Here is a 72,089-nt window from a genome sequence, read left to right as displayed (position 1 = left end):
ACATACAAAACATACAAAATTACAGGGTATAACCCGGAACCAGATCTTACCGATTTAATAACCTTATTAACATAGAAAACTAACTATGTATAAGTACAAGAAATGAACATAATCACCCCCCCCAATTCATACATTTTAAAGGGGTTGTAAAGGTTCACATTTTTAATGAAAAAAACAAACATGTTATAATTACCTGCTCTTTGCAAGGGTTTTGCACAGAGCAGCCTTGATCCTCTTCTTCTAGGGTGCCCCGTAAGCGCTCCTAGCCCCTCCCCTTCATCGGGTGCCCCCACAGAGAGCCGCTTTCCCTGGGGGCCCCCAGGCGGGTGCACTCCCGAGTCCAGCTGCTGCGTCCGTTGATACAGACAATGGACTCGCCCCCCCCCACTTGCGTCTCTTTGGATTTGATTGACAGCAGTGGGAGCCAATGGCTCCCGCTGCTATTAATCTATCCAAGGAGGACAAGACAGCGGCTGGAGCCACTGGCACATCGCTAGAGCTGATGGGCTCAGCTAAGAAAAAGGGGAGGGGGCTCTGGGGGGAGCTGCAGCAAAGAAGATTTGCATTAAGGTGAAATGTAGACTTGACAACCCCTTTAATATTCAAAGCTATAGCTTGAACTAGATGGACTTGTGTCTTTTTTTTAACCTAACTGTGTAACTATGTAACTATGTAAAGCAAACTTCCCCATCCATCCATGTCTCCGTGCTTTATTTTGTTGAGAAATCAATTTAATTTGAAACACCTCCTAGTTTTTCTGGCCGTGGCCATCTTGAGTAAGAGCAGATGATTTATGTAGCATTTACTTCCTAGAATCCACCTGCCCTTAGCTCAGACATGCAAGCAGGAGAGAGTGTGCTTAGCTGAGAAAGCCCCTCTTCTCCTTCTGAAGACTCCTGGGATGTATGACATAGTTTGCCTAGGCATGGAAACAAAGAAGCAACTGAAGAAATGTAAAAAAAAAAAGTTTAAAACATGCAAATATGATATACTTTATTATCCGTTTACTAATTCTAGCAGCCTAAGCCCTGGTTCACACAGGGGCGACTTGTCAGGCGATTTAGACGCCTGACAAGTCGCGTCCTGTTCTGTACTATGGAACCGTTCTAATAGGAGCGACGCAAGTCGCTCCGACTTAGAAAAAGGTTCCTGTAGTATTTTTGGGACGACTTCAGGCGACTTGCATTGACTTCTATACAGAAGCCATTTTGCAAGTCACCGCTGAAGTCGTGTGCAGGTCGCCTCGGTGAGTCGACCTGCAAGTCGTGTTGCCCCTGTGTGAACCGGCAGTAAGGATTAAAAATAGTCAATGTTGATTAAGAGAGTGAATTTACTCTTTAATTCTTATTAGCCAATGTCTTTTTCTACTTTTTACTTATGTAATGTTTCCTAGTGTAGTGCTAAACCAAAGAAGCCACTGCTGGGGTCCTCTTGCCCTGCTCCAGTAATGACCTGCCCTATACCTGAACCCAAAGCAACACAGACTCATCTGGAAAACTGTTTAAATTGGCTTTATTGAATGGGTAAAGCTCTGTAAATGAAGACTGGTAAGTTAGATAATAAGCCATACAAAAACAGCAATGACCATACAGAGACAGCAATGCAAAATAGCACAATTGAAAATCAAGCAAAATAATGGCAATACTCAGCTAAAGTCCAGCTGCCATTGGGACCCATACTGTCAGTGGTGCACTTTATCAAAAGATAGCAACTTAAATGGCTAAATTGACTTTCACCACACTGGTATATCCATGAAGTCTGACTGGTCGCACTCTATTTCCTGAACTGCTCTATTGGTTGGGTAGTAGAATGAAGTCAGATGGATGATGATCCCCTTTGGGTGGCTAGGCCATATGCAACAAAAAACCTCAGTGAACAGTCTTTCTTTAGCTCTATAGGGATCTGTGTATCATTGTCTCACAGGGCAACATGATATTGGAGCAACGGGATACTAGAACAGTGAGTTACTGGAATAGCTGGTCTCTGGAACAATAGTGTCTCTCAAACTAGCGCTACTCACAGCTCACAGCAGCCGCTGGCTGTCTTCCCTCTGGTCACTGCAGCCAAGAGCTCTCAGAACAGCAGCATTTTCCAGCACCTCTCTTACACAGCTTAGTAACACTTTCCTGCCAGGTAGCTCAACAGCTTCTGCGGTCCTGGCTACATGTGTCCCCACTTCTGTCTTCTCAGGCTCCTTGCACACTTCTGTCCTCAGGCCCTGAAATGCTCTGTAGGTGGAGATGACATTCTACAGTTAATCATTTGCCTTTTGCCATTTGTAAGATCTTGCTGGAAGTTGAGATTTCACTCCAAATTGCCCAACAAACACCAAATATATAAAGCGTATCAGAAGTTACTTACTTTATTCTAGTACTAAAACAGTTGATCTTAAACTGCATTAAAAAACGTATGATGCTGGGATTCAAAGTAACCAGAGAAAAGAAATGTAGGGGTCTATTTAGAAAGAGTGCGAATCTTGAGTGAGAGTTTTTGACTATTGTGAGTAAACATTTTTACGCAGACAACTTATGTAAATATGACCCCTTTCACACTGAAGGTGCTTTTCAGGCATTTTAGCACTAAAAATAGCGAAAAATAGCGAGTGCTTTCACACTGGAGTGGGGCGCTTGCAGGACGGAAAAAAAAAGTCCTGCAAGCAGTGTCTTTGGGGTGGTGCTGGAGCGGTGAATACACCACTCCAGCACTGCCCCTGCCATTGAAATCAAGCTTCGGCAGCACCGCATCACGGGCGCTTTTAACCCCTTCTTGGGGGTTAAAAGCTCCCCGCTCCCGCACCGCACAGCGCCGCTAACGCTGGGGCGGTCTGAGTGTGAAAGTAGCCTATAACAGAAGAAGAGTGAATATATAATGTACTGTAGGCATTGTGGGGAGTGAACTTGAATGATGTCTTCAGAATCAACTTTGTAAATCCCTTTAGATCCTGAGCCATCTATAGGTTTTACCTGGTGGTGGACAGCTTTGAAAGTGACTGCTAAAATAAACTATATGTAATCTTATGTCAATGAGTAGTTTCAGACTTTTTTTTATTGTCCTCTCTAATAACTACATAATAATAATATGTAGTGACTAAATAATAATAATGATCGCAACATATTCCGGACAACAAATAAAACAATAAACAGAGTAATCCAAACAATGTTTGCTGTGGATGATTCTTAGGCACCGTTCACATCCGGGCAAGGTGCGGAGGAGCATGTGCGTTTTTTGCGTGACCCGCTTAAACCAGACCATTTATTTCAATGGGCATGAAAATCGCACGAAAGAAGTGCATGACCGTTTTTAAAAATTGTGCTGCACTAAAATGCATGATACTTTGGATGATGCATCTTGGTACACAATGGAACCAGCGCACTCCTGCAAATGGACTGCGTATTTTTGTGATTTTGTGCACATTCCCATAATGCACCAATATGAACCTAGCCTTAAAGGGGTTGTAAATGTTTGTGCATTTGCACCTTAATGCATCCTATGCATTAGGGTGGAAAAACACCTGGCAGTGACCGCCCCACACCCCCCTCCGTTTTTCTTACCTGAGCCCCGTATTTCCCTCAGGAAAAATGCACTGTCCCTCTCTTCATGTGGTCCCGGCTTTTGATTGGATAGATTGATAGCAGCACAGCCATTGGCTCCCGCTGCTGTCAATCAAATCCAGTGATGTGGGCTCTGGGGGGTGGGGCCGAATCCGGCAATCGTGTCTTTGGACGCAAATGCTGGACTCAGGAGCGCGCCCGCAAGGTAACCCCCTGGGAGAGCGCTTCTCCGAGGGGGTTATCTGATGCAGGGAGAAGCCGCGAGAGCTGCCGGGGGACCCCAGAAATGGACAATCGGGGCCACTATGTGCAAAATGAGCTGCACAGTGGAGGTAAGTATGGTATGATTGTTGTTTTAAAAAAAATAATAAAATGAGCCTTTACAATCACTTTAATTCTGAGTATTATCTGGGGAAAAATAAAGACTTAATCAAAGACAAATGATGGGTTGGTTAAGAAACTGATGTCCTCCATGTCCAATGGGGAGTTGTTGGAGGCAGGAGATTGACTTTCTCTGGAAATATAAGTATTATTCCCTGAGAAAGTCAATCTCTTGCCTCCCACAGCTCCCCGTTGGACATGGAGGACATCAATTTTTTAACCAACTCATAAGGAGATGCAGAAAGGCGAGCTTATAAATTTCTCAGCCAAAGTCAAGATTTCCTTTTTAGAGTTTCACAAGGGCTCTGGGGATCTTGAAGACATTGCATATAGGTACATGTAGGCATCAGAATTTTCCTGTTTTACATTACCACTGTTACTTTATGGTGTTTTGTCAAAGGAAAAGCTTCCTTTAAAGCTGAAGTCCAGGTAAGTAGATAAAATACATATGAAGGCTGTTTTTCCTGCCAACGGATTTGTGTTTCTGCCCATCCAGTCCTGAGATTTACACAGTTTTGTCACACAGTACAGCCCCACCTGGCAGAGAAGGGGTCCCCAACTTTCCCTGCTTCATTTTCACTTACAGATCTCCTCCCAGCCTCCATGGGATTCCAAAAGTAAAAGAGACGCAGCAGACTGATGAGCTCATCTCTGTCACTCTGCTCTCTGCTCCTATCAATATGCTCATTGCGCTGCAGCACATCAGAGTGTTTACTTGTGTGGCTTTTCCCACTTGCTGGGCTCTGCTGTACAGGAACTGCAAGAGTCTGATGCCAAGTCAAATTCAGGTACATAATGCTTGCATTTTAATAACAAATACATACATATTGATAACAAATACGTACATATTAATTATTACAGAGATGCAATCATTTGCGCATTTTATATCTGCGAGTTCAGCTTTAAAGATGAACTCTGGTCTAAAACTATTTTGACATTATGTGCACTGTTAATATAAATCCACGTTAAATAATTCTGTCCCATATGTTTAGGCTGCAGTGTTATGTACAACTCTGACTTTCCTTCACCCCTGTACAGTACAGTCAGTGCTGGATGGAGTAATCAGATCACAGAAGGTCACTGGCACGCCAGCTCCTCCAATCAGTAAGGTTCTGTAATTCTCCTTAATAAATACAAGGTGTTTTGTGATTGGAGGAGGAAAGATAACATTGCCTCTCTGCCTAATCCAAGAAGGGAACGCTTTGCAATCATTAACAGAATGAAAAGCGGTCTCTGAATGGCACCTTTGCTGAGTGACAGACCTCCTGTGTTCAGAATGTGGCTGGGGAGATGCTTGGCACGGGAAGCTAGTGCAGTTTACTAGAGTAGCTGTGTTTACTACAGTGATTTTCAGCTACTAGAGGGACCCCACAGGTATGGTATATACCAGTGATGGCGAACCTTGGCACCCCAGATGTTTTGGAACTACATTTCCCATGATGCTCATGCACTCTGCAGTGTAGCTGAGCATCATGGGAAATGTAGTTCCAAAACATCTGGGGTGCCAAGGTTCGCCATTACTGGTATATACTATACATAGTTACATTGATCCAGTCTGGACCAATGTAACTACTGTATTTATCAGCATATAACACACACTTTTTTACCTTCAGGGTAAAATCGTGGGTGCGTGTTATACACCGATCCCTGCTGTCTCTGAGGGAAGAGGAGCAAGCGCCACTGAATTACATAGAGCCGCGATCTCCTGTGTACCCGGCACTCCGTCACTCACAGCCATGCCTCGCTCCTCCTCTTCCCTCGGAGACAGCAGGGATAATCCAACACTGGCAAGGCTGCAATGATGGGAAAGGTGAGGCTGCAGATGGGCACTGAACAGGCTGCATTGTTGGTCAATTTATAGGCTGCAGATGGGCACTGAACAGGCTGCATTGTTGGTCAATTTATAGGCTGCAGATGGGCACTGAGCAGGGTACATTGTTGGTCAATTTATAGGCTGCAGATGGGCACTGAGCAGGGTGCATTGTTGGTCAATTTATAGGCTGCAGATGGGCACTGAGCAGGGTGCATTGATGAGCTGTGACCCGAATTTTGCTTCAAAGTCCTTTATTTATTAAAATGTACGTTTTTTCCTTAAACTTCCTTCTTAAAATTGGGGTGTGTGTTATACATCTGTGCATGTTATACGCCAATAAATATGGTATATAAAAAAATCTTTGGATTTACCTGGAATTCTTACCTGGAATTCATACCTGGATTTCTTCACTCACTAATAAAATAAATTATATTAATCACATTCTGATATAATAAAACAACTGTGAGCATATAGTTGATATGTATAGTTGATATGTATAGTTGATATGCCCTTTAAACCATACTTTCTATATTAACATGGGCTGACATGTACTGATTCAGACTGGCATGTATCTGAATACACATTGACAGGCACAACATGAAACTGCATCAGACACATACGCTGACTATTACATCTGTACAGATGGCAAAAAGTACTCTGTCCTCCGACAAACAGCTCAACGTTTATATGTCCATTTGTGTCCTCCTGCTGCTGAGTCTGAGTGTGGTTGTGTACTGCTGAGGCAAGGTGTGTGGTTGTGTATTGCTGAATAAGGTCATCGTGGTTGTACTGCTGAGTAAGGTTGAGTGGTTGTGTGTTGCTGATTTAGGATGTGTAACATTCTTTGTGATCTCACAATACATTACCGGTTCTGTTTATGGGGTGACACAAAGCAAAACACATTTAGCCCAATTAATAGTGCGAGATAGATAGATAGATAGATAGATAGATAGATAGATAGATAGATAGATAGATAGATAGATAGATAGATAGATAGATAGATCATAGCAAGGCAATATTTATTACACTCACTCCCTTTATGTCTCCCTTCACATATGCTTAAAGCGATTGCAAAGGAAAAAAATAATTTAAATAACAAACATCACTATACTTACCTGCCAGGTCCCCTGCTAGCACTCCTGTCTCCTCCTATCTGTCCAGTTCCCCTACGAGAAGTTGCTTCCTATGGGGGGCACTCGTGCTTGCTCGCTCCCGAGCCCCGCTGCTGCGTCCATTGACACAGGCACCCCCCCGGTCACTGCAGCTGATTGCCAATGGCTCCCACTGCTATCAATCCACAAAATGAGGAGGGAGATAGTGCTGAGAGCAGCTGCTCTTGTGCACATCGCTGGATCGGATCGGACTATAAGGGGCGGCTGGGGGAATCCTGCAGCGGAGAAGGTTTTTTACCTTAATGCATAGAATGATGAATTAGGGTAAAAAACCTTGAGGCTTTACAACCACTTTAAATGATCAGTCCACACAAAAGTGGTATTTTGGTTATAGATTTCAGGCAATCTTTTGTGTTTTGGTCTTACCTACAAGATACAGATGCTTGAGGTGATCAGAGCACATCCACACTCTAGTGCAGCCTTTCCCAACCTTTTTATAAACTATTTATTAATGGCGACAGTAAACAGTAGTCAGTAAGTAAACAAGACAGGAAAGTGAACCATTTCATTTATTATTATTTTATTACAGGCAAGGTAAATTTTTGCAGCACTTTACATATATATTGTACGGTCACATCAGTCCCTGCCCTCAAGGAGCTTACAATCAGAAGCACCAACCACTCTGCCACTGTGCTGCCCACATTCATGGGCTAAGGCATTAATGATAAAAACAGCGTCAGAGATACAGCAGATACAGGGTTCCTGAGACAACGTATTGGTCCAGACTCTCGGTTTGTCACCAGGTTTGAAGAGGATACACTCATAGGAAGGTCCTAATGGATTCATGAATGTGAGGGAGGTCTGGCAAACAGCAGTCTGGCAAAAGAGTGTAAAAGAGTGTATTAGGGTTGCCACCTGTCCAGGAATCACCCAGACAGTCCGGGTTTTGAATCATGTGTCCAGGTTTCAGTCTGCCTGAAACCCAGACACATTATTGAGACTGGGCTGTGGCTCCCCAAGTAACCGAGATAGTGACACACACAAATCTGTTGCTGTCCGGGAGCTGCAGGTTTGGCATAGCTGGGGGGGGGGGTGGAATGATGATATCAGCAGTTTGGCCACACCCGCTGTTTGCCACAGTGCATATGGTGCACTACATTACTACTCCTTGGGGCACCCAAAGGTGTAACGGGTCTTTTATAATTATATAGTGTATGCTACTGAAAAAAAAACCTGGCCCTGTGCCGCTAAAGTGTTCGGTTTTGGCTTGAAGAAAAAGGTGGCAACCCTAGAGTGTATATTGCAGACAGAATGAAATGAGTAAGTACCCAATAATTTTCAATATAACATTAAAGTGGTAGTAAAGTGAAAAATCTTAAAATCTGCCGACAGACAGGGTTTTTATGACAGAACGAACCCTAGAGGTAAACTGAACTGAAGATGGATGTCCAAACTGATATACATGTAACTGGATGAAACCCGTGTGAAAGAACCCTAAAGCCCAACTCCAGGCAAATACGCGGTAAAAAAAAAAATATATATATCCCCAGAAGTTTGGCTGTGCTGGTTTATGTCTAGGGGAACAATATAAGGAGAAATACTTATCTAAACCTCTGCCCCTCCCTGCAGCTAGACCACTCCCTCCAGCTTCTGTACCCCCATGCTCCACCAGTCCAGGGTCCCGATGTCTTCAAGACCAAAGCAGGGTCCATAGCCGTGCTCTGGATGTTAGGATGCTGAGGGACAGTCCACCGCAGGATCGTGGGAGAGTGCCGTCTGCCACGGGAGCAGAGGATAAGCTGTTTCTCCTCTTCCAGGCAGAGCCAGTCTGCAAGGGATCATTTTTTTCTGCCCGGAATTGGGCTTTAACTGTTATACCTTGTGAGATTAAAGCCTTGAATTTTGTCTAACACTGGATCAGCTAAATTCGAGCTATGGGTGGCCCTGTTGGCACCACCCGGCTTGACAAAAGTAAATGTTTCAATTGGCTTTTGCCTGTCAGATATTTTTGTCCGCCAAACAGTGATCGTATTTAGTCATAAGCAGTGAATGTTGGGATAATCTGACAGCCGCGGGTGCAGGCAGTCAGAATACAATTTAGTATATATATCTGGCCAAATATTGCTGTGTGCCATCATTCCTTATGTACCGTACATAAAAAGTGAAATTATGTGCAGCGCTGAAAACATGGAAATACATATGTATACAAACTAATGTACACTGTGCAATGACCACAAAAACTAATACTAATGAAAATGAGATGTGAAATTCACACCTAAACTAAAGTCCATGTGCCATCATACAAAAGTTGTTTTAAAACATAAACATAGCAGGCTTTAAATAAACGGTGAAAACTAATTGTGTACATGGAAGTGGAATTCCACGTGACATCAATGTTGAGGTGAGGACACAGACAATAGAACCACCACCAGTTAGTGAGGAGGCTTACCGGAGTGGGAGGACTCAAATGGGTATATGCTCAGTGAGTCAACAAGGCTTATGGTGCAACCACCAAAATATGGGACCTCCACCCTGAGTTCCAAAACAAGTTGTAAGGCAATCCAATTGGTCAAGAGATGTCACCAAGAAGCGGTCTTCAGAAGCAGCCATCTTGTCAGACCAAAGTGTTCAAAATAGCATGACCAAAAAAGAAAATACTCCACATAGTGTGAATCCGTATAAACTTAAAATTTAATAAAAGAAAATTGGAAACACTCACATTTAGAAAGTGGATCAAGCACTTAAAATTTAAGTTTGTGGGTAACGCAATGACATCAGCAGGGCTCGTCCCGACGCGTTTCGTCTAAAGAGACATCATCTGGGGTCTTAAATACATACATAGAACAGATACCCCTCTTGGGAATGGGACCAAAAAGGCACAAACTAAAGAGTATTAACAGTAAAAGGTTTTGGTTATTTATTGATACAAAAAGTTAAAAAGCATCCTAGAATAGACGTCCTAGAATACATATTGTTCACAGTGATTGATTTAAATACAGTATACTTAAATAGGAGTTCCACCCATATAAAAGTCAGCAGCTACAAAAAGTGTAGCTGCTGAATTTTAATAATCGGACACTCACCTGTCCCACGGACCAGCGATATAAGCGAACAAAGCCCTGCTTTTCTCCCCCTCCTCTCCTCGGCGCCGGCATTGTGACTGTGGGCGCCCGGCTGTGGCTTCACAGCCGGGCACGCACTGTGCATGCACGAGCCGCGCTGCGCATTGTGATTGACCGGGCAATCTTCTGGGACCTGTGATGTGTTCCAGAAGATTGCACGGAGGGAGGGGGGAGTGGTGAGGGAGGGAGGGGGGCCGCAGAGCCCCAGGAGGAAGTAGGAGCTGGATGCCTCTAAAAAGAGGGTATACCCCCCCAAAAAATGTGGTGGATGACCGAAGAATTCTTTCCCTGGTGAAGAAAACACCCTTCACAACAGTTGGCCAGATCAAGAACACTCTCCAGGAGGTAGGTGTATGTGTGTCAAAGTCAACAATCAAGAGAAGATTTCACCAGAGTGAATACAGAGGGTTCACCACAAGATGTAAACCATTGGTGAGCCTCAAAAACAGGAAGGCCAGATTAGAGTTTGCCAAACAACATCTAAAAAAGCCTTCACAGTTCTGGAACAACATCCTATGGACAGATGAGACCAAGATCAACTTGTACCAGAGTGATGAGAAGAAAAGAGTATGGAGAAAGAAAGGAACTGCTCATAATCCAAAGCATACCACCTCATCGGTGAAGCATGGTGGTGGTAGTGTCATGGTGTTTGCATATGTGGCTGCCAATAGAACTGGCTCTCTTGTATTTATTGATGATGTGACTGCTGACAAAAAGCAGCAGGATGAATTCTGAAGTGTTTCGGGCTTCACAGTGCAGATGGACAATGACCCGAAGCATATTGCGAAAGAGTTTTTTAAGGGAAAGAAGTGGAATGTTATGCAATGACCAAGTCAATCACCTGACCTGAATCCGATTGAGCATGCATTTCACTTGCTGAAGACAAAACTGAAGAGAAAATGCCCCAAGAACAAGCAGGAACTGAAGACAGTTGCAGTAGAGGCCTGGCAGAGCATCACCAGGGATGAAACCCAGCGTCTGGTGATGTCTATGCATTCCAGACTACAGGCTGTAATTGACTGCAAAGGATTTGCAACCAAGTATTAAAAAGTGAAAGTTTGATGGATGATTGTTAATCTGTCCCATTACTTTTGGTCCCTTAAAAAGTGGGAGGCACATATACAAACTGTTGTAATTCCTACACCTTTCACCTTATTTGGATGTAAATGCCCTCAAATTAAAGCTGAAAGTCTGCAGTTAAAGCACATCTTGTTCGTTTCATTTCAAATCCATTGTGGTGGTGTTGTTCGTTTCATTTCAAATCCATTGTGGTGGTGTATAGATTAGAATTGTGCAAATGTCCCAATATTTATGGACCTGACTGTATATATATTTCCAAATATATATATATATATATATATATATATATATATATATATATATATATATATATATATATATATATAAATATATCGCTGTGAATAATATGTATTCTAGGATGCTTTTTAACTTTTTGTACCAAAAAATGACAAAAAGCTTTTATTGTTAATACTCTTTAGTTTGTGCCTTTATAGTCCCATTCCCAAGAAGGGTATCTGTTCTATGTCAGAATACAATTGGCACCAGGGGAGATCCTTTAATCCATACAGTATAGCAATCTATTAGATTTCTCTTGTTTAGCCAATGTTCAGCTAACTGAAAGAAATCTAAATGTGTATGGCTAGCCTAAAACTGACCGTACACCAGGAAAATTTCATTTGAATGATCTTATGGAAATTCAGAACAGTCATGCATCCTCTGCATTTGATAGTATCACTCATAACGTCAAATTCCGTATAAAAAGTTTGAAAATTTGTGTTCAATTGCAATGAGTTTTAAATTCTATGTTTATGCCGCATACACACGATCGGACTTTCCGCCAAAAAAAACGTGGATTTTTTTCCGTAGGATGTTGGCTCAAACTTGTGTTGCATACACACGGTCACACAAATGTTGGCCAACAATTACGAACGCGGGAACGCTGTGACTTACAAGACGTACGATGAGCCGAGAAAAATGAAGTTCAGTAGCCAGTGCGGCTCTTCTGCTTGATTCCGAGCATGCGTGAACTTTTGTGCGACGGACTTGGGTACACACGCTCGGACTTTCCGACAACAAAGTGAAGTTGGCGGAAAATTTGAGAACCTGCTCTCAAACATTTGTGGGCGGAAATTCCAACAGCAAATGTTCGATGGAGCATACACACGGTCGGACTTTCCGACAACAAGCTCACATCGAACATTTCCCGTCGGAAAGTCCGACCGTGTGTACGCGGCATTAATGTCAGGATGCACATACACTTTAAAAAAAGACGCTTTTTTTTCCCCTGAATAAAAACCACACACAGTGCTTATCCAAGAAACATTTTCCATCCTGCGCCTTCAATTTTTCTCATCGCTGCAGTCAAAAATGACCACCGACTTGACTCCATTAACTATTGGAAAACTAAATGAATGCTCCAAAAACTTTTTTTTTTTTTTAATTCTACTGGTGTATGGCCAGCTTGAGAAGCTCAAATCATGTAGATGTTTTGCTCAATATCATCAAAGTAAAAGCATAATAATAAAATGAATCTGGAACTACAGCACAACATTCAAAAAATGTCTGTTAATATAACTAAAAAAAAGGGGGAAAAATTCACATTGGCTTATTGCAGAACTTTAAGAACTGGATTATTCATAGAAGGAAAAACCCTGTAGCTGTGAAGTAGTTAAGAACCCATTGCCTGCATTTTGTAACACAAGTCTATGTTTTTACTCATGCCTCCGGTCTTACATTTATCTTTTTTGAATAATTACCCTTTTTGTTATTATTACCCTTTATTTATTATTATTACCCTATTAATATAGGGTATTATTATAGGGTTGTTATTATTACCCTTTTTGTATTAAAAATGTCATCAGTACAATGGTTTACATACCTTACAAGCCTTTAACAAAACATATTAATTATACTGTATGTAAAGTATAATTAGTATAAGTGCTGTAAAGTTCACAATTAATTATATTTTTCTATTATGTGTATGTAGTTTTGTATAGTATTATATCATTTAATGTCTTAATAGATAATGCAATTTTATCAGATAGATAAAACTGCGTTTTGTTTCTTGTACGTTTCATATATAAAGTGAACAGTTATTGATTGAGCAACCATATAGCATGTACAGTATGTGTTTGTATGTATATTGTGCTATACAGCAGGATGTTGACACAATAATGATGAAATGTCTGTAGTTTTTATTTTTAATATATGTGACACATGCACACAACCAGCCTCCCCCATACTTCTGTGTGACACATTGCCCCCTCCCCACTCTCCTGGTGTGTTACAATCCTGCGGTCTGAGGTTAGGTGATTCAGCTACTAAGGTGTATATATAGTGGAGATAGGCAGGAGTCATGCAGACAGGAGATCAGAAGGAAAAGGGCTTGGAGTTACAATGGGAATTCTAGCAGTCCTAGTCCTGCTGGGCACCTTGTGTGTCACAAGTCACTCAGCCCCAACATCCCGTAACTCACCTATGACCATCATGTTCCCAGGAGAAATCCGCAGCAACCTAACTGACCTGGAGCAAGCAGAGGTGAGACTTGTAAAAACTTTTTATAGACTTCTACTTACACTTTTCCATCTGCCTAGCTAGGTAACCCAACATGCAAGATGCCTACATAGTTACATAGTTACATAGTAGGTGAGGTCGAAAAAAGACACAAGTCCACCAAGTCCAACCTATGACACAAGTCCATCTGAAGCGTGCAGTTTTAACCAAAGCTTGACATACACTGGTAAATTCTCAAAATTACATTCGTGTTAAAAATCTCATCAGTATAATTGATAAGGTCAACAGAGACTTGACAAATGTTGTTTGAAAGTTCTTGAAAATTTGGTTAGCTTTTAACAATTTTGGTAGGAATTTGGGCATTAACAGTCAATTTCAATATGAACAGAAGTTCCCGAATGAAGACCACATACACAGTTAGAAATTAGTTCCCACAGTGAGAAGAACAATTGGGTACTGCCCGTGATATTTTTTTTTTTTGCACTAATATCCAAATTTTCAGAACAAACTTTCGGAGTATACCCCCATCTTTAAAAGAGAAGTATGTTTTGGTTTTTTTTTTTTGCCTATTCATACTTACCTAAGTGGATGCAGCATTGGTCCCCCACCGCCTCTTAACTGAGAACCGAGCCACCGAACATCGCTGATGGCTCGGTTCTCTCACCTGCCCGAGCGGAGAGCTGCTGCCTGTCAGTCAGCATCTCTCCTGCTCTGCTCCTCCATGCTCATTGGAGCACTAAACTGTGGAGCGGCTGTTTCAATGGCTCGCTGAGAGGCTGAGACTGCCATCAGTCCACCACCTGGTGGTTCCAGACTTCCTGAATTGGGATGACACGCTGCCTGGACTCATTCCAGTGACGTTAGCGAAGAGTGGACTTCAGACCGCTCTCCGCTGAAAACTGGTCACAGGAGTGCAAAACGAATTGCACTCCTGTGACCCTTAGGAGAAGCCCAGCCTAAAAAGCTCAGGCTGGACTTCTCCTTTAAGGCCCAGGCAGTACTAATACACACGTTTCAGGAGAATGTTTAGTAGGACAATCTCCGAGGAAAATTCTTCTAACCTGCTTCTTTCGATTTTCTCACTGTCTTTGAAAATGAATGTTGATTTGACTCCACTAGCAATTAGAAAATCGAATGTTTTGAAAACAAAAATTTTCTAATGCAGTTCTACAAGTGTTTCATTTTATGGTCTGGAGGAAAACCTGCACAAACCATACCTTTGTTGGGGTTCAGTGGGAAAACTGCAGCTTACATTGCTTGTCAGTAGGAAGAATGCTACCCTTACAGTGGTAGTTGGAAAGCCACTTTACAGACAGTTAAAAAGATCACTGATGTCACGCTCCTGGCTCTTTTAAGTGGTGGTGGCCCTAAAATTATGCATGCACCATCAGCCACAATTCAAGGAACCCCTAGCAATATCTAGTTGAGCATGGCTGGTTTATATGAATCATGCTGTCAGCATAAGAAATGTAAACAAAGGTACGTCATTTCTAAGGGAATCGGGTACCGGACTGCAGATCAGCTGCAGTAGTAATAAGCAATGCAAATTAATTGTACTTAGTGATGTCATCAGCGGTTTATTTTATAGAAGGACCTGCTTTTTAATTAGACTGCAGTCCTTCTACAAAGGTGTGTATGCATATATTTGCACATATCGACTCTCCAATTATTGATTTCTTCAAGGCAGCTATGTGTTTGGAATCTACTGTAAGGTATTTGCTTTTGTAATTGTAAACTGACAATGGAGGGTGAATTGCAGATGGGGTTTTGGTTGGATTGTGATTTGACAGGGATTTTGGTTATGTTGCAGCAGATGAATAGGAGTGTTAGTTGAAAGCATAAAAAGGGGGTCAGCGCTAAAGAAAAGAAAAGGGCAGCTTGCAATAGGTAAATATAAATATATATATATATATATATATATATATATATATATATATATATATATATATATATATATATATATATATATATATATATATATATATATATATACATAGTACCCAAACAAACCACTAAAAAAAATAATACAGCGCCACGAAATATAGAATATTACAAGCTTAATGCATGTGCTATTAACACAGCATTCATATTTTATTTGGGCTGGGGAAGGGTGGTTGAGGGTTTTGGTTGGAGTGTGGAGGTGAAATGGATCTTTTTTGGACTGAGGTAATGAAAAGGAATCATAGCTGGAATGAGTGTTGGATGGGAGTCTTGGTTGGTCTAGGGGAGGGAATAGGGATCTTAGTTGAATGTGGGGGTTGGATGGAAATTTGGTTGAGCTGGGGGAGTGGATGGGGATCTTAGTTTGATGGAGAGGTGAATAAGGATCTTGGTTGGGCTGGGTGGATAGAGGTTTTGTCAGATGTATGGGTTGGATGGGGATATTCTTTGGGCTGAGGGAGGGAATGGAGATATTAGTTGGATATGTGGGTTGGATGAAGACCTTAGTTGGGCCAGGGGAGTGAATGGTGATCCAAGGTAGATAAAGATCTTGGTTGGGATGGGGAATGGATGGTGATTTTAATTTGATGTCGGGATAAGATGGGGGATTTGATTGGGCTTGGGAGTGGGTGGGAAATTTAGTTGGGTGGGGATCTTGGTTTGAACGTGAAGGAGGACTGGGATCTCGGATGCAGTAATAAGACATAGGGAAATCTTAGTTGAAGTTGGGGCTTAGATAAGAATCAGGCAAAAACTCTCTCTGGGTGGACAATCATTACTCTAGCCAACTGCTGTCAAGTGAATGGTGTAATCAGACAAGTTAATTGTGAAAGTGTTGGAGGGCACCCATACTATTTTAATTGTTGCCTAATCTGCCAAAAAGATGTTTTAGAAGATGACCATATAATGTCTATGGGTGCAGAACCTGTCCTGCTCAATAGTGATCCTAATGTGTAAATCGAAAGCATCCTGTGTTTTCCTCGCTCACTACTTACATAAATTGTAAGTTCCACAGCTATGCAACACTCTAAAATCTTTTTACCCCAAGGCAGACAGATCCTTCCTGCACGTGTGACCACTCTCTAAAGTATGTTGGCAGCTTTACAAAACAGCTACAGAATGGAATGCTGATTCTCATTGCTATATGAACAACAGCATTCTAAGAACTCACTGATTTGCACTGCAGTTTTGTATATATAGGATAAATGAATACTGATTTGTATATAATATATTCATTTTGGGTTGAGCTTTTACTGAACCTCATGTGATTTTTGCACATTTGAGATTTAAGTGTTGTTAATGCCTTTGAATATTATTTTGCTACCTTTTTTGAGAACCTTGAGAACTAAGAGGACAATAAAGTGCCTGTGTGAAAAGGTTATCCATATAATATCCAATCTTCTTTAGACCTTTGTCCATCCTCATGTATTTTGTATTCTGGTTTTATGTTTGCTTTAGTCACAGTATTTGTTACTTTTGCAGTTTCCTGTACCTTGAAAAATTTCTATTCTCCACAGAAATATCTAATGCGATATGGGTACCTGCCATTAGAAAGTGGTAAAGACAAACATACCTCCATAGAAAAGTCCCTGAAAAGGATGCAGCGAAAGATGGGGCTTACAGAAACTGGTGAACTAGACTCAGAAACTATGAAGACCATAAACAGCCCTCGTTGTGGAGTACCTGATGTGGGAAAGTTCCAGACTTTTGAGGGAGACTTGAAGTGGGATCATACTGATATTACATACAAGTGAGTGTCTTTTAAAGCGGACCACCTCTTAAGTGTGTTAAGAGTTTAAAGGGATGGATAAATAAAGAAAATAATAGGATTGAATTGCTTAATTTTCTTGAAAGAGGGGTCTTTTTTGGTTCTCGGACCATAAGCTTACATCTTGATCACATGATTTCTACTAAAGGGCAAGATTTAGTACATTTGAATTCTAGTGTATAAATTTGCCTTAACCATTTCATTGCCAGTGATATGTTCCACAAGTTATAGTGTTGAAAGACATAAAATAAGCTCATGGTGGTGAGCGTGTCTTAAATTTTATCAAGCAGGCTCCTGGCTACATTATAGAAGTGATCTGGGTGCCTGATGTTAGGATCATTTCCCCCTCCAAGGTTCCCAGGTTCTCCTCCTGGGAGCCAAGGACTAGAAAAATGACTTCAGGATGGCGAGTGGGTTCATATTGGGGAGAGATCTGATGCCCAATTTCTAATCTGTACAGTGAGGATGAAAGCCAGGTGCTGTTGTGATAGGTAGGACTTTCTGTCCATCAGCTCAGGGATAGTGTGCAAAAAACACATTAGACAACAGACTCCATGCTTCCTTAAAAAGAATTTGTCAGTGCACTATACTATTAAATAGGGGGATTATCAGCTCCCCTGTAATATTAAGAAAGTGAATAAAAATTTCAGTTAAAAAAAATAAAATTGAATTAAAAAATGTTTTTTTTCTTTAAAGTGCTTCCACCCCTGCTTCTATGTAAAAACACAACAGCTGGGTAACGCATATTGGATATTGCTGTGAGAGAGGAATAATTCTAGGGTCATTATTTACAGTTTATTCAAAAATGATGAGCTGTAAAGCTTTTTTAAAGCACTACCTGTGAACAATATTAGGTATCATAGTTTGGCACCGTTTCAATGGTGCATGCAATTTTTAGACTTGGCATGTTTGCTATCTATTTACTCGAGACAATTGCATCCTTTATTTTACATATAAATTGGAATTTTTATTGTGTTTGTGCACTAAAATTAATTTTAGTATATTTATTTCTGAAAATATAGGTTTGATAAGCAGTTGTGCAAATATCATGCAATATACCACCTTTTTGTTCTTCAGGCCTTACTTTTGGAAAATATACATTGTTTTAAGGGTTTTAAGTAACCTTAAGCCCGGGTTCACACTAGCACGATCTCAGAGATTGCATGTGATTCGCACCAGCACCGCAGGTGCCGATCACATGCGATCTCTGAGCAATGCAGGTTCAGCCATACAGTTGTATGGCTGAACTTGCATTGGATTTGCACAGAAAATAGTGCGGGGACATGTTTTTCCCATGTGTTCTCACCCATGCGATCCTATTCCTGTGCGAGTTCACAGTTCGCACTGCAATCTGTGAACTAAACTTTGTGGATTGTGGTTTCTTCCACTGGTCCCTACATTATTACTGTGTTGTTTGGTTATGTAGAAGCTGGCAGACGGAACTATGGCACACAGCGGGGAAGCAAACTTCCGGCACATCTGGAAGTGTCGGATGCTGAAAGTCCATGTACTTTGATACAGTACTTTTATTTGATCTATACTACTTTTTATTACCACATATGTTTTACCACTGAAGGCAATAACATTGAAGGCGCTTATAAAGACACATACAGCATCTGCTGCAATATTTTTTATAGTATACTAATAATTGTGTTGTGCACCTCTGTACTTTCTGTCTTTTGTTTACTGCTTTGCTTTAAATGCTTTTTCTTGCTCCCAGGATCCTGAACTATTCCCCTGATCTTGACCCTGAAGTGACAGACGATGCCTTTGCCCGTGCCTTCAAAGTATGGAGTGATGTGACACCTCTCACCTTTACACGGATTTACAACGGGGAACCTGACATAAACATTTTGTTCGGGACTGACAGTGAGTGAATGTGAAAAAGTGCCATAGTGCACAGCTAATATTTAGAATATGTGTAGAGGAATGATGACTGAAAGTGAACCAGATTATTTTGATGATGTTTAGATGTGCATTGCGATAGACTGTACATAAAAGGTTTGTGAGCCTATAGGCATTAGCTACGTGCATACAACTTTTAGGCCTCCTATATGAAACTGTCAGGTATTCCAGTCTGGACTTTAGATACAATATGGTTCTTCCGGCTTCAGCATATGGTGCCATCGTAGAGCTAGATTCAACATAAATTTAATTTCAGGCAGTTGGATTTAAGTAGTGTGTTAAACTGGTCATAGATGGATAGAATTTCAATAGAAAAGTCTTAGGAAAACATATACGAAAATTCTCTTAGAACATTTGGATGTCATTAGAAAAAGATTTTGTTTGCTTTTAGCATTTGCTTTTGAAACAAATGGACTTTACAGACTGACAACCACATACACTGTTAGAAATTTGTTTGTTTGAGAAAAAAATTTCCACCCTGCTCCTTAGAATGTTCTCATCACTGCGGTCGAAAATTTACATCAATTTGACCCACTAATGATTAAAAATATGAATGAAAATATGAATAAGTTTTCTTAGTCTTTTCCTAAGAATTTTCATTTGAAATTCTACCCTTCTTCGGCAAGCTTTATTATGTTGACCAAGCAAACAGGCGTCAAAGGAAGCCACAAAGTAGAAATAGGAAATGTTGTCATTTACTTGGGTATGCAGAGTTGTGTGAATCACTTAACTGAACAGGTTTATAAATCCTTTTGAAGGTAAATCGGTATATATTTAATGTGTGTTTATTTTCCTGGAGTTACATTTCCAAGTATTTATTTGGACAAACAGGCACATAAAGACCTGAGGCTCCTTTTACCACGTATCTCTATTAGAGCCGTTCCAATGGACACTACTGAAGTCCCTGCAACTTCAGAAAAGGTTCCAGCACTACTTTGATCCAACTTTGGCACGACTTCAATGCCAGAGAGTGTAAAAGTCTTATCAAAGTCACTTCAAAGTTGTATCGAAGTTGGATTGCTAAGTTGCACTGTAGTCTCTGTACTACTCTACTCTGTAGTTGCCTTTCTGCTTTTACAAAGAGAAAGATGATTAAAAAAAATGATCAAAAACTGAAGAATAGGTGCAAAGATAAACTACAGGGGGGCATACATTTTAAGAGCAACTAAATTCTGGAACCTTTTCTTAAAAAAAGGTAGGCAGAGAGCACCTAGTTACCAGTATTGCATGTGATCACCCTGCAGTTGATATTTCTCCATTACTGACTTACTATTCCTTGTTCTGCACTGTGTTGAAATATAGAGATGCCATCTTGGTGGAGGCAGGGCTTTCTCTTCTCAGGTCAGAGACCCCAGCCAGGAGTACAGTGAGCAGAACCATAGTGACATCACTAAATCTCACTCCAAATCTCCTGAGTCTAGCAATCAGTGGCAGCAGTGCCTTAGATCTCACACTGTAGATATACAGTTATGTTTTCCAGGCATAGAAGTGTCTGGGCACCCTTACATACCAGAAATTACACTATTTTGACAAAGAGATTCCAGACAAATGGTACATTTTTTCAGAGTACTGATTAGGTACAATTAACATTTCTAAATGTTCCCTTTAAAGTGTTACTAAAACCACAACAGTAAAATCTGTCTGTATATGCAATAAAGCCTGCTTGTTATACTCACTATGTAACCTAAGGGGTTAATCCTCCGCATTGTGTAAAAAGGATATTTGATCCTGTCTTCTCTGATCTTCCCCTTCTTTTACTGTCCCCAATCCATCTCCTGATAATACAGAGCCTTGGAGGTACTCTGCACATGCTCAGTTTGATGTGTATTGGTAGAGAGACTTTTTTTTGGGGGGGGGGGAGGGTGCATGTGATCAGCACAGGGCCAATCAGCACTGTCCAGGGGGTCAGGGTCACGCAGCTTAATAGGACAGACAGAGGAGAATGAAAACTCCTCCTACAAGCTTTAACCAGTGAACAGCCGGACACTGATAGAAGTCACAAGACTGATATATACTGCTGATGAGAAAAGGTATTTAGCAGTTTATATTTACTAAAATAATTGCATTTCCATGTTCTGTGTACTGTGGGAGACCAGATATAGTGAATGCAGAGTCCTGGGTTTAGTAACACTTTAACATAGCAAATTGTCACTTTTTACTTCAGTTCTACTCTAATTTGTCTCTGCTGCTACAACTACTGCACAGCAATGTGGTAAAACACATAGCACAAACTGGTTGCAGCTTTCATTACTGATTCATTTTTTGTTATATAAGTCACAGAATTTAGTTATAATAACCCTAAACAATGCCAAAGAAATTGGGATTTCAAATAATAATCTTTCATGGAATACTAATATTGCTTTTGGTTAGATGGTCAAGGGTTCTATTCAATTCCTCAGTATGTCTGCATGTTTGATTCAATACCAAAAAGCATTGCTGCCTCACACATTACTATGTAGTTGAACAAGTTAATTACTGAGGCTAGATGTGAGCTAATTGATTCCTGCATGGGTGAATGTTTATTTTTCAGAGATTTGTTGTGCAAGAACAGCCAACCAAATGCAAACCCTGCAGGCATTGCACTGTAATAGAAATACTGGGTCTCGTGTATAAGCGTGTCTGCAAAGTGTCTAAAAGGAAAGTGTTCTGCCTATACAGAAACCTTTGCCTTCCTGTTCATTTTCTAACCTGCACTGGGAAATGATTGTTGCAATAAAGCAAATGTGCAAATGCAATGACCCATAACAGTCCATCAGAATCCATCTTCTCTGATCTGATTTCACTTATTCGAAATCCGATTAATTGCTACAGGTTTACTGTGGTCTGCACATTATCAAAGCAATACACCCTCAGGCAGCTCATATCTGTTAACAGCAGGTACTCCCAGTTGTGGGAATATTGTAGTTCTCATCAACCCATGGATAACTGGATTAGCACAGAATAACGCAGATGCAAATTTCCCAAAAGCAAAGCTGTGTTATGCCCACGTAGGTCAAAGAAACAGGTTTGGTTTTTAAGAAGGCTCGTTTTCCCCTTGCTAAAATGTTGCATTAAACCTAAAAAAAAATTAAAAAACAAAAATTAAAACACCTATAGCAGGGAAAAAAGTAGTTCAAATATTCACCTTTGCCTAGGTTGCTGTAGTGCAGGGGGGTGATGTGATCATTCTACCAATGAGAATCCAGGGAATGCTGACCAAATCTTCTGAGAAGATGCTACAGCACAGTGCAATATAATCGTCTCAGTGAAATTTGGGCTACTCCAACTTTCCCAGGATCTCATTGGAAGGAAGATACTGTCACCCCAGCCTAAGCGATGTGGGTGGAAGCCTGGGGAAAAGTACATATATTATCTAACTTTTACACCACAAAGGGTTTTTATTTTAATTCAGCATTTTAACAATGGGTAGGGAGGTCATATTATAAGAGCAGACTTTACTATTAACGTACAAGGTCCACTTTTTAGCTCTATTTCACCACCACAGCTCTCTTCAGCTTCCGGGAGTGAAGAAAAAACCCGGTATGGAGGAACGTGATTTACCCTTCTTTTTCTCATGAGTTATCCTTGCTGAATGATAATTGCCCCAGCTTTGTCACATAGGGGAGGCACTGTGTAATGGGACTTGCATTCCTTACTCCCACTGAGACTGCATGGAGTAGTGGGGAAGTAAAGGAAAGAATGTGCAGCTGAGGAGGGGGCATTGAAGTGAACCTGATACTGTGCCCTGTACGGGCAAAGCACAGGTTTGTTGTCAGTATTTATATTAGTGAAGGACTTTGGATTGGCCATTTACACACACATGTTATTTACACATGACATCTTTCCTTCAGATCATGGTGATCCATACCCTTTTGATGGGAAGGATGGACTTCTAGCTCATGCATACCCACCAGGTGCTGGAGTGTATGGAGATGCCCATTTTGATGATGATGAATTCTGGACCCTTGGGACTGGCGTAGGTAAGTGCCGAGTACAGAAGCCACATATGTTCAGCCACAGTGGCAAGAAAAAAATATAACTGTTTTTTGCAGTAGTTTTTCATAAATTGTGATATGATCCTCATCTAAGTTACAATAGACAAACATAAATTGCTTAAGGTGATAACACACAAACAATTTCAATATCTTGTGTCTTTACTGAACACACTCATTGAACATTCACAGTGCTGGAGGAAAAACTAAGTGACCCCATAGACTAATTACTTCAGCAAAAGCTAATTGGAGTCAGTAGCTTGCACATCTGGAGTCCAATTAATGAAATGAGTTTGGAGGTGTGATTTGGAGCTACTTTGATTGATAAAAGACACATTTTAAGATTGCTGTTCATAAGAAGCATCAGCTGATGTGAACCATGCATTGCAAAAAGGAGCACTCTGAAGACATACGATCAAGAGTAGATTATCTGTATAAGACTGGAAATGGATACAATGACAAAAAAAATATATAATTTACATGTTTTTGCATTTTTTTAGCCTATTAAAAATGAGCATGTTTTTATTAAAACAGTGTATCAAAAGATATATAAAGCATATTTAGTTATCTAAATAGTCATTAAGTTATTGTCAATTTAACTGATGTTGATACTGCTAAATATGGCCTAGGCATCAAGGCATTAATAATCTTTAGCAATGAAAAGGCTACATTTATTGTGAAAAATACCAGGAACAAATCAGTCAAGATAGTTCACTAGAGGAATACAATCATTAAAATATATAAGAGGGTACTATATGATTAGGCCGCAGCCACTGATTGGGATAGGTCCTCTATTCTTTGCCTCAAACTTTTTCCAAAAGACCTCAGCCCCTCGAACATACCAAGTTGAGTGAGAAAACATAGAAACATACAATATCACATGAAATCCCTGAAGTAAATACACAGTACCCAATAGTAGCTCTATATCAAAGAAAAAATACACCAAACCTGGTAGTAAAGGCAAACCTAATATAGTGTCACTCAATATGGTTGGTAAGTAGGCAAGCATAAAATTGATTAATAATAGTAATAACATAATTCAGCATACAAAGTGATTAACCATAAGGACTAGGCATAGGATGATATTTGGCATCCATGGAGTAAGGCCACCTTAAGTGCAGCAGTGAGCAGTAATAAAGTTTAATTTACCGAGTGCTGGAACTGCCAGAGCACATTTAAGGTGGTGATGCTAGTCCTAGACTGACTGGGTATGCACTGTCCCAAAAAAAGGAGGATGGTAGCAGAGGGATCAGGGAACAAAGGGGGCTTGCAGAATTATTATTGCGGGAGGGGAAGTCCGGTTATCGTTGGGGCCCTTTAAGAGCATTGATGCACTTAACCACAGTCCCAGTTAACCTGCATGCAGTATGGGTACAGTATAGTCTCAGCACAGGTTCAAGATACATGTGTTTCAGATGCGGTAAAGGTTCGGTATAATGCGGTATAGGGTTGGTATAGGTGCAGTCTAGGTTTGGAATAAGTGCGGTATAGGGGTATAGGGTGCAGTATGGATTGGGTACACTTGGTGTCCAGCTCTGAGTGACTCAGTCTCTGCTAGCAGTACCAGCAATAGGCAAATAACCCTCTCACCAGTCCCCAGGTTGCTGCAGTGACCTCTTGCTGTAGAAGTGAGGACCCCCCCATTGGTCTCCCCCCCCCGAAAGCCTCTGGTGATTAGTGGTAGGAAGCAGAGAGTGTTTGGACAATCCAGTTTCTCTGTGGAGATCCCTGTCTCAGGCTTGGATCTGTGCTTGTATGGTCTCCAGCTGGCAGATGAATATTCAGACAGAGGTGCTCTCTCTCTAACTCCCTCAGTGACAAAAAAAAGAACTTTACCAGGCAGTTTAATAAAAATCCACTCTTCCTACTGCACAGTGCCTATTGGGATCTGTGGTGTAACCATTATAGTATAGCCATTATATGGCTGCTGTCCCAAACTACAACTCCCAGGAGTCTCAGCACTCTGTATAGAAATCTATGGGCTTGCTCTTGGCTTTAGCTCTCTCCATACTGACCGGAGGAGCACGGTGCAGCATAACATCAGTATCTCAGTAGAGGGAGAGAAAAATAAAGGGCAATGTCTCCATCTCCATATTGTTGTAGCCCAGCAACTGTAACAAATTTACCTATCAGCTGTAAAATAAGTGCTGGACTTAAATGATAATTTCTGATGTGACAACATCAGCTAAAGACTCCACATATTTTATATGGTTTCTCATTTTCCCCTTTGTCAGTGGTGAAGACTCGGTTTGGTAATGCAGATGGTGCACTGTGCCATTTTCCCTTCGTCTTTAACGGCCAGTCCTATTCCTCCTGTACAAGTGCTGGGCGATCAGATGGCCATCTCTGGTGCAGTACAACAGCTGATTTTGACAAGGACAAAAAATATGGCTTCTGCCCAAGTGAATGTAAGTATCAAGTAATCGCAATTAATTGACTGTACTTAAACTTGTTCCCCAAGAAGAAGATAGTAAATACGTACCTCCCCAATTTCTATTCCACGGAATGCTGTTGTGATGAGAAGGAATCACCAAATGAAGTCTCATCAGAAGCAGACACAATCAGGAGCTTATTAGCTCCTCCTGTCAGACCCCTACACAGTTGTGTCTCCTAGACAAGTGTAGGGGCAGGCTTAGGAGCTCCAAACTCACTCCTAAAATGTATGTGTTGCCAAAATGTTTCTCTTTACATTTAATAGAGGAGTGAGGAGCTAAATAGTTTGTCAGGCTGTTGTGGTCTCTTTCATTTTCTATTCTTCCTGGCAACCAATGTCACCAAGACAGTTGTTGCTAGAGCAAGACATAAAGGCAAACCTTACAATGGGGAGACCTGCTCTGGTTATAACTTTGTCAGAGGGTAATTCCCCTCCCTTTGTAGAAATTTCCTCTTACTTCCTGTTGCTTCTTCAGAAAAAGGAAGTAAAGGGAAATATCCCTAAGGAGACAAAAAAAAAAAAAAAGAAAAGTGATTTTAATTCTTCCTTACTTTAGCTGAAATGGAAAAAATATGTTTTTGCTATGCATACACTTTAAACTGAACCTGTGCTTTGTCTATGTAGAGCAAGGCAACAGGTTTTCTGTAAAGAAGTATCACTTTTTTCACTGTATTTAGTTACCATTGGGACAAATTGCATATAGTACTTTGTCCCATCTTCCTAGATGCCCTATAATGCTAGGTGCAATATAAGACATGGCGCCTCCTCTTTATTAGCCACCCGCCACAACACCGCAGCTAGCAAGGAGATGGCTGCTTTGCTAGGGAGCATCTGTCTCAGGCTCCCAGCACCTGCTTGGGCAAGCACTGGATAGCAGAATGAAGAGGGAGGTGAGGCTTGTCTTCTCATTGGGAACTGAAAAAAAAATTTCTTCCTTGAAATCTGATCCCCTAGCAGCAGCTTTCCTTCAATTAAATGCCAAAGACATTGGAAATATCCATTACGTCTGACTATGGAAGAATATGTGACTAACCCCATGTGACAGTCCCTATTGTTTGCTGATTGGTCCAGTGCTGTCAAATAGGGTCAGGGAGACAGTCAACTTCCAGAAATGTTGGAAATGTCCATTACTTCTGCCTATGGAAGAAGATGTGACTAACCCCACGTGACAGCCCCTAGTGCTTGCTGATTGGTCCAGTGCTGTCAAATGGGGTCAGGGAGACAGTCAACTCCTGTGTAAGCTCTGAAAATCCGACTGGAGCTTTCACATGGCATCTTTTCCTTGCTTCTGAACCTGTTGCTATGATCTGCAAGGGCAAGCACGGGTTCACTTCAAAGCAGGAGGTATTTCAAAGCTGCATGTATTTAAATTATTGTTGTGATTGTTATAAAATCATATATACAAATTAAATTTCGATGATATACTGATTACTGATGGTGTGATATTAATGCATAAACTTATGTACGATTTCTACTTTCCCCTCAGTGCTATACACATTTGATGGAAACAGTGATGGTCAGCCCTGTGTCTTCCCATTTATATTTCAAGGAGAATCCTATTCTTCATGCACTACTGAAGGGCGTACAGATGGGTACCGCTGGTGTAGTACCACTGCCAATTATGACAAAGATACCAAATACGGTTTCTGTCCCAACAGAGGTAGGCCTATGCTGTTACTGTTTAGCGGACTGTATGCTAAATATGTGTGAATAAAATGTATAGGGGTTGATTTACTAAAGGCAAATAGGCTGTGCACTTTGCTCCAGAGCTTAGTAAATGAGGTAAGGCTTCACTTTGCAAAGAATACCCAATCACATGCAAGGGAAATAAAAAAAAAAGAGCATTTTTACTTGCACATGATTGGATGATGGAAGTCAGCAGAGCTTCTGCTCATTTACTAAGCTCTGGGGCAATTGCATTTGCAGAGTACCACTGCACTTTGCAAAGTGCACAGTCTTTTTGCCTTTAGTAAATCAACCCCATAATGCATATACCAAACTTGTTATACCGTATGTCATACTGGACTTATGCAGTCAGTACAGAACACTGCTTTCCTCTTATAGACACAGCTGTCAATGGCGGAAACTCAGCAGGAGACCCTTGCGTTTTTCCCTTTACATTCCTGGGGAAAACCTTCAATGAGTGCACCACCGAAGGCCGAGAGGATGGGAAGAAGTGGTGTGCCACTACCTCCAGCTATGATCGCGACAGGAAATGGGGCTTCTGCTCAGACCGAGGTATGCTGGACAAATAGTCTGTGATAAGAACTGCAGATATATTGTACTCAAATTTTCCCATAATGCATCACAAAGGATATATCTTGCTTTCTAAAAATACTAGTTACCTGGCTATAATGCTGACCCTTCGGCTCCAATGCTTTGTATCTCTTTATGACAAGAATTTATGGCCAGAGGGTCAGACTAACAACCACTTAACTAGCATTTTAATAAAGGAGGTCAACTATGGCAGGCCACACCTTGTTCAGGACCTGCATTAACTAGCTCCCTTAAAGAGACACAGTTACCAATGTTAAAAAAAATGCAGGTAAAAGCACATAAACTTAGGTATTGCAAATGCTTATTTGCAATAATTTTCTGTTCTAAAGAAAAAATTGTAACCACTTTAAGTGTACCTTAGAACTTGCTAGAAAAAAATGATTAGTTAATTCCCCAGCACAGCCACTTCCCTTCTTTTATGTTATAGCCCTCTCCTCTTCTGGGAGTGTCTAATTACTGTCTGTGCTGACCCAGTTCCTTTGCCACTCCCCTCACCTTCTTACATAACCTTTTATGTAGCTGTCGGGGGGAGAAGCGAAGGGTAATACTAGACTCTGCTGGGACTGCTGACATCACTTCCAAGATGGCAGTGCTCAGCAGCAGTCTCAGGGCTTTTGGATGGCTACATAATGGAAAATTTTACAGGTAAAAAACATATATGGCATGTTAAATGCACATATAATCTTATGGTAAAATTATGTTTTTTAAATGAATGGTCCGGTGACAAGGTCTCTTTAACCATCAATGTAAATATCTTAGGTGCTTTTGCCCTGTACCAACTAATCTGATTCACACTTTTATTATTTAAAATTTCTAATGCAGATTTGATTAGATGCTATTCAGAGGCAATATAGAGAATTAATTTGAAGACAATTTTAGATTAATGGACCAGCTTTGCTTTACAGAAAGTCAAAAGACCTAAAACATTGTTTGGTTGTGGCTTTCAGAATGCTCATGGAGTATGCAGTCAACAAGGAGAATCTTTTGATCCTTTTGTGCCTGTCCCTTATTGTGCCTGTCCATTACTGTGTCTGTTTATTATAGAGTTTAACATTTGTTAGGAGAAGCATCAGAGGGTATTATTCGTATCTTATTACTAATCCAGTAAAATTAGGTAGACTTTAAAATATTAAATATTAAATAATAAAATCCAGCAAAAGGAAAAAAAAACAGCAAAGACCTTGACTGCATAACCCAAATAGGTTTACATCGAATACCAGCTTTGAGATACTTTTGAATTTGAACAATAACTGCCAAGATGTGCTCAGCCATGTCCATATTTGGGAAAACCACACCTGTTTTTTATATTAAACTATAAATAAAGGTAATTTTTTTTTTTAGATAGATTTGTAGAGAGCGGTGAGGGGTCAGAACCACTTTCATGTTTTTATTGGTGTTGGTGTCTCCATTAGGGAGATTTTCTTTCTCAGATTGTCTTGATCATCAATGTGAATAAAAGTAACTGTAAATTCATAAATTCAGATCAAGAAATAGAGGGAAAATCTTCCAATGGGACACATGTTCCTGTCACAACTGTCTAAGAGGGGATTCAATTTGAATTAGAAAGATATCCCCTCACTTCCTGTGAAATCTACAAGGCAGGAAGTGAAGGTAAATCTTACTAATAAGACACAGCTGAGAAAAAAAAGAAAAAAACTGACAGAAGTTTAACCCTCCCCTACCCTATCAGAAAAAAATGGCCTTAGGCCTGATTCACACCTATGCATTTTTAGTGCTTTTTGCATTTTGCACATTTGTACTACAGTCTATTTAACATGGTTTCCTATAGAACACGTTCTGTAGTGCAAATCTGCAAAATGCAAAAAGCACTAAAACGCATAGGTGTGAATCAGGCCTTACTTATGCATTACATATGCTTCAAAGTAGAACCATAGGCAAAACTTTTTTTTTCTCATTTTGGATAGAGTAAGGGGGGGGGTTATAACCCCTGTAAGATTTATTTGTAACATCTTTGTCTTATTGGGGAGCTTAACTGTACCTTCCTGTCCCATAGCCCAAACAGGAAGTTAGAGGAAATCCCCAGCAATTAAGGGAATCTCTTGGGGACCCCCAGGTCACCAGAACTTTTGACTCTATTAGAAAACTGCCTCTCTATTACTTTTCTGGGGACAACCTAAACATTTGGGATTTTCTTTTACTTTCCCTTTCAATAAAAATGGTAAACCAGACAACTAGAGAGCGTGAATCCCCCTAACAAGAACACAGAAAGCAATAAAAACTGACAGGTATTCTAATGCTTCCCCCCTCTATCCAAAACTAACATAAAAATGATGCCTTTAGGCTAAGCTTTGTGTGTTCCAGGGTGGGAACTCTGTGGCTCTTTCATGAAAATGTGGATAGCTGCAACAAGCAAAGTTTGTGTAGATTATATATGTATGAGCCTGTGTGCTATTATACATTGGTATTTTAAACAGTTTTGAAGTATGTAGTTATTCTGAAACTTGGAGCCTATAGTAAAACCCAGCACTGGGCTGGAAGTAAAGAAAAAAAACTTGCAGTGGGGCCCCCTACTGGGTAAAATGCTCATTACGTCTGGGTGGAGATGAGATTCTGCATTCCTTATCTTACTCCTGCTCCTCTCCCTCCAGCTCTCCCTCCAGCACTCTGTGCTGTGGGCAGTCCTGCTATATCATCATGTACAAAGTAGGAATAACTCTGCTTTCTACATGGAGGATTTAGGAATGAGACCACGGCTAGGAGTCCCTTAGAGAAGAGTCTTCCTGGGACCAGTTGCATTGTTTGAGGGAACTTGCTGGAGTGAGGAATAACAAGTACTACACCTTATTGCCATACCCCTAGGCAAAAACTAGCATTGAACCCCAGCAGTGTTGGGGAAGGGGGTACTGCAAGAGTAGTTTGCTTGTTACAGTCTAAAATCTTTGTTATAAAGTGATCATCTGCTATGGATTACTGCACTTTACACATCTCCTTTGCTTTGTGGACTGCCATATTGAATAAACCTGAATGATCTGAATGATCCTGTGATCTGATACCCAAATCAAATTGTTTCCTTATTATGAATAATTTTGCACAGGTTACAGCCTTTTCCTGGTGGCAGCACATGAATTTGGACACGCATTAGGCCTCGAGCACAGCAGCATCCCAGATGCTCTAATGTATCCCAACTATAAGTACGAGAGCGACTTCCATCTTCACTCTGACGACATTGAAGGGATCCACTATTTGTATGGTAAGGAATCCAATTTGCTCTGAAGAACCCTAAGACACCATTTATTTTCTATGTTTATCCTGATTTTGAATAGTAGGGCATAATGGATCAGTGGCAGTGATTAATAGCTCTTTTTCACTCACTTCTACAAGATTTTTGATGACAGCCGTGCTGTTGCTTGGTAACCTGTGAGTGCGGACTGACTGTGAAAGAAACAGGAAAGCCAAGGACATTGTTAAGAGATGAGAGGGGGTGAAAGAATTGGGACCGTAATTAGCAAACACCTGACTGCATGTGCACAACAGCAAAGTACTATTTAAAGCTGACTTCTCACCCATACAAAACAGCACAGGACTTTCAGATAAACACAAAGCCATTGAGTCACTAGCACAGGCAGAGCTTTCTCCGTTACGCTCAAACGGCGTTAAGAACGGTGGAGTGATCATGCATACAAACTCCAGATGGCAAGCAATTTTTTACAGCATGTGCAGAAACATGTACGCAAGTATTATCTGAGCATACTTTTATGCACCCAGCAAACATACCCCCCTTTCCTTGCAGTGCTATCCTTCTCTTGTAAAAGCAGTAATGTTGCTGCCTGCTTTAATCCAAACATGCCCACGGAATTACAATTTCTTGTCCCACTATGATAAACAGGGCCGCTGATAAGGCAGTACAGCCAGCCCTCCTTTACTGAGCCCAGGCCCCATCAGTTCAAAAAGGGGGGCCCAGGCACCTGATGAGCAGGAGGGCCATCTTTACTACCTTACAGCTTAGCCAGCTTTGCCAGCTCCTTCCTTTCCTGCTGTGGGCACACAAGGAGATGTTTTAGGATGGAGGATGGAGGAGGGCCAGTAAACATGTCATATAATAATGATTTTAGTGTATTTTTAGTGAAAACATGTTGGGGGGGGGGGGAGCAGGGCCCTGTCAGGTCGGCTGTATGGGGCCCCATGATTTCTAACAGCAGCCCTAAAGATAAAGATGGCCGGACCAGGTGGTATCATCTATTTTCATTACGTTGGAGCTTGGTAACAGGTAACAGCATTACAAATATTTTTTCAGTATAATGCCAAGTACACACGATCAGACTTTCCAACAACAAAACCGTGTATTTTTGTTCGAATGATGTTGGCTCCAACTTGTCTTGCATACACACAAATGTTGGCCAACAATTTGTAACCATTGAGGAATATATTTAAATGAAAGTGTCTTTGTCCAGAGTTCAGCTTTAAAGTAGATAACAAATCAGCTATCATATTTTGGAGCTGCTTGGCCTTTTTAGGTTTAGAAAACTGTTTAAAAGCAAGAGTGATACTGGTGCTGAATAAAGTAATATAAGAAAATGTGCATAAAAGAAGTTACTAATCAAGGGAGGTAAGCTCACAGCCAATGATGTCCTAAGAACGCCCTTCCCCCCCCACCAAACACTCCACCCCTGAGAATAAATTGGTGGCTTATGCCCCGTACACACGATCCGATTATCGGACGAATGATCGGCCTTTTTTTTTGCATGCTGATCTCACGTAGAATCTGATGAGTTTACTAAAGTCACAAAAATTCCCGTACGACAGCATACAAATTCGGAAGTGATGTCATGTGTTGTAATGCATTTGTATTGCATTTTCGAACGATAGGTGTACTGATGAAACGAAAATCGTACGATCTGGCATCGTACGAAAAAAATTTCCATGCATGTCCGATAGAATAATATCGGATGAACTGTCCTGATCGGCTCTCGAAAGCTCTGTACTAACGATCCGATTATCGTACGATCAATTCGAATGCGGCATTTTTCGTACGATTTTCGGATCGTGTGTATGGGGCATAAGTTTGCTTTCTTCTGTAGAATTTAAAATAATAGGATGAATGTTATTGAATTTTGTCTTTTTTCTAACCGTGACATTATGTCACACTAATGGTGTTTTATTGTTGTGTAATTTCTTTTATTTTCATCTTTTCATATGTTTGCATGCAGTTGCCATCATCCAAGCATATATGAACATCAATGACAGTATGAGCACAAAGCAGGCTCACTAAGCTTTTGAGATCTTGCCTTCAATCTCAAACCACAGATTGATTTTGAATGGTCACCTGCAGAATAGGATTTGTCATAAAGATACAATAATAGGGAAAGCTATTCTCTTTTACAGTTTTTTGGCATGGAATCATAAAACATAATATTTATGTATATGGAACTGATTTTAGAGGTTTCTGAAGAATATTTGGTGCAGGCTAAGGCAGTAGAGAGGGGTCAGATGCGTAAGCAAAGCAAAGAAGGACTGCTTGTTTCTCTAGTCTGCCAATATTGTCTGCTGCCCGAAGATATGCTTTTGTGGCCCGAACTGGCTGTTTTTAGGGACTAATTCTTATGTAGGTCTACCTTAAAGTAAATGTGGCCAGGCTATGGGCATACAAGTGTTTACGTATTCCTAACAAACAGTACATTAGCTTTAAAAATCAGTCACTGACCTCTTTAGCTGTAGGCACTGTGGACCAATTCATCCTCAAATTTCACAGCAGAAGCGATAAACTCCTTCAAGCTGTTCTCATAGCAGCTCAGCTCTCACTGTTTTCCTTCCCTCAATGAGCTGGAGTTCTGAGAAGGGGAGAAGAAGAAGATGAGCTAATGAGAGAATAATCTAAATCTGGGTTCTTCAAACTTTCTGAACAAAAGACACGAGATTACTGTCCTTCAGACTTTGAGGGGGCCGGACTGTGGCTAGTGGGAGTAGAAAATGCCCTGGCATCAATGAGAGTAAAGAATGCCCCATCATTGGTATTAGTGGGAGGAAGAGTGCCCCATTGTTGGTTTGGGGAAGAAATAGTGCCTCATCATTGGTGTCATTGGGAGGAATAGCGTCCCATTGTTGGTATCAGGGGAAGGCATAATGCCTCATAATTGGTGTCAGTGGGAGGAATAGGGCCCTGCAGTTGGTGTCAGGGTCTGGAAAAGTATCCCATCATTGGTGTCAGTGGGAAGAACAGTGTCCTATTGTTGGTATCAGTGACAGGAATTATGTCCCATTGTTGGTGTAGAAGGAATAGTGCTTTGTATCAGTGGGAGGAATAGTGTCCCAAGGGCCACAGTTTGGAGGCCACTTTGGAGACCACTGATCTAAAGGACTTCAGTGCTTCTGCTGTGAAATTTGAGATTGAATTGCTCCGTAATGCCTAAAGCTACAGAGCCTGGTGAGGGCTGGTTTTAAATCTTGTATACAGCTGGGTGAGAATGTGTAAACATTTTAATGTATATTGCCTGGCCATACTTTCACTTTAACGCAAAGCAACTATCCAGATATCACCATTCACTGGTTTGGAGCAGTCAGTGGAAGATTGCTTGCTGTACTGTACTTTGCACATTGTTTTATATCTTTTTAAATATGCCTCCAGTTGTTTCTAGTAAAGGCTCTTTAAGGAATGCCTTCAGTAGAAACCTCAGCGAGTAAAAATGTAAACTGCTGCCTGTTGTCACCTCCTATACGTCTATGATATATTGCCGCACAGCAGAGCAAGTCATTGTGATTAATTACAAAACATAATGCAGACAGTAGCAGACTAAGAGAGGTGGAACATTATGATTAACGTTTTTATACATTTTTAGGTGCTGGAACTGGTCCAGATCCCACTCCACCAAAGCCCACCAAGAAACCTAAACCAACAACTCCTTCACCCACCACCACTGCTACACCAACTACCACTGAAAGTGTGGAGCCTTCTGATTCCCCAGTAGACCCAACACAAGACCCCTGCAAAGTGAAGGAATTTGATGCCATTGCAGAATTACAAGGGGAGCTCCACCTCTTTAAGGATGGGTAAGAGGAGCTGGAATTAGGGTGGCTTGTACAAATATCACAAGGGGGCTTATAATTTATAGAAGCCATTTTTGGGTTTCCTATTAATTACTATTTTTTTCTCTTTTTTTTAGATTGTACTGGAAACTACCTGCCAGTGGCCCCCCTAAGTCTTCTAAGAAGATCTCAGATACTTGGCCTGAACTTCCTGCCAAAATTGATGCAGCATTTCAAGATCCCCAAAGCAAAAAGATTTTCTTTTTCTCAGGTAATAATTCTGCACAACACAATGGCATTTTTAAATAACAATGTACACTTGACAGCCCAGTATTGGTTAATAAACAATGCAACATATCAATATCAGACCAGTTTTTATAAGTACGCCAGATGTCATAAGATGGCCACATATGGACAGACAAAGCAACCCACCATTTTTTTGCATGGACAGATCTGCAACATATTTAGCCATTTTTAATGATGGTCAGATTTGGCATGATATGGGCTGTTAAGAAGGTGGTCAACCACCCACGTGATTTAGAAGGCAAAACAAAAGACATAATAGAGCCTTATGCAAGAGCCAACAATCCAATCAACAATTACAGAGCAGGAAAGTCAATAGTAGCCCAAACACTTCTGAGTCTACGTTGGGGAGTGTATGGACACTTGTAGTCTCAGGCTGCTAAAGCTTGCTTTAGAAGCATAGTATGAAAATCAGTAGGTGGTATGTCACTAAATTACAATGACTGGTGTGGGTTTAGTAATTTCATCTTCGGTGTGTAATCCAACATTTCTGAAGGCACTGGTGTAAAAACGAAGTTCCTGCCCTCTATCACCAGAAACTCTACCCAGTTCAGCAATTTTTTGGAAAAAACAATACTCGTATTCACTATGATGACTTCCATTCATGTGCATGCTCATATTTGCTGTACCAGAAAAATGGACATAAGAAGTAAACTTGAGTTTACAAAATATTAAAAAAATATGGTTTTATATTAATTGTTATAGTACAATAGAAATCTATTAGTATAGAAGAGCAACCTGTACCAATCCAACAAACGGTCATCTTTTATCATTCAGACACTGCTTAAAATCTGTTTTCATGTATGTGTTACTCCCCTTTAATTTATTACTGCACCTTCTTCTTGAAGATGTTACTGATATCTAATATCTAGTGATATATGGTACAAGTTAAGCTGGGTACACACTATGAGAAAATCAGAAGAAAAATTCAGTACGAGGCATGATCATTCGATTTTCGTATAGTGTGTACACAACTTTCGACATCTGATTCAGATTTTGCAAACGAAAATTTCCAAAGGGACAAACACCCACATTTTTCTCATTAATAAACAGAATGAACAATTTTCCTTTAATGTTGGGGTCTTAAACTGGCAGCCCTCCAGCTGTTGTCCCATCATGCCTCTGCCTGTGGGAGTCGTGCTTGTAACTGTCAGCTTTGCAATGCCTCATGGGACTTGTAGTTTCACAACAGCTGGAGGGCTGCCAGTTTGAGGCCCCTGCTTTAATGTTTACTGTTTTTGTAGAGAAAAATCAGATACGAAAGACTGCGCATGATCAGAAACAATAAACCAGAACAAAAAAGCCTCTGTCGTATGAGAATTTTTGTACAATATTTCCTTCTTCTGTACCGACTTGCTGTGAAACAATGAGGAAAATCAGATGATCGTTCGCCTGATTTTCTCATAGTGTGTACCCAGCTTAAGTATGGTTCTTTCTGCAGGACGCAAATTCTGGCAGTACACGGGAAGCAGTGTTTTGGGTCCACGAAGTCTCGATAAGCTGGGCTTTGGCAAGGATGTGGATAAAATCCTGGGCGCTATTACACGGGATAATGGGAAAGTCTTGTTATTCAATGGTGACAAATACTGGAGGTAAGGCTGCAAGAGACGTTGGGACTTAAAGTAAACTAACATAAGAGAGATTTAAAGACTTTGATTCTTTCATCTGAAAATGCTAGTTGCTTGGCTACCCTGAGTGTTAATATTTTCAGTCACTGCTTCATGTTTTGCATCTCTACGCAATGGCTACTTTAATTCTTCATATCATACAAATCTCTAAATTAGGTGACTCGCTAAAAACAGCGCACTTCCCATTATGGTTTATGTATCACCTCAAGAGTTGTAAACAGAGAGATACGGAAATATGAACTGAGACAGTGAGAGCTCTCTTTAGTGATTATTCTACAAATCTGAAATCCAGTGAGCCTACTCGCTAACGTCCCGTAGTGAGTAGGCAACACTGCCTGTACAGAAACCCCAAGCAGTGTTGTCAGCCCTGCCTGAGTTCTCCCCTGAGGAACTACAGAACACTCCCCCCTCGTCCCTATATCATATGCTTTTACCATAGGTGGTTAAAACAGGTTGTTCATATTGAGTTTTGGAGACCAACATAAGGCTGGTTAACAAAGTTATAACTTCTGTAGACCCACATATTGAAAATGGCCATTGCAACCACAACCATGAACAACCATTATATAGTTAATAAATGACCACTGTCTTATATGACTGGATGTGGGATAATCACAATCTGCGGTTTTAGCTTAACGGGCACAAAAATTCTTAGTGACACCATTGTCATTTATTGCAAAATTGCATTGTTGGTATGTATTGTAGGTTGTCAAAGCCCAAAAAAGCGTGACTGTCTTTAACTAATGTTTTCTTTTAACAGGCTTGATGTGAAGGCTCAGACTGTGGATAAGGGTTACCCACGCAACACAGATGATGATTTTGCTGGTGTTCCAAGTGATTCTCATGACATCTTTGTGTATAAAGGTAAAGATCAGTATGAGAACATTGTAAGAAATGTATAATGTACAGCGGTAATGTTGGTCTTGACAGCCAATCAGGATCCAGCTATCACATTTGCCAAGATAGAAAATGAAGCCTCCATGCAGTTGGTTTCTCTGGACAACACTGCTATGTTTCCATTACAGAAAAAATCTACATTCTAGAAAAACTACTTTATGGAGCTTACACAATGCTATGGGTTTCTTACCCAGCCCTATGGGACAGTGTTGGGCCAATCAGGAGGAACCTAGCACTGTGACATTGGAGAAGGGGTGCTTTGCGTTTCATATCACAAGGATAGAGCGCCTCCCATTCTGCCCTTTCACAGCAATGTCACATTTACTTTTCTAGGCCTGGCACCTTTTCAGTCTTTGTTTCTGAGATGTTGAATTTATATAAAGTTAAGCTAGATGACAACCGGACCAGAAAAACAAACCTCTCCAGTTCAGTTATACAGTATACCCTGCAAGGATTTGAAAATGACATTTCATATTCTTACCTGCGTCTGCTCCGTAGACGTAGAGAGAGGCCATATCATTAATGCAGAAGGTGAAGTGATTGTAAATGATCACCTTGTAAAACAACCCTTTCCGTTTCAAATAGAAATGAAAGGCAAAACATTTGTGTATAGATATAAAAAAAAAAAATTATAAATACTTTTTTCCCTTTTTTATAAGTGATCACATTTCCTCTGTTCTCAGCAGACACATATTAGGAATATGAAGTGTTGGGGTAACAAACGCTTTAAGGCTATACAATACCCCTCCTTTGAAATGTTGCCTGCCATTGCTCTCATATTCCTTGAATTGAGTTTCTTCTAAATTGCAATGTAAACACCGTTTTTGCAAGCATTTTCTAAGCAGTCATGTGTTCACAAAGCTCCTGTGGGTGTGTCTATCTGCATTGCTGGCGGGGGGAATCTCTTTCATGGCTGACAAGGCCTTAGAGATATGCACGCAGGTGAGATAGGGATTCAGCCACCGATAAAAGGGATCTTGCGGTGAATCCGCCGCAGAGACCACTATTATTGGAGACGGGACCGCCTGCCGAACAAGAGGATACCGGGGTTATGGCAGCTAGCTGCTGCCCTAACAGCGATAATCCCCTTCAAAGTAAGGACGTATATCGGCGTGCAGCTGTCCGGAAGTGGTTAAATTATTAAATTTGACCGCTATGTCCAATCACAGGTACGTGATTTCGCACTTAAGCCACAGTATATGTACATGGGGCGGTCCTTAAGCAGTTAGGCAAATGATGTAATACATATGTGTCTTCGGGAGGAGGAGGGGTTTTCTCGGCTAAGCACAACCTCCTCCATGCATGCTTGAGCTAAAGGCAGATGGATTCCAGGAAGTAAATGCTACATGAATCATTTGCCCTTGCTCAAGATGACCATGGCCAGACATACTAGCGGGTGTTTTTCAAAGTGATTTCTCACCAAAATAAAACATGGAGATGTGAATGGATGAGGCAATTTACTTTGAATATAAAAAATGAATTAAATAGTGTTTTTGGTGCTCAGATGCAGTGAATATCTGCTTTAAAAGAGAAGTATGGGAATTTTTTTTTTTTTTTTAATTATACTTACTTATGGTTATGATCCTTCCCGAGTCTGGAACAGCTCTGTGACATTAGCCGACAGCGGGCTTCATGTTACAACCAAAAACGTAAATGTATTCTTTGGGGATTTTATGTGATAGACCAACACAAAGTTGCACATAATTGTGATGTGGAAAGAAAATAATAAATGGTTTTCAATTTTTTTTAGAAATAAATATGTGAAAAGTATGGCGTGCATTTGTATTCAGCCCCCTTTACTCTGATACCCCTAACTAAAATCTAGTGGAACCAATTGCCTTCAGAAGTCACCTAATTAGTAAATAGAGTTCACCTGTGTGTAATTTAATCTCAGTATAAATACAGCTGTTCAGTGAAGCCCTCAGAGGTTTGTTAGAGAACCTTAGTGAACAAACAGCATCATGAAGGCCAAGGAACATACCAGACAGGTCAGGGATAAAGTTGTGGAGAAGTTTAAAGCAGGGTTAGGTTATAAAAAAAAATCCCAAGCTTTGAACATCGCACAGAGCACTGTTCAATTCATGATCGGAAAATGGGAAAAGTATGGCACAACTGCAAACCTACCAAGACATGGCCACCTAAACTGACAGACCGGGCAGGAAGAGCATTAATCAGAGAAGCAGCCCAGATACCCATAGTAACTCTGGAGGAGCTGCGGAGATCCACAGCTCAGGTAGGAGAATCTGTCAACTATTAGTTGTGCACTCCACAAATCTGGCCTTTATGGAAGAGTGGCAAGAAAAAAGCCATTGTTGAAAGAAAGCCATAAGAAGTCCCATTTGCAGTTTGCGAGAAGCTATATGGGGGACACAGCAAACATGTGGAAGAAGGTGCTGAGACCAAAATTGAACTTTTTGGCTTAAAAGCAAAACGCTATGTGTGGCAGAAAACTAACACTGCACATCACCCTGAACACACCATCCCCACCGTGAAACATGGTGGTGACCGCATCATGTTGTGGGGATGTTTTTCTTCAGCAGGGACAGGGAAGCTGGTCAGAGTTGATGGGAAGATGGATGGAGCCAAAAACAGGGCAATCTTAGAACAAGAATCTTAGAAGAAAACTTGTTATGCCGCGTACACACGAGCGGATTTTCCGTCGGAAAAATCTTGGATGGTTTTTCCGATGGAATTCCGCTCAAGCTTGGCTTACATACTCACGGTCGCACAAAAGTTCGCGGAACTTTCGACCGTCAAGAATGCGGTGACGTACAACAATTCAGCCAGCAAAAATCAGATGGAGCATACACACGGTCGCATTTTCCGACCAAAAGCTCTCATTGATCTTTTGCTGGCCGAATTTCAGATCATGTGTACGCGGCATTAGAGTCTGCAAAAGACTTGAGACTGGGGCGGAGGTTCACCTTCCAGTAGGACAATGACCCTAAACAAACAGCCAGATCTACAATGAAGTGATTTCGATCAAAGCGTATTCATGTGTTAGAATGGCCCAGTCAAAGTCCAGACCTAAATCCAGTTGAGAATCTGTGGCAAGACTTGAAAATTGCTGTTCACAGAAGCTCTCCATCCGATCTAACAGAGCTTGAGCTATTTTGCAAAGCAGAATGGGCAAAAATGTCACTCTCTAGATGTGCAAAGCTGGTAGAGACATCCCCAAAAAGACTTGCAACGAAAGGTGGTTCTACAAAGTATTGACTCAGGGGGGCTGAATACAAATGCACGCCACACTTTTCATATATTTATTTGTAAAAAATTTTGAAAACCATTTATCATTTTCCTTCCACTTCACAATTATGTGCCACTTTGTGTTGGTCTATCACATAAAATCCCAATAAAATACATTTACATTTTTGGCTGTAACATGACAAAATGTGGAAAATTTCAAGGGGTATGAATACCTTTTCAAGGCACTGTATATTACACAGTAATTCATATCAGTCCCGGCCCTCAAGGGGCTTACAATCTAGGATCTCTTTTTTTATTGTTGGGTATTACAGGCATTTATATAGCGGTGACGCTTTATGCAGTGCTTTACATACTGTACTGTACATCAATCCCTGCCTTTAAAGTGGTGTTCCGGCCGAAATTATACTTTTGAAATAAAAATACCCCTATAATACACAAGCTTAATGTATTCTAGTAAAGTTAGTCTGTAAACTAAGGTCTGTTTTGTTAGTTTATAGCAGTAGTTTGTTATTTTATAAACTTACAGCAGGCCGTGGCCATCTTAAGTGTGGGCATCTGAAGCCAGACTGTATTTCTTCCTGGATCTCATCCTTGCAGATCTCGCACATGCTCAGTGAAGCACAAGCAGTGTGGTTTCAGGTCAGGTTTCCATAGCAACGACAGTGTCAGAGGAAGTTGCAGCCCCTTCCCAGAAGGCATTGCAAACAGGAAATGATGCGATAGGCCACGGCCAGGGAGGAGAAAGTGAAAAATGAATACAGCAGATATACAGTAGGTGCTGAGAAAAAAAATTTAAAAATATCCAATTCGTTTACAGTGCACAGTTTAGTGAGGGATGCTGAAGAGTTGTAAAAGTGGGTGGAACCCCACTTTAAGAGCTTACAATCTATTGTCCCTAGCTCACATATACCAGGGCTGTATAATCTAGCAGCATGCCTTTGGCGTATGCGGGAGGAAACCCATGCCAACACAAGGAGAACATGCATACTCCATGCAGATAGTGTCCTGGTTGGAATTTGAACCAGGGACTTTAGTGTTGCAACGTAGAAGTGCTAACCACTAAGCCACTGTGTTTGCCTTGGAGTATGCTCAAAGAAATGTAATGTTTATTTGAAAGATATTTTTTTGCTCCTGTAACCTGACATCATTTGCAAACTAACGTTTCCCTCTTGCAGGTAAATACTACTTCTGCCAAGACCAGTTCTTCTGGCGCATGACATGGCGCAAGCAAGTGGAAAAGGTTGGATACGTGAAATACGACATTCTCCGCTGTCCAGAGCGAAGTTAAAGCAAAAAAATGTGAAGAAGAGTAATGAGGAAAGGGTTAAACAAGCAGCAATAGCTAGGAAGGGAAGATTTCCGATGTGAACCTTCCATCCTGCCCCCTCTTCATTTTAGCCCTTACTTCTGTGGTTATAAAAGGAAATTGTTACTGTTCAGGCACTGTAGACATGGTCTCCATGTTGCATCCCCCTTAGGGAAGTGAATGTGTGTGTGTATGTCCCCGGCCTGCCTGGTGCAGGCTTCCAGAGAGCAGATGATGACTTGTGGCACTAGTGAAATGTGACAAGGTGACCTTTCAGAGATTTCTTTAATATATTATTTGCTTTTCTAATAAATATTGTTCTTCCTTGACCTGTGTGGTTCCTGTTTTTCTGCTTTCCATAGCGAGAGATGGTTTTATTAGGAGAGAACTTTTCGGGAGAGCCGTTCTGTTCCACTGTATGATCTCACATGCATTAATGTGAAATGAGCACATATGTCAAAATGACATAATAAGGAGGCCGGTGTCACCGCCTGACCTGAAAGCCGTGCTGGTGGACAGGAAATATAGAAGATTTGTATACAAGTGTGTAATTAGAAATCACAGGCCATCAATGCAAAATGTTTATGGGACACCTTGTATCAATTAAATGTACCCCACCATTTTTTTCCGGATGCTTCCTATTAGATAGATTGTTTTTTAGTTCTGAGAGCTTCTGGTGTAAGGCTTCTGGTAGGCTGAAAAACTCTCAGAGATTGCATCATCCTGACCTGCCTTGTTGCTAGGGCGTTGCTAAGAGACTCCTTGCACTTACTGCTCACCTCCACCATCACAAGTGCAAGCTCTTTCTCTGATTAAAACTCCCTCACTTGTTCTTTCTCTCCCCTGATGCAGTAGTGCTGAGCTTAGCGTTGGAGAGCTTGCACCTGTGACGGTAGAGGTGAATGGTAACAGGTCTCTTAGCAAAGTCCTAGCAACAAGACGATCTCTAGGAGTTTCTCTGGTGCAATATTTTTATTGAAATATAAAAAGGATACCAATGCAACAGTCCCACGCAGGAGATACCAGCAGAAGACTCAAAACAAAACAGCATTAACAAATACACATATGCAAGGATGTACTATTGATCAACAGGAACCCTCCGACCATGGCTGGGGGTCAACACAGGGTACAAAAAAACAGAAAAGAGAGGGCGCACCAGCCTTGTGCATTATCCTTTTATACATTTATTCAGAAGAAATGTTATTAAAAACTACTCACAAGGGTAGAAGGAAAATCACACTTGTAACAATATTTGACTTGTGACAGTCAGTCTACTGATAGCAGTCTCCAGATCCTGGTAACTGGAATCAGATGCAGATAAACAGGAAACAGGACACTCACGAGAACGCTGTAGACAAGACAGCACTAGATCTGTGTACTGATCTGGTCTAAATAGCCCATTTGGCGCCCTCATTGTTCCTATTCTGGCACATCTTTGTGCGCATGTGCTCACCTACGTTAGCGCACACTAACGCAGCTTCCCTAAGACAAGTTCGGGGAACAGGAGTTAGCCTGTGGGGAACAGGAGTTAGCCTTCTGGGAACAGAAGTTAGCCTGCAGGGAACATTTCTTCCTCTGGTAAGCCTTTCCTGACACACATCTTCAACCTCTCCTCCAGTAGCTTTCCTTCCCGGCTCAAACATGCACTGTTTACCCCATAATTAAAAAAACCCTCACTAGACCACACCTGTTCGAATAACTTAAGACTCATCTCCCTGCTCCCGTTTCCCTCCAAGCTCATTGAACGCCTTGTCCATGACCGAATGAGTAGCTACCTCACTGACAACAACCTTCTTGACCCCCTACAGTCCGGCTTCCGCCCACAACATTCCACTGAAACTGCCTACTAAAACTCACCAATGATCTACTAACTGCTAAAACCAATGGCCTGTACTATATACTCATACTCTTGGACCTCTTTGCTGCCTTCGACACAGTTGACCACCTGCTCCTCCTCAGCAAACTCCACTCCCTTGGCCTCCGTGATTCTGCTTTATCCTGGTTCCCCCGGTTCCCCTCCTACCTATCTCAGCACACTTTCAGTGTCACAACTCCATCTCCTCTGCTCCTCTTCCTCTTTCTATTGGGGTACCACAAGGCTCCGTCCTTGGGTCCCTCCTATTCTCTCTCTATACCACTGGGCCAGTTGATAACCTCCCATGGCTTCCAATACCACCTCTACGCCGACAACACCCAGATCTATCTCTCCACTCCTTAACTCACCCCCTCGTTCTCCTCACTGATCTCAAACTTACTGAATGACATATCGGTATGGATGTCACACCACTTTCTCAAACACAATCTTTCTAAATCTGAGCTTGTTATATTTCCTTCTTCCCGGTCCCCCCCCCATGATGTTACCATTAAGATCAACAGCACAACCATTGGTCCCTCCACACATACGAATGCTGCTGCTAGACTAATACACCCCACTAACTGATCCGTGACTGCTGCTCCTCTCTGCCAATCCCTTCACTGGCTTCCCCTACCCCTCCGTATTAAATTTTAAATACTAACTACAACATACAAGGCCATGCACAACATCTCCCCCAGCTACATCACCAACCTCATCTGCAGATATCGCCCAAATTGTCCCCTCTGCTACTCCCAGGGACTCCTGCTCTCTAGCTCGCTTGTTACCTCCTCCCATGCTCGCCTTCAGGACTTCTCCAGAGCCTCTCCCATCCTCTATAACTCCCAGCCCCTAACCTGTCCACTTTTAGGAGATCCCTGAAAACTCATCTATTCAGAGAAGCCTATCCCGCACCCACCTAAGAACTGTAGTCACCCACATCAAATCATCCCCTGCAGCTTCTACCTTTTGTACCACCACCCCCTCCCTTTAGAATATAAGCTCTATGAGAAGGGCCCTCCTGTCCCTTCTGTATTGAACTGTACTGTAATTGTACTGTCCCCCCTCTACATAGTAAAGCTCTGCGTAAACTGTTGGCGCTATATAAATTGTGTATAATAATAATGATAATTTAAAAGACCCCTGTGCTCCACTAAATGCAATGCAATGCAGATCGCCTTGTGGACCCGTAATTGATGGCTCTTTCCGGGACAGCAACAAGGAGCGAAGGAGAGCAGCACCTGCTATGTTGGTCCCAGCCTGTAGATGGGCAAGTGGAGCCCGGGATACATGGTAGGGGTGCCGTTGCCGGGGGTGTGTGGAAAAAATCGGGCGGCAGTGCACACATCACAGCCACAAACTGCCTATTTCCGTGCTGTAGACAGTGCCTCAAAGTCAGCTGTTCTGGTTCACAATACCACTAACTGCACATTGGCCTCACTGTCCCCAACTCCACACCCCAGATTTATCTAACCTGCCCCTCCCACAACACACCCCAGATACACCTCACACCACACCTCACGGGACACTTCATATTCACCTTGCTTTCCTCATCATAACACACAGCACACTCCAGATATACCTTATACCCCCACAACAAAGCCCATATTTACCTAAACCCCCCAGTGCACACCCAAAATGTGCTTCACACCTCATATTTACCTCACTTACTTTTTACTCCCATAGCACACCCAAGATGTACATCTTTTCCCCCTTCCTGCTCACAGCACACCGCATAGTTACCTTACCCCCCCCCTCTTACAACACACCCCAGATATACCTCACTCCCCCACAGTACAGTATGTTAACCTCATTCCCCTGCCCTCATAAAATACCTCATATTAACCTACGCCCCACCTCATACCACATCCCATATTTACCTCACCCCTCACTCTCCTACTACAACTAGGTCCACACTCTGTCTCTGAGTGGAGGTGGATATCCTTATAGAAGAGCAAGGGTTTAATTATGCAGAGTTGCCCCACAAATGGCTGATTACCTAATGACTGGTAGAGTAGTGATCAAGACGCAAGGAAGGGAGGTGAGAAAGCACATATCAGAGTGAATGAAGCAGGGAGATGTTTTCACTGAAGGTTCTCAGCTTTAGCTTCCTCTCCAGCAAGTAAGCAGCCCTGTAACGAAAGTACCAAATCTTACTCCAAATCTGGTGAGAGTAACATCCAGCGGCAACAGTGCCTTAGATGACCTCACACTGCAGATATACAGCTGTGGGGCTATAAAACAGGTAAAGTCACATGCCTAAAAAAAAGCATTTATTTTCAAATTAAATTAAAAACTGAGATCCCATGTACAGTTTGAGCCAAGAATATAAGAGTTCCAGGCCTGGGTTGGCCATAAGGCACACCGAGCATTTTCCCCGTGGGCCGTGGCCCCTGGGCCAATTTCCTAACACGGGTTTTGGCAAATGGTTGACCGCAGGGAGCCAACAGGTGGATCGTGACCATGGCTCTACCGCCCCCCAGTCTCGGCCACTCTAATGTTAACGGCAGAGCAGAGAGCGAGAGGCAGCATAGTGCTGGATGAAGGGTGGGAGTGGAAGCTGCCTCAGTGATTGGTTGCTTGTAGGCGGTCCTAGCAACCAGTCACCAGCTCCCACCTTCTACCCAGCACTATGCTGTTCTCTGATCTCTGCTATGCTTTACACACGCTGGCAGGTAGGAAGTGCAACCTACACAGTGCTGTGTGTATATGTGGGGGGGGGGGTGATGTGAAGGGGACAGAGGAGACACTGTTGGAGATGGAACAGAGGGCACTACAGTGGGGGGGAGGATTGGGAAATCAGAGGACACTGCTTTGGAACATGGGGTGGCAGAGGACACTGCTTTTGGGGGGCAGAGGACGCTGTTTTGGGGGTACAGGACACTACTGGGGGGCAGAAGACACTATAGTGGGGGAGGGGGCAGAAGACAAAGCATTGGGGGGCACAGGACACTATTGTGGGGGGGGCAGGGGACACTACAGTGGATGGAGGGGTGGTGTGAAGGGGCAGATGGCACTGCGCTGAGGGGGGTACAGAACACTGTACTGTGGGGTTAGGGGGAAGGGGGGTAGAGTACACTACAGTGGGGTGGTATGATGTGAAGGGGGCAGAGGACACTGCGTTGAGGGGGAGTACAGAACAGTACTGGGGGAGGGGAGAGGCAGAGGACACTGCTATGAGGGTTTAAAAAAAATGGGCTGTTCAGTCTAAAATGCCAGGGCCTATTTTTTGTTTCCCTGTGGGCCTGAAGAGTTCGCACAGGGACACAGAGATTCATATTATACAGTGCCTTGCAAAAGTATTCACCCCCCTTAGCATTTTTGTGTTTTGTTGCCTCACAACCTGGAATTAACATGGATTGTTTGAGGATTTGCATCATTTAATTTACAGAACATGCCCACAACTTTGAAGATGTTTTTTTTATTGTGAAGCAAACAAAAAATAGGACAAAATATAAGAAAAATGTGCATAACTAATCACCCCCCTAAAGTCGATACTTTGTAGAGCCACCTTTTGCGGCTATCACAGCTCCAAGTCGCTTTGGATAAGTCTCTATGAGCTTAACACATCTTACCACTGGGATTTTTGCCCTCTTTGCAAAACTGCTCCAGCTCCTTCAAGTTGGATGGTTTGCGCTTGTGAACAGCAATCTTCAAGTCTGACCACAGATTTTCTATTGGATTGAGGTCTGGGCTTTGACTAGGCCATTCCAACACATTTACACGTTTCCCCTTAAACTACTCAAGTGTTGCTTTAGCAGTGTGTTTGGGGTCATTGTCCTGCTGGAAGGTGAACCTCCGTCCTAGCCTCAAATCATACACAGAGTGGTACAGGTTTTGCTCAAGAATATCCCTGTATTTAGCACCATCCATCTTTCCCTCAACTCTGACCAGTTTCCCAGTCCCGACTGCTGAAAAACATCCCCACAGCATGATGCTGCCACCACCATGTTTTACTGTGGGGATGGTGTTCTTTGGGTGATGTGATGTGTTGGGTTTGCGCCAGACATAGTGTTTTCTTTGATGGCTAAAAAGTTCAATTTTAGTCTCATCAGACCAGAGCACCTTCCTCCATACATTTTGGGAGTCTCCCACATGCCTTTTCGCAAACTCAAAACATGCCATTTTGTTTTTTGCTGAAAGTAATGGCTTTCTTCTGGCAACTCTGCCATAAAGCCCAACTCTATGGAGCGTACGGCTTATTGTTGTCCTATGTACAGATACTCCAGTCTCTGCTGTGGAACTCTACAGCTCCTCCAGGGTTATCTTATGCCTTGTTTCCACTGAGCGGATTGGTTCCGGTCGGTACAGTTTGAATGGCCTAGAATGGTCCGTTCTATTCTGGTGAACGTTTCCACTGCAAGTGGGACCACAAGGGGCCATACAGGGTTTAGAAAAAATGCCTCAGCATAGCACAGCAGAGGGTTTTCTGTCAGCCAATCAGTGGAATGTATCGTAGCTCCGCCCTAACCGAACCGTTCCATTTTCTATGGCCCCACATCTGAAGCAGGACCCTGAATGGAACGGTTCTGTTCGGTTGTATGGGCCACTTTCATTATGGAAACACCCAAAATAGCGTACCATACCGAACCGAACCGATCCGCTCAGTGGAAACGAGGCATTAGGTCTCTGTGCTGCCTCTCTGATTAATGCCCTCCTTGCCCGGTCTGTGAGTTTTGGTGTGCGGCCGTCTCTTGGCAGGTTTGCTGTTGTGCCATGTTCTTTCCATTTGGTTATGATAGATTTGATGGTGCGCCTAGGGATCATCAAAGATTTGGATATTTTTTTATAACCTAACCCTGACTTGTACTTTTCAACAACATTGTCCCTTACTTGTTTGGAGAGTTCCTTGGTCTTCATGGCAATGTTTGGTTAGTGGTGCCTCTTGCTTAGGTGTTGCAGCCTCTGGGGCCTTTCAAAAAGGTGTGTATATGTAATGACAGATCATGTGACACTTAGTTTGCACACAGGTGGACATCATTTCACTAATTATGTGACTTCTGAAGGTAATTTGTTGCACCAGAGCTTTTTATGGGCTTCATAACAAAGGGGGTGAATACATACGCACAAGCCAATTATCAGTTTTTAATTTTTGAAAAATAGTTTTATGTATATATTTTTCTAATTTTACTTCACCAACTTAGCCTATTGTGTTCTGATCCATTACATATAATTCAGACTAAAAAAACATTGAACTAAAGGCTGTAATGTAACAAAATAGGTAAAAAGCCAAGGTGGTGAATACTTTTGCAAGGCACTGTATATCATACAAATGTTTCAAACTTGCAAATATGAAGGTAATAATAATATTTTATTAAGTTACAATTATTATAGTTTCCTTTTAAACAGGGACATAGAAGCATTTGATATAGCTTTTCTCGCAAAGCAGTATGTGCAGGGTTGCCAGGTTCTGTTATGTAGGTTCTGTGGTTAATTAGATTTAGTCAGTGCCTTCCCACCCTTTAATCACACGCAGAACCTGTGCAATGAATATGTGTTAGTAATTAAAGGGATGAGTTGGCAAACATGCCACACTGTAGGAAGCTTTTTGCCCCGGAGCTGCTGAATGTTTATGTGAATATCCTGTTCTCTAATCACAGTGATCAATGACCCCTTATTTCAAGTACAGCTGAGTAGCAGAAATTTCCATTGTATTTTCCAGTGTGCCAATGCTCAGCCAAATGGCCAGGGTGTGGCAGTAGTGTACATAGTTAGACCTGCTGCCATGACCCTAACTCTGCATGACAAAATACTCGCTTCAACTGTTCATTTTCCGAATTCAATAATCTGCATTGACTAAAAATAATAGTGTTCATAAGTTATAGCAAATGCCTATGTAGCACCCTCTACTTTAGGTAGGTGCTAGAGGTGAGTTTTTTGTTGGAGCAGGTAGATTTGGGCGGGCCTTGCTGAAAGCTAGGCCTGTTTGTTTTGATCTGAGGGCTGGGAGTGGCCTAGAGTAGGCTGGTGACAAACAGCTAGCTTCACTTTTCAGGCTTCTAAAAGGAAGGTGGGGAAGAAGGGTGGAGCTGTCTGGGGTGTTCTAAGGAGCTCTGACCAATCCCCAAGATGGATTGGCAGGGGGCAGCCCTCCTTAAATACCTAGAGTCAGCCCAGCTGGGGGAGGAGTTGTTCGGGTGGAAGAACTGGAGATGGAGTATTAGGCTGTCGGGGCCTTGGAGGAAGCTCCCCAGTCTGGAGATGTACAGGAACCCCATAAAATCCAAGGGGTGTCCTGAACAGGAGCAGGAGAGGACAGCGGGGAATACTGCTGGGCAAGTCTCCAGGAGGGATCCACCAGGTGTCGGTGAGTAGTAGGCACATTCGGGAGAGCTGGGAGGCATGGGAGCAGCAGTCCACCAAAGAGGGCAGCTAGCACCAGAACTTTCTTTGCTATATCATAGGGGCCCGCGGTCCCTGCCTGTAATAAGGTGCTGTTGCTAAAGTCTGGCTGAAACCAGAGTCAGGCCTAACCATGTGCTAGCTGCGCCTGAAGAATTGTGCTGGAGAGAGAAGGAGAGATAGTCTGAAGCAAGTGTTGTGCAGGAGGAGAATGTCTAAATTGTCCCAAACTATGCAAGTATCTTTTTACTGGGTATCCCATGAATTCCTTAACCTCATCCAAGTTCTACTCCCTCAATAAAATACAAAAAAACAAAGCTGATGGACTTGTTCATTGTCTTGGAGTGTCTGGAAGTGAATGCCGGGCTGGGCAGGGTGACAGGTGGCCCATAATCCTTCAGCAGTCCCTACGGGGGTACCGATACACCTATTTATATTAATTTATGTTCTCAAAAAAGGACAAAGCTAAATAAAGACACTGAGCACTAACAGATTAAAAAAAAGTTCATTTTAAAATCACGTTAATTTAACCACTTGCCGCCTACCATATAGCAGAATGACGGCGGCAAAGTGGTTACAATATCCTGACTGGACATCATATGACGTGATCAGGATATTAAGCCGCTGCAGGCCCCCAGGGGTGTGCATCGCGGCGATCATTCTTGCGGTGTGTCAGTCTGACACACCGCAACTCCGATCTAGGTAAAGAGTCTCTGACGGAGACTCTTTACCACGTGATCAGCCATGTCCAATCACGGCTGATCACGATGTAAATAGGAAGAGCCGGTGATCGGCTTTTCCTCACTCGCGTCTGACAGAGAGTAGAGGAGAGCCGATTGGCTGCTCTCCTGACACGGGGGGTCTGTGCTGATTGTTTATCAGCACAGCCCCCCCTCGGATCCCACCCAGGACCACCATCATGCCGCCCAGGACCACCAGGATGGTCATCCACACTGGACCACCAGGTATGCCCCCCCAGACCCCCCAGGAAATACTAATTTGTGCCCAGGCAGCTACCAATCAACGCCCAGGAAGCTGCCAATCAGTGCCCACTCACAATGCCTACTACTGCCAGTGCCACCAGGGATGCCTATCAGTGCCTCATATCAGTGCCGCGTATCAGTGCCCATCAGTGCCACGTATCAATGCCCATCAGTGCCGCCTATCAGTGTCCATCAGTGCCCAGCAGTGCTGCCTATCAGTGCCCAGCAGTGCCGTCAATAAGTGCCACCCATAAGAACCCATCTTTGCAGTCTTTCAGTGCCCATCAGTATCGCCTATCAGTGCCCATCAGTGCCCACCAGTCCCACCCATGAGTGCCCATCAGTGCTGCCTATCAATGCCCATCAGTGCTGCATATCAGTGCCACCCATCAGTGCCACCTACCAGTGCCCATCAGTGCCGCATATCAGTGCCCATCGTCAGTGCCCGTCAGTGCCCGCTCATTGGTGCCACCTCATCAGTGCCACCTTATCAGTGCCTGTCAGTGCCGCCTTATCAGTGCCTATCAGTGAAAGAGAAAACCTACTTATTTACAAATTTTTATAACAGAAACAAAAGCAAAACTTATATTTTTTTCAAAATTTTCGGTCTTTTTTTATTTGTTTAGCAAAAAATAAAAAACGCAGAGATGATCAAATACCACCAAAAGAAAGCTCTATTTGTGGGAACAAAATGATAAAAAATTCGTTTGGGTACAGTGATGGATGACCGCGCAATTGTCATTCAAACTGCGACAGAGCTGAAAATTGGTCTGTACAGGAAAGTGTATAAGTGCCCGGTATTGAAGTGGTTAAAAACAATAAATACAAAAAAAGGAACATCAAATACAGAGACAATTGAACATAAAAGAAGCAACAGCTGAGTGATTGCACAGGGCCCAGAGTTAAAAAAATATATATATATACAGTGGGAACGGAAAGTATTCAGACCCCCCTTAAATTTTTCACTCTTTGTTATATTGCAGACATTTGCTAAAATCATTTTTTCATCAGTTCATTTTTTTCCTCATTAATGTATACACAGCACCCCATATTGACAGAAAAATACAGAATTGTTGACATTTTTGCAGATTTATTAAAAAAGAAAAAATGAAATATCACATGGTCCTAAGTATTCAGACCCTTTGCTGTGACACTCATATATTTAACTCAGGTGCTGTCCATTTCTTCTGATCATCCTTGAAATGGTTCTACACCTTCATTTGAGTCCAGCTGTGTTTGATTATACTGATTGGACTTGATTAGGAAAGCCACACACATGTTTATATAAGACCTTACAGCTCATAGTGCATGTCAGAGCAAATGAGAATCATGGGGTCAAAGGAACTGCCTGAAGAGCTCAGAGACAGAATTGTGGCAAGGCACAGATCTGGCCAGGGTTACAAAAAATTTTTGCTGCACTTAAGGATCCTAAGAGCACAGTGGCCTCCATAATCCTTAAATGGAAGACATTTGGGACTACCAGAACCCTTCCTAGAGCTGGCCTTCCGGCCAAACTGAGCTATCGGGGGAGAAGAGCCTTGGTGAGAGAGGTAAAGAAGAACCCAAAGATCACTGTGGCTGAGCTCCAGAGATGCAGTCGGGAGATGGGAGAAAGTTGTAGAAAGTCAACTATCACTGCAGCCCTCCACCAGTCGGGGCTTTATGGCAGAGTGGCCCGACGGAAGCCTCTCCTCAGTGCAAGACACTTGAAAGCCCGCATGGAGTTTGCTAAAAAAAACACCTGAAGGACTCCAAGATGGTGAGAAATAAGATTCTCTGGTCTGATGAGACCAAGATAGAACTTTTTGCCCTTAATTCTAAGCGGTAAATGTGGAGAAAACCAGGTACTGCTCATCACCTGTCCAATACAGTCCCAACAGTGAAGCATGGTGGTGGCAGCATCATGCTGTAGGGATGTTTTTCAGCTGCAGGGACAGGATGACTGGTTGTAATCGAGGGAAAGATGAATGCGGCCAAGTACAGGGATATCCTGGATGAAAACCTTCTCCAGAGTGCTCAGGACCTCAGACTGGGTCGAAGGTTTACCTTCCAACAAGACAATGACCCTAAGCACACAGCTAAAATAACGAAGGAGTGGCTTCACAACAACTCGGTGACTGTTCTTGAATGCCAGAGCCAGAGCCCTGACTTAAACCCAATTGAGCATCTCTGGAGAGACCTAAAAATGGCTGTCCACCAACGTTTACCATCCAACCTGACAGAACTGGAGAGGATCTGCAAGGAGGAATGGCAGAGGATCCTCAAATCCAGGTGTGAAAAACTTGTTGCATCTTTCCCAAAAAGACTCATGGCTGTATTAGATCAAAAGAGTGCTTCTACTAAATACTGAGCAAAGGGTCTGAATACTTAGGACCATGTGATATTTCAGTTTTTCTTTTTTAATAAATCTGCAAAAATGTCAACAATTCTGTGTTTTTCTGTCAATATGGGGTGCTGTGTGTACATTAATGAGGAAAAAAAATGAACTTAAATGATTTTAGCAAATGGCTGCAATATAACAAAGAGTGAAAAATTTAAGGGGGTCCATTCCCACTGTATATATATATAAAATAATGCATACAATACATATATATATATATATATATATATATATATATATATATATATATATATATATATATGTGTGTCTGTGTATACAGTATACTGTATATAAGACCTGAAAAATACCTTATAGACATACAGGTAATCATTGGTTCACTGTTCATTGAGGGACAGACACCCATTGGATATTGTTCACATTAAAAAGAAAAAAGAACTGACCATTGGATTTGACTTTGTATCTGCATTTCCCATCTTTTAGCAGGCAAGCCATGGCTAAGTAACATTTCCTGTGGTAATAATATGGCAATTTATTACATCCTCCTGCCCCAATCAATTTTTATTATTTGCCATTTTTAGATGATGCCTTATTGACATTATCATTGTATCCTATGGAAAGCCCATTGCAATTGATTGACCCTACTCCCTTACTGCCTAACACATATATCACAGATTCAGTGCCCTGCAAATCAAAGATTTAGACCCCATACACACTATTAGATTTTCTACAGATTTTTGTCTTCAGATTTAACAAAACCATATAATATGAAGTCAAACCTTCAAGCCTCTTACAAACGATCGGATTGTTAGCCACCAAAACCATGAAATTTTGTCCGAAGGGTGTTGGCCCAAACTTGTCTTGCATACACATGGCCACACAATTGTTGGCCAACAATTACAAATGTAGTGACATACTAGACCTAGTACGAGGTGAGAAAAAGGAAGTTCAATAGTCATGCACCACCCTTTGGGCTCCTTCTGCTAATCTCGTGTTAGTAGAAGTTTGGTGAGTGTCGAATTACGCTTTTCAGCTCGTGCTTGTCAGTTTGTTTATGTTTTTCAGTGCGTGCTTGTCAGGTCGTTTCTGATTTTCTGTGCATTCTTTTTAGTTGGCTTCTGATTTTCAGTGCGTGCTTGTCAGTTCGTTTCTGATTTTCAGGTCATGCTTGTCAGGTCCTTTCTGATTTTCAGTGCGTGCTTGTCAGTTTGTTTCTGAACGGCCGTTCGTCTACTAGCCGTTCGTCTACTAGCCATGTGGCGTTCTCGTGCTATCTCATGCTGAGATCGTGCTATCATTGGGCTTGGAGTTATTGCTTTGACCCAAGTTCAGTCCAGGAACAGGAGGAGTTCTTGAACAAAGAATTGGTTGCTTAATCGTGACCAATTCTGTCATATGCCTTTGCTGCGGGAGCTCCAGGAGAATAATCCTGATGATTTCAGGAATTATCTCCGGATGACGGACCCCTGCTTTTCACTGTCTATCGGCATTGCTTACCCCCCTATATTAGTAAGCAGGACACATGCATGCAGCTTGCCATTACTCCTGAGCAAAGGCTCATCGCCACCCTGCGGTACTTGGCGACGATGAGAAGTATCCAGGATCTGAAGTTCACAACTGGGATCTCCCCTTAGGCTCTGGGACGCATTATTCCAGAGACCTGTTCTGCCATTATCCAAGTCCTGCAGAAGGACTATATTCGGGAACGTTTTAGCCTTTAACATCATATTCTATGTATTTAATGTTTTCTAATGTATTGTATTAATTTGTTCCTTCCATAATTACCATCATTGTAATATGCTGTGAATGCCCTCTTTGTCCTCATGTATGCTGTATGCTTTTAATGCTCCTTTTATGTCCTTCATGCATGCTAGTAACCTAACAATGTATTTTGTGAGCTTCATTTTTGTGCTTACCCTAAACACCCCCTAAAATGTGTACAAATGTTGTCCTCAAATTCAGGCAGAGTGCAATTTTTTTGGGGCACCCCCCCCCCAATGGTAAGTCAACCGATACCAATACTCTATCTGCTGACTTTGCAAAACCCATACACACTATACATCTTTTGTGGTCATTTTTCTGGATGAATTCAACAAAGCATGTAGTGCAAAGGCCTGCCCGAATACCTTCAAATGGTACTGTTGAAAGTTTTTGTCTCCTATTATCTTGATAGGTAATTTATGAATGTAAAAATGTGCTTCATTTTGGACAGTGCATATCCATATTTTTGGATTATGGCACTTCTTACCTGTACAGTGAGCTGCCAATAGTGTAAGTAAGGAGGTGCTGGCCAAAGTATTACATATTATTTATGCATTCAGTTCTCATGCAAGTGGAGAGGGTTAATTGTCCAAAACATCTACCCCCCCCCCATAACATTTTTAGAATGGGCCACCAGAGGGGGTGAGGAATCTGATAAGCTGATAAGTTTTGTCTTTAAATACTCATTTAAATAAATGTTATACTTATGTTATACTTATGTTGGCCAAGAATGTTTGTGTCAAATCTGCTTGCAATGTTATGTGCAAAAGTATTAATTTTTTTCTTGCTTGACTCCACGGTTTCCTACCAACTTTCAGCAATGGCAGGCTGTTGCAACCCAATTCCACCATCAATGGGATTTTCCCAACTGTGGTGGGGCGATTGATGGGAAGCATGTCCGTATTGTCCCACCACCCAACTCGGGCTCTTATTATTATAACTATAAGGGCTTTTGCAGCATAGTCATGCTAGCGGTAGTGTCTGCAAATTATGAGTTCCTGTACCTGGATGTTGGGATGAACGGCCACAACTGAGACTCAGGAGTGATTGCACAGACCGAATTCTACCGTTTGCCACCTCCTGAGGAGAATGTCGAGGGCCTCAATTTTGTCTTTGTGGCAGATGAGGCCTTTGCTCTGGGGGAACATCTTATGAGGCCCTTGTCTATGAGGAACCTCACCCCAGAGCAGAGGATCTACAACTACAGGCTCTCTCGTGCCCGAAGGGTTGTGGAAAATGCCTTTGGCATACTATCCAGTCGGTTCAGGCTGTTTCTAACATCAATTACCTGACCGAATACAAGATAAACCATATCGTATTGAACTGCTGCATACTGCACAATTACTTACGTAGGAATGCAAGCAGCTACCTTGCCTCACTTCAAAGTGAGGTTGACTTTTCAGTGTCAGGCCCAGGATCCTGGTGTAATGACGGCTCTGGAAAGTGGCCGTACTGGGTTGCCTTCCCAAACTGCCCGAGATGTCCGGCAACAATATATGGACCACTTTGTGGGTAGAGGGGCAGTGGCTTTGCAGCAAAATGTTGCTGATCAGGAATAAATCTTTAATTTGATACTAAACTCCTATTTCATTTGAATTACTGTTTGTGTTTCTTATCTGTCTCCTAGGTTCTCAAATGGCCTTAATTTTGGCCATTTTCTACAACAGTGCAAACGTAACTTATTTGCTCCATGAGGTGACAATCTCTTCTTCAGCTAACTATTATGTTCTGCTGTGGGTCTGCTACACACACACACAATGTTATTGTTGTTAATGTATGTAATACAATAATGTTAAAAATATTCAGCCTTTTCAACTCCTTTAATTAATTTCTTTGAGGCCCTAAAATTTCCAACATTTTAGAGCACATTGTCACTGTAACTACACCAACTTAACAAATACACTGGAATTGAGCATTGAAATAAGAAGCCCCACATTGTTTAGTATAAAACATTTTACTCCAAGCACATTCACATGTGTGTTTTAAGAGGTTTTTGAACAAACCAACATCATGGTGTATAACATGTATGTTTGCCATTATTTTGCCTTTTTTGGGGCTAAACAGGCATGTTTAAAAACATAAGATACACATCCCCAACTCAGGAACTTACAAAGTTCGACTTTGCTAAAGTAAAGGCCATATGAGACATTAGTATCCCAAAACTGTGTTGAAGTTGCCTTTCTCAGAAGTGGTGATTTCTAGACATGTGCAATCGTTTTCATCCGAATGCATTTTCGTCCGAATTTCAGGTATTTTCGTTATCGTTTTAACAAACGATAACGAAAGTGCAAAATCTGAAAAACGAAAGATCCGACATAAACAAATGCTTTATTTTCGTTTTCGTTGCTACAACAGTTCGATATAGATAGGAGATTCAACATGATGATGACAATAACAATCTGTGTCCATCAAACCTGTGGTCGAATGCAGTGGCGTAGCGTGGGGGGTGCGGGGGGTGCCGTGGCCCCGGGCGCGAAATTTAGGGGGGCGCAATTTCGTGCCAGTAGTGTCACTACTGGCTGCCTCCTCCTAATTTCTTTTCCTGTGTCCCCCGCGCTCTGCCGCCATGTCTAGTGTTTTGCGCCCTGTGATTGGGCATATGGGGGTCATGTGCGGCGTGGGGCTGGCCTATCCGCGATCACAGTTGCTCCTGAAGTCCCGCCTCCGCACATGACCCCCATTCGCCCAATCACAGTGCGCCGGGAAAAATGAATATGGCGGCCGGAGCGCAGGGGAGACGAGAGTGTGAGCGCCGGGGCAGATGTCTTCTCATCCTCCAGACCGAGGCAACACAATAAGGTAAGAAATAGATAAACGGGGGGGGGGAGAGAAGAGACAGGCGCTGTATATGTAGTGTCAGTATAGGAAGACTAGGCAGGACAGTATAGTGTAGTGGACAGTGTAGTATAGTGTATAGTGTAGTGGTCAGTATAGTGGTGTGGACAGTGTAGTATTGTGGTCAGTACAGTGTAGTGGACAGTGTAGTGTAGTGGTCAGTACAGTGTAGTGGTCAGTGTAGTATAGTGGTCAGTGTAGTGTAGTGGACAGTATAGTGTAGTGGACAGTATAGTGTAGTGGTCAGTATAGTGTAGTGGTCAGTATAGTGTAGTGGACAGTGTAGTGTAGTGGACAGTGTAGTGGACAGTGTAGTGTAGTGGTCAGTGTAGTGTAGTGGTCAGTGTAGTGTAGTGGACAGTGTAGTATTGTGGTCAGTGTAGTGTAGTGGACAGTGTAGTGTAGTGGTCAGTGTAGTGTAGTGGTCAGTGTAGTGGTCAGTGTAGTGGACAGTGTAGTGTAGTGGACAGTGTAGTGTAGTGGACAGTGTAGTGTAGTGGTCAGTACAGTGTAGTGGACAGTGTAGTATTGTGGTCAGTGTAGTGGTCAGTGTAGTATAGTGGTCAGTGTAGTGGTCAGTACAGTGTAGTGGACAGTGTAGTATTGTGGTCAGTATAGTGTAGTGGACAGTGTAGTGGACAGTGTAGTGTAGTGGTCAGTGTAGTGTAGTGGTCAGTGTAGTGTAGTGGTCAGTATAGTGTAGTGGACAGTGTAGTGTAGTGGACAGTGTAGTGTAGTGGTCAGTACAGTGTAGTGGACAGTGTAGTATTGTGGTCAGTGTAGTGGTCAGTACAGTGTAGTGGTCAGTGTAGTATTGTGGTCAGTATAGTGTAGTGGTCAGTGTAGTATTGTGGTCAGTATAGTGTAGTGGTCAGTACAGTGTAGTGGACAGTGTAGTATTGTGGTCAGTGTAGTATTGTGGTCAGTACAGTGTAGTGGACAGTGTAGTATTGTGGTCAGTGTAGTATTGTGGTCAGTGTAGTATTGTGGTCAGTGTAGTATAGTGGTCAGTACAGTGTAGTGGACAGTGTAGTATTGTGGTCGGTGTAGTATTGTGGTCAGTGTAGTGTAGTGGTCAGTACAGTGTAGTGGTCAGTACAGTGTAGTGGTCAGTGTAGTATTGTGGTCAGTATAGTGTAGTGGACAGTGTAGTGGACAGTGTAGTGTAGTGGACAGTGTAGTATAGTGGACAGTGTAGTATAGTGGTCAGTGTAGTGTAGTAGACAGTATAGTGGTCAATGTAGTGTAGTTCTCAGTGTAGTGGTCAGTATAGTATAGTGGACAGTATAGTGGTTAGTGTAGTGGTCAGTATAGTGGTCAGTGTAGTGTAGTGGACAGTATAGTGGTCAGTGTAGTATAGTGGTCAGTATTGTATAGTGTAGTGGACAGTGTAGTTCTCAGTGTAGTGGTCAGTATAGTGGCTAGTGTAGTTCTTAGTGTAGTGGTCAGTACAGTGTAGTGGTCAGTACAGTGTAGTGGTCAGTACAGTGTAGTGGTCAGTGTAGTATTGTGGTCAGTGTAGTATTGTGGTCAGTATAGTGTAGTGGACAGTGTAGTATAAGGGTCAGTACAGTGTAGTGGACAGTGTAGTATAGTGGACAGTGTAGTATAGTGGTCAGTGTAGTATTGTGGTCAGTGTAGTGTAGTAGACAGTATAGTGGTCAATGTAGTGTAGTTCTCAGTGTAGTGGTCAGTATAGTATAGTGGTTAGTGTAGTGGTCAGTGTAGTTCTCAGTGTAGTGGACAGTATAGTGGTCAGTGTAGTATAGTGGTCAGTATTGTATAGTGTAGTGGACAGTGTAGTTCTCAGTGTAGTGGTCAGTATAGTGGTCAGTGTAGTGTAGTGGACAGTATAGTGGTCAGTGTAGTTCTTAGTGTAGTGGACAGCATAGTGTAGTGGTCAGTGTAGTGTAGTGGTCAGTGTAGTTCTTAGTGTAGTGGACAGTATAGTATAGTGGTCAGTGTAGTGTGTAATGGTCAGTATAGGAATCAGGTAGGTCAGTACTATTGTATTTGAAGGGACTCGGGGAGTGATAAAAGTCCGCAGGTTAGGGGGGGGGGGGCACAAATTACTTGCCTTGCCCCGGGTGCTGACAACCCACGCTACGCCACTGGTCGAATGTGCCTAACCTTAACTCTATTAGTCCAAGATTATTCTACATAGAGAGAAAAGATTCGACGTAGGGGAGAAAAGATTTGACGTAAGGGAGAAAAGATAAATAAAAATAATGATGATGATGAATGTTATTGGCTGATTGTAACCAAAGAGGAGGAGCATTAAAATAGCTAGAACTAAGTACACACGTACTTTGGCTTATGGTGTCTGTTGAAAGTTCTAAGAAGATTCGATGGAGCAGGTAAACTATATGGCATCATACAGTTTAGCTGCTCCGTCGAATCTTCTTTGAACATTCGACAGACACCATAAGCCTTCAATGACAGATTCGACCTTAATTTGGATTTTCGGACGAATGCAATTTTTAACAAAAAATAAATAAAAACGAATTTCGGGAGTAACTAAATAAATGTATTTTTCGGACTAAAATGAAATTCCAAAACAAAATATTTCAGTGCGCGCATGTCTAGTGATCTCACCCCTCTAGAAGCCAAAATTTGAAGCCACGTACATGTAGAGGCATAACTGTTAAATGTCCCTTATGATCCCCTGCCTAAAATGTGTGTAGGTACAAAGAGGTTATTTTCTAAAGCCCCAAAACACACAGTGTGTCAACATGTGCTATCTTCCATCACGGGATATCAATGTATGCGTTTTGGGGGTGCAATCCCTTCCTCAAAACTAGAGTAGGTGAGAGGAAGGGGGTTGCACCCCTGAAACACGTCCATTGATCCCTCATGATGGGAGCTAGCCCAGCAGTTGACACACTGGGGGTAATTTCCGAAGGTGCAATGCAAATCGACAGCCAATTTCGCTTTTTCGTCAGACAAAAGCTGGATGTGCAGACTATAAAATTTTTGTCTTAGTCTTTGTTTTAATTAGTACGGTTTTTGTACGAAAAAAATTGTAAGAGCAAGACTACACATACTCAGAAATGAAAGAATACATACAAAACTATTCAACACATTATGTCACTTCTGACGTTGTATTCTGTTGTATGAAAATTTTCGTATTGTGAGTAACCTCCTCACTTTCGACATTAGACTAGCATGTCACAAAAAAACGGACGTTTGGTCGTCCGAAAATCTAAGCGTGTGTACGAGGCTTTACTGTGTGGGGGGTGCTTTTACTGTCAGGGGGTGGCAGAGATCCATGTTTCTGCTTAGCACAGGCAGACCACCATTCTGCCTTTCTCCTGAACGATCAGCGGGTCCCGGCAGACATCGCGTCCGCTGAACCTGCTGATTGGTTCCCGCTGGGAGTCTTCCGGAAGTGCCAGATCAGATACCTTGTACGTAATCTGCCGCAGAGCGGTCGCCCTGCCGCAGAAAAATAAGTCAGTAAGAGGCTTAAACAGTGTGTGTTTAGTATCACTTTAAGTTTATGGAGGGAAAAAACTTGATTTGTTGTAGCCGTATTAGTGCAATTGTGACAGAGAAAATTGAGTACTGTCCGTGATACTTTTTTTATTTGCACTAACATACAATTTTTCAGGACAAGCTTTCGGGGTATGTCCCCTTCTTCAAGGTCCAAGCAGTACTGATTCACACATTTTTAAGCAGAATGTTAAAGAAAAAAAGGAAAAAAAAAAAAAAAAAAAAAAAAAAGAAAACAAAACACATACAAATCAATGGTAATAAAGATAGCAGCAGAGTTAGTGAGATAAGACAGAGGGAGAGCTAGGAGGGAATGCAAGGGGGGGAAATACTAATCACAGAGCGGTCGTAAAACTTTAGCATAATGTGTAAGGAAACCAATGTCTAAATTCAGGCCATTATTCTTTGTGTCAAAAAGAAGTATCATTCTTAGTTCAAACGTTTTCCTTTCCTGGATAGTTCTGAAATTCCCTTTAAGAACTAAGACATTGAGGTCTTCTATAGTGTGGTCCGATTGTGAGAAATGATGTCCCACAGGTGTGCATAAACTGTCTTCTTTATGTTCTTTGATGGTATGTCTGTGCAAATTCATCCTCACTTGCAACTTCTGTCCTGTTTCACCAACATAAGATCCTTTGCTGCACCTTTTGCATTGGATGAGGTACACAACATTACTTGAGGTACAGCTGTAAGATCCCATGATATAGAAGGTCCCATTTGTGTGTGTAACACTTTTGGATAGATTTATCTGGTTGCCTCTAGTGACCACATACAACCCAGCACTTGAAGGGATCAAAAAGATAATTAAAGATTTACAACCCATTATAACAGAGGATGAAACTCTGAAAGGAATATTCCAACAACCCCCATTATTGGCTTTCAGACAACCACCCAACCTCAGACACAAACTAATCAGCAGGAAACTTCACTCTGATTATGAAGTCAAAAATAATGGTTGCAAACCCTGCAATAAAAAACGCTGCAAACTATGCAACCAGATAAATCTATCCAAAAGTGTTACACACACAAATGGGACCTTCTATATCATGGGATCTTACAGCTGTACCTCAAGTAATGTTGTGTACCTCATCCAATGCAAAAGGTGCAGCAAAGGATCTTATGTTGGTGAAACAGGACAGAAGTTGCAAGTGAGGATGAATTTGCACAGACATACCATCAAAGAACATAAAGAAGACAGTTTATGCACACCTGTGGGACATCATTTCTCACAATCGGACCACACTATAGAAGACCTCAATGTCTTAGTTCTTAAAGGGAATTTCAGAACTATCCAGGAAAGGAAAACGTTTGAACTAAGAATGATACTTCTTTTTGACACAAAGAATAATGGCCTGAATTTAGACATTGGTTTCCTTACACATTATGCTAAAGTTTTACGACCGCTCTGTGATTAGTATTTCCCCCCCTTGCATTCCCTCCTAGCTCTCCCTCTGTCTTATCTCACTAACTCTGCTGCTATCTTTATTACCATTGATTTGTATGTGTTTTGTTTTCTTTTTTTTTTTTTTTTTTTTTTTTTTTTTTCCTTTTTTTCTTTAACATTCTGCTTAAAAATGTGTGAATCAGTACTGCTTGGACCTTGAAGAAGGGGACATACCCCGAAAGCTTGTCCTGGAGGGAAAAAAAAAATTTATGCGGAGGTGCTGCTTTTCTGCGTTGCATTGCTGATCATAGTTACATATTTTTAAAAAACACACATGTCCACCTAGTTCAACCAATAAAAAAATGAAAATAAATAAATCATACAATCCCATATACACAATCCTATACCCACAGTTTCCAGAGGAAGGTGAAAAACCCAGCAATTTGCTACAGCAGGGGATACAATTCCCTTCCTGATCCCCCGAGAGACAATTGGATATTCCCGGGATCAACTTTATCTTGCTATTATACTGGCAGCAGTAGGTATAGTACATTTTAGCGGGGGGTTTACAGAGACCTAAAAATTATTTCAAGGATTTCTCCAGGGTAAAAAGGTTGCAAGATGATGATTTTTTTGTTTTGTTTTTAATTTGCAATATTGTATCTCTACTCTAAGACCCCATACACACTATTAGATTTTCTGCATATTTTTGCCTTCAGATTTACCAAAACCATATAATATGAGGTCAAACCTTAAAGCAGAGGTCCACCCTATTTTACAACATTTGCTCAATCAGATTATAGCAATGTATTCACTTAAAAACTGAACTTTTTTTTCTACTGTACCTATGTTTTCCTGATGTTCCTCTCTGTTTCCTGTCTGTGTATTCTGCGGATATGGGCGGGTATTTTGGGGGTATTCCGTCATTTCCTTTCAGCCGCACTGGCTCCTGGGAGCTTGTGTCTTTGCTCCCAGGAGTCATTGCGGAGGCCTGCCCCGAGTTATCGTGGGATTTCGACGCCGCCTCTTGTGATGGCAACCATGACCTTTACGGCGCTCCGCGTAGTTACTACTGAGCATGCGCGGGAACGAGCAAGGAATGCTGGTAGGTCAGCATCGATGTAAAAAGGAAGTAAATACTTGTGGGCTTCAAATGCCCACAAGCAAGATGAAAACGGCCGTCCTGATTTCATCTAAGTTCATCTTTACAATGAAACCGGACATCGGGCAAGCTAATTCTCCAAAACAGTGAGTTTGCAAGTGTCAATGTGTAATTGTGTTACTGTTTGCAAAAAAAAAAAAAAAAAAACAGACAGTGGACCTCCGTTTCAATTTGTATGCAATCAGGCAGGCCCTTGCACCACATAGTTTTGGTAAATCTGAAGACAAAAATCTGCAGAAAATCTAATAGTGTGTATGGGGCTTAAGTGAAAATTCCAGGTGCTTCATGTGCTGGATGGAAGTGTTTACTTCACATGGTCTGCTTGTAATTAATTGCCAGCTTAATCTGGGATGGATGTCTTTATAAAAGACGTGTAGCTGAGAGGCTGACGGAGCCTCCTAAATATCATCCCAAGACATTGCATAAAAATGCCGATATCTGTCCCCAAGTCATTCCAGACGCTGTCACATTCCCTGCTGCAGTCGTGGGGGAGGGAAGGAGGGAAGATGCAGTTTGTATCGTCGGTAATGTGGTTTATGGTCCTATTGAGCATTGCAGTTCTCATTACAATAACCTGAAAGCAGTGTGGCGTCTAATTAAATCCTGCATTCTCCAGTGGTTTAAGACACTTACAAAAGTGTGCATTATAATATTACGCATTCTAGGACCGCACAAATTCTGCTTCAAGGGCCGCAAATGGAAATTGTGTGTTTTAAGAGCGTCTTTCTATCGCTAATCACCGCCATCCATCCCACACTAAACTTGGGTTGCAAATATTTTTATTTTCTTGAGTACTCCCCTAAATATAATGGTCAATAAGACTCATGCACACAATCAACAATGGCAACAAATAAAATGAAGGTTATTTATTAAGACAAATAAAAGCAAAAAAATACACTATACCTATATCTCCGACTGCTCTGAAATAATGAAAGGTAAAAGCCATATGATTGTTTGCTCTGTATATAATTGGTTGTTCTGTATCTTGCACATCACGGTTGCACTTGGTATTTTCTTACAAATAATCCTGCACATGCTTAATTAAAAGCTATAATTTTAAATGCAGGTTGCTCCATTTTTTTTATTGAATCATTCATTATACTTATTGCTTTTCTTACATGACAAGACATATACTTTTTTAACATTCCCTACAGTGTCTTTTCTGAAAATGTCTTCATTTACATAAATCTGTTATGTAATGCTTCATATTTGCACTTTGGATAGTACAAATTACATTCCAGAAGGGCAATTTAAAAATAACATGCATGTTTGACATTTTTTTTATTATTATTTTTTTTTTTTTACCCTGTATCAGCTTGTAAGTTGCCTGTTATATGCTGTGGATAGTTTGAGGGCATTGAAGTGCCACCTACTGGTAAAACGTGGCATTACAGTTGTCCATTTTTCAATGCGTGGCGTGTACTGCGTCTAAAGCTCGCCATAGACCTTAAACAGTTGGATGTGCATGCAGCATCCTACATTCTCACAACTGTCTTTTAGGCAAGTATCTCCCTTAAGCAGGACAGCTCTGTTCGCATGAGCGCCCATATTTAAGACAAGAGTAGAAGCCACACAGGGACAACGACCCCAGGCAGGGGCGTAACTAAGAATTGTGGGTCCCCATAGCAAAATTTTGATAGGGCCCTTCAGCTAGGTCACTCTGTAGCAGCTGGCAGTGACAACAGTCACATTACGTGTCATTGATCTTAACATAAAGCATGCCTAAATCAAGGACAGGCAGCAGGAGAGCTGTCAGCATAGTCAGTACACTACAAGCGAGCAGTGCTTGGGATAAAAGTTATAGCCGTGGTAGCAATAATTATCATAACCATAATGATATTTTATACTGTGACAAAATGATTAATGCTTGTGCACACAATTACTTTATAATCCTAATACAAACTTCGTTAAACATTTTTGTAAAACTACAAATGTGAGGCTAATGAGAGATGCTTAGTGCTAGAAGAAGACTTTCGGAGGGAGAAGAATTTGTGCTGAAGAGGTTAAATTCCTCTTTTTTATTTTTTATCGATTTGTGCTAGCAGGGGTAATTTGGGGGGTAGGGTTTGCTAGGAGGTGGAATTTTGGGGAAAAGGATTAGTACTGGAAGGGTGGATTTAAGAGGGGGGGGGGGGGGATTTGTGCTAGCATGTAGATTTTGGGAAAGGATTTAAGCTAGGAGATTAAATATGGGGGGGGGGGGTTGTGCTAGGAGATGGAACGGGGGGGGGCCTATTTGTACTAGGAGGTGGATTTTTGGGGGAGAGGAGAACATAGTATGTGGGGTGGTGGGGGGGATTTGTGATAGGAGGTTACTCCTGACCCCTACACTATGCGGATTAGATTAATAGCAGTGAAGGGTGAAGTGCTACCTCAAAAAAAAAAAAAAATTGCCCAAGTATAAAAAAAGCAAATTGTGAATACTCCAATTAATGCTGTAAATAATAATAGCAAACTTAATGCCACGTACACACGACTGGAATTTTGGTGGGAAAAAGATATGATGGATTTTCCTACGGGATTCCGCTCAAGCTTGCCTTGCATGCACACTGTCACACAAAAGTTTGCTGAACTTTCGACCGGCAAGAACGTGGTGACCTACAACACTACGGACGAGCCGAGAAAATGAAGTTCAGTGCTTCCGAGCATGCGTTGAATTATTTCCGAGCATGCATAGGAATTTTGCGCGGCAGAATTGCTACAGACAATCACATTTTCGCATATGAACTTTTCCCGACCGAAAAATTGAGAACATGCTCTCAATCTTTTGCTGGCTGGAATTCGGCCAAGAAAAAATCCGATGGAGCATACACACGGTCGCATTTTCCGACCAAAAGCTCTCATCGGTCTTTTGCTGGCCGAGTTTCCGATTGTATGTACGCGGCATTACAGTAATGGTGATGATCTCCACATAATGGGCCTAAAATCAAAACTAATAACTGTGTATGATTCAGTAGCAATAATAAACAATGGTGTTAAATGTACTAATGAATATACAGAATGACTGTGATAACGTGACCACCCTAGCTAAGTCACGGATGGAATCAGTGTATATAAACCCCTACTAGAAGTGCATCAAGTCCATCAAAAAGTGAGCATGCCAAAGCACTTAGTGATAGCAATCCTTAAACGATATCAAGCTTCTCTAAATTTGTGTTCTTCACATGTAGATACCATGTGCCCTCCACTGGTCACACTATCACACTATGCTCTCACCTCATAGGGAGACAAATGTCCATACAAGCCTTCCCCTTAGGGATGTAGCTCCAATGGTTGGCAGCTTCCCTGTTGTTCCTGGGACACTTGTTTCCCTTGTGCAGTATACCTCATACACGTTGTGCTCATGAAATAGGAGAAACTGACATAGTGCTGAACTGTACAAAATCTTTCCTTTATTAAAAAAATAAGAATCCCACTCACATTTGTAGGTGCATTGAGTAAACTGCTATACACATAGAGGGTGCATGGTCCCCTTAATTGTCATGGAAATATCCACAGGTACTCAGCTCTGGAAATTACAGTGTACTTCCTATTGATGAGCAATGAGGTCACAAGGCTCCGCCTGACACGTTTCGTCACTAATCACGTGCCTTTCTCAAGGGATCTCAATATGGATTACACTCAGTTGACCCAAGCATTTTGTGCATTAGGTATTCCTGACCCCTGCACTTTGCATGTTAATTATTTCTAAACCTGGCACTGAACACAGGGCTATGTGTGTTAAGCTGGCCATGCACTAATTGAAATTCAGACAGTTCAGCAGAGATAGGAAAAATTCCAATTGGTGTGTTTGTCTGTTTCAGACGGAAGTTGATTGTTTGATTGACTTCTGTTGAAGAGACGTGTTGGAAATGTTTTATTTGATCAGTGAGTGTCTATTGCCGTTGTCAGAATACCATGTCCCCGCAGGGGGTCTGTGGGGTTGGGGGGATTTGTCTCTCTACCCTGTTTGTGTGGATGGAGGGATCTGTTAGTTTATTTGCATTCAGCCCAATAACCATGTTTGGCCAGCTTAACAGACTCCTCTACTATATACACTATATTGTACATCACATACTTCTGACCATAGTGTTTATTGTCTCAACAGTTGCAGGCTGCTAAGCAGTCCCTGACTACTTTAACCATCTCCAGTCCGGGCCTTTTCTGGCACTTTTTGTTCACATGTAACAATCAGTTTTTGCTAGAAAATTACTTAGAACCAAACCAAACATTATATATTTTTCCAAAGCAGAGGCATTAGAGAATAAATTGGTGGATTTTGCATTTTTTTATGTCAGATGATATTTACCCAGTGGTTTTTCTTAAAGCGAAAAAAAAAAAAACCACAATACATAACCCAATTTTTATTTTACTTTTTGTAAAATATAAAAGATGATGTTACACCAATTAAATAGATACCAAACATGTCATGCTTTAAAATTGCGGCAACAAACTATGTAAATTTTACTATCCATAGGCGGCTATTTAAAAAAGAAGTATGGGGTTTCATTTATTTCCAGAATCATATTTGCCTAGGTGCTGCATCAGTCCCCTGTCGCCTCTAACACTGAGAACTGAATAATCAAACACCGCCAAGCGCTCAGTTCTCAGGGCTCCCTGAGCAAACAGCTGGTGACTGTTAGTCAGCAACTCTCTACTCTGCCCCCCTGTGCTCACTGGAGTGCTGGGCTCTGGAGGGGGCAGGAGCGGCTGGCTTAGGCTCTCAGCGGCCCGCTGAGAGGCTGAGCCGGGTGCCGGTTCAGACATGTTGGCGGATTCCGACTTCATTGTCGTGATCTTGCCTGAGCCTGGACTGGCTCTGTAATGTCAGCCGACAGTGGGCTTCAGCTTGCCGTCTGCTGAAAACGGGTCACAGGTGTGCAAAATAAACTGCACTCCTGTGATCCACAGGAGAAGTACAGCCAAATGAGCTTTGGCTCTACTTCTCCTTTAACCGCTAGCCTACCGCCCACCGTCATATGACGGCCGGACGGTAAGCCTATTGTTTTGAGTGGACGTCATATGACGTCCGCCGTTTAAACAGGGCATGCGCGCGATCGTGAGCGCGCAGCCCTGTACTGTCGGTGGCGGCGTGTCACCGAGACACCGCTCGTCACCGACAGGGGTGAACAGCCACTGCGCATGGCTGTTTACCACGTGATCGGCCGTGATGAAGTCACGGCCGATCACTAATGGTACATCCCGCATTGCACGGCGCATGCGCGCGATCGTGAGCGCGCTGCGCGTGCAGGTCGGTGGCGGCGTGTTCCCCGGGAACACTGCTCGTCACCGACGATAGTTTACAGCCATTGGCTAGTACTGTGTACCATGTGATCGGCTGTGATCCATTCACAGCCGATCACTAAGTGTAAACAAAGAGCTGTCACTAGCTGTTACTAGCCCTTCTCTCCTCACACACCGTTTCCAGTGTGAGGAGAGAAGAGCCAGGAGCAGTGAGTTACAGATCTTTGTATTTGTAGTGTCTGCACCAACACCACTTCTGTCCCATCGCCCCCCCCCCCCCAATTGTCATCTGTCACCCAACAGTCACCCCATAAAAAGTGCACCTGTCACATAGAGACTGCCATTAGTGACCATCAGCGGTGCCCTGTCACCCACCAGTGACCGTGCCCTGTCACCCGTCACCCATCAGTGACCTGCCCTGTCACCCGTCACCCATCAGTGACCTGCCCTGTCACCCGTCACCCATCAGTGACCTGCCCTGTCACCCGTCACCCACCAGTGACCGTGCCCTGCCACCCGTCACCCACCAGTGACCATCAGCGGTGCACCCGTCACCCATCAGTGACGTCGCCTGTCAACAATCTGTGACTATCACCTGTCACCGTCCGTGGCCTGTCACCCATCAGTGACCGTGCCCTCTCACCCGTCACCCATCAGTGACTGTACCCTGTCACCCATCAGTGACCATCAGCGGTGCACCTGTCACCCATCAGTGACCGTCGCCTGTCAACTGGAGTTTGCATGTTCTCCCTGTGCCTGCGTGGGTTTCCTCCGGGTACTCCGGTTTCCTCCCACACTCCAAAGACATGCTGGTAGGTTAATTGGATCCTGTCTAAATTGTCCCTAGTATGTATGAATGTGAGTTAGGGACCTTAGATTGTAAGCTCCTTGAGGGTAGGGACTGATGTGAATGTACAATGTATATGTAAAGCGCTGCGTAAATTGACGGCGCTATATAAGTACCTGAAATAAATAAATAAATAAATAAATAAACTATCTGTGACCATCGCCCATCACACCATCACCTCTCAGTGAACGTCACCTGCCACCCATTGCACAGCCCATCAGTGACCGTCACCTGCCACCCATCTGTCACCTGTCGCACAGCTACCCGCCACACAGCCATGTCCAAAAGAGGATATACAAGTGAGGAGGCGTTCCAGATCCTCTCTATGACTGATGAGAGCACCGGGGAGCTCTCATCAGAGTCCCATTCTGATTCCGAAACAAGTTCGGCATTTGAGCCGATCGAGAGTAGCAATGGTTCGGATGAAGAATGGGTCCCTCCTAAAAGGGCACGACACTCTGGAACCCAGGAAGCCGCCAGCAACCGGGATTATATTCCCAGTACCAGCTCTGCCGCCAGAAATAGGCCCCAGGAAGAAAGGCCCAGTACCAGTGCTGCCGCCAGCAATAGGCCCCAGGAACAAAGGCCCAGTACCAGTGCTGCCACCAGAGATGGGCCCCGCGCACAAATGCCCAGTACCAGTGCTGCCACCAGAGATAGGCCCCTCGCACAAATGCCCAGTACCAGTGCTGCCACATCACACCTGAGTTCCAGCACAGGAAATTCAACTCCCCCAACTACTGGAGTGTCACGTCCCCCAAGAGCCAGGGCCGCTACCTATATGCCAGATGGTCTTGCCAACCCAACATGGCTGCCTTCCAACTCGGGATCACCAAATATTCCCCCTTTCACAGCACAGCCAGGTGTGCAGGCCAACACCCAAAATTTTACAGAGATCAATTTTTTTCACCTGTTTTTGCCCGACACTTTGCTGCAGTTCATTGTGGACCAGACAAATTTGTATGCCCAGCAGTATATTGCCAGCAACCCCCAATCATCTTATGCCCGTCCGTTTGAGTGGAGAGATTTGAATTTGGAGGAGTTCAAATTGTTTTTGGGCCTCACCCTAAATATGGGGCTTACAAAAAAAAATGAAGGACATACCTATTGGTCCACCCACCCCATCCACCATATGCCCATGTATTCTGCCTCTATGTCCAGGTCCCGATATGAGATGATTTTGAGATTCTTTCATTTTAACGACAACACCCAGTGCCCTCCCCGCAATCATCCAAATTCCGATAAGCTGTACAAGATTCGCCCACTAATAAATTCATTTTCCCAACGATTTGCAGAACTTTATGTCCCCGAGAAGAATATATGTGTGGATGAGTCCCTGGTACCATTTTCAGGCCGGCTAGGAATAAAACAGTATATTCCTAGCAAAAAGGCCAAATATGGAGTCAAATTTTACAAGCTGTGTGAGAGAGCCACGGGATATCTATATGCATTCCGCATATATGAGGGAAGAGATTCCCAGCTCCAGCCCCCTGAGTGCCCGGCCTACTTGGGCACAACTGGAAAAATTGTATGGGACCTGGCTTACCCACTTCTAAAAAAAGGCTATCATATATACCTGGACAACTTTTATACCAGCCTGCCCCTTTTCAGACACCTATATATTGAAAAAACCCTGGCATGCGGAACTTCAAGAAAAAATAGGAAGGGCTTCCCACAATCCATTGTGAACAAAAGGCTGAAAAAGGGGGAAAGAGCAACACTGAGATGTAATGAAGTGC

At 42.3% G+C, this 72,089-nt stretch overlaps 1 protein-coding gene across 1 annotated transcript; it reads left to right on the top strand.

Moving 5' to 3' along the window:
• The first annotated feature begins 13,339 nt into the window (after window positions 1–13,339).
• Window positions 13,340–42,460, top strand: MMP9 (matrix metallopeptidase 9). The gene is made up of 13 exons (XM_073606264.1): window positions 13,340–13,537; window positions 16,972–17,204; window positions 18,943–19,091; window positions 22,958–23,086; window positions 25,333–25,506; window positions 27,019–27,192; window positions 27,597–27,770; window positions 30,865–31,020; window positions 34,604–34,814; window positions 34,928–35,061; window positions 36,535–36,685; window positions 37,482–37,585; window positions 42,001–42,460. The coding sequence occupies exons 1-13, from the start codon at window positions 13,397–13,399 to the stop codon at window positions 42,111–42,113; spliced, it is 2,043 nt and encodes a 680-aa protein (XP_073462365.1). The 5' UTR covers window positions 13,340–13,396; the 3' UTR covers window positions 42,114–42,460.
• The last annotated feature ends 29,629 nt before the right edge of the window (window positions 42,461–72,089 follow it).

This window comes from Aquarana catesbeiana, linkage group LG12 (genome assembly GCF_042186555.1).
Source record: "Aquarana catesbeiana isolate 2022-GZ linkage group LG12, ASM4218655v1, whole genome shotgun sequence".
NCBI lineage: Eukaryota > Metazoa > Chordata > Amphibia > Anura > Ranidae > Aquarana > Aquarana catesbeiana.
The sequence above is the reverse complement of the archived record's forward strand: the minus strand, read 5'-3'. Positions and strand labels throughout refer to the sequence as shown.

Bases quoted from the DNA above. Each gene is read 5' to 3' on its own strand.
- MMP9 (XM_073606264.1), top strand. From the start codon at position 13,397: ATGGGAATTCTAGCAGTCCTAGTCCTGCTGGGCACCTTGTGTGTCACA. The intron at 25,507-27,018 runs GTAAGTATCAAG...CTTTCCCCTCAG, and splicing joins TGGCTTCTGCCCAAGTGAAT to TGCTATACACATTTGATGGA. The intron at 34,815-34,927 runs GTAAGAGGAGCT...TCTTTTTTTTAG, and splicing joins CTCCACCTCTTTAAGGATGG to ATTGTACTGGAAACTACCTG.